At 34.7% G+C, this 61413-nt stretch overlaps 1 protein-coding gene across 4 annotated transcripts; it reads left to right on the top strand.

Annotated features, from left to right (window-relative positions):
* The first annotated feature begins 13801 nt into the window (after positions 1 to 13801).
* LOC138701878 (testis-expressed protein 2) lies at positions 13802 to 58647 on the top strand. 4 transcript variants are annotated; one of them, XM_069829218.1, is made up of 16 exons: positions 13816 to 13933; positions 18705 to 18775; positions 18935 to 19138; positions 24389 to 24505; positions 27114 to 28276; positions 29981 to 30219; positions 32113 to 32300; positions 34523 to 34709; positions 35056 to 35365; positions 40756 to 40956; positions 42575 to 42828; positions 47054 to 47143; positions 47575 to 47656; positions 50903 to 51036; positions 51202 to 51322; positions 53778 to 58647. In XM_069829218.1, the coding sequence occupies exons 3-16, from the start codon at positions 19087 to 19089 to the stop codon at positions 53844 to 53846; spliced, it is 3207 nt and encodes a 1068-aa protein (XP_069685319.1). In that variant the 5' UTR covers positions 13816 to 13933; positions 18705 to 18775; positions 18935 to 19086; the 3' UTR covers positions 53847 to 58647. The 4 variants fall into 4 exon arrangements, with proteins under 4 accessions (XP_069685318.1, XP_069685320.1, XP_069685319.1 ...); XM_069829216.1 differs by having other exon boundaries at positions 13817 to 13933; positions 35056 to 35440; positions 53778 to 58646; XM_069829217.1 differs by lacking the exon at positions 18935 to 19138 and having other exon boundaries at positions 13802 to 13933; positions 35056 to 35440; positions 53778 to 58646.
* The last annotated feature ends 2766 nt before the right edge of the window (positions 58648 to 61413 follow it).

The following is a 61413-nucleotide window of genomic DNA, read 5'->3' as shown; positions in this document are numbered from 1 at the left end:
CGTTGAAATGTTGATTTTTAAAACTAACCTCTTCAGCTTCTTACTTCTGAAAATTAGTTGGTTTGCAATTCCATGTTTGTCTTTTTGGACTTGGTCTTGTTTCTGAAAATTATAGAGCTTACATTTTAAATTACATTACTTCGTCTAGGAAACATTATTAGACAGGTGAACACTTGCCAATAATGAAGGATCGGTGGAGCAGAGAAAAATTCTCTCTGGCACTGGGACTCGAATATGGGTTTTCAGCTCTACATGCTGATGCTCTATCCACTAAGCCACACTGGATTCTAATTCCAATGCCAGATTGAATCCTCTTTGCTTAAGCTCCACCTCTTAGTTTCCCTTTAGTGGCCAACCCTCATGCACTGTGTCACAGATGTGTGACAGTGGCACACTGTCCAACAACTAATGTGCAAAGATGCACTCATTATGAGCGACTAAGTGGCCGGGATCCGGCGGAATGAGCACCTCTTAAATCACAAAGTGATTATGTATGCTTATCATGTTATAGTGACGTACCAAAGTATATATGATATTTCCATGCAGGAATTCTATGTTATCATAAGACAGCGCTCATTCCGTCGGATCCCGGCCACTTAGTCACTCGTAATGAGTGCACCTCTGCACATTAGTGTGTTGGACATTGTGCCACTGTCACACATCTGTGACACAGTACATGAGAGTTGGCCACTAAAGGGAAACTAAGAGGTGGAGCTTAAACTGAGATGATTCAATCTGGCATCGGAATTAGAATTCGGTGTGGCTTAGTGGATGGAGCGTCACCACGTAGAGCTGAAAACCTGGGTCTGAGTTCCGGTGTCGGAAAGAATTTTTCTCTGCTCCACCGATCCTCCATCATATGATAACACAGAATTCCTGCATGGAATTATCATATATACTTCGGTTCTTGTCAATAAGTTGAGTGGCACAGAGGTAGAGCTCCATGCTTTCTTCACCTTGGCACTAGAATGAGGTGATATGGTCAGCACCACACTCCAACTGCCTTTACCTCGAGAAAGGCCCGGTCTCAACTTACATGTTCAGTTCGTTTTGTATGTTGCTATTTTTTGTTCCAAAATAGAGGCTACTTTCAGTTCTTGAAAAATTTCGTAATACTGATACCATATCAGTATTTGTTCTGACCTGTAACAGTAGCAGTCACCAACCAAGTTCAAGAAAACTTCTTTGGATTTGAAATAATGTAATATGTACCTGTGTAAATGTGTACAAATATGCCCTTTCGAAATTTGAACTGATACTGTTTTCATAAAAAAAAAGGTCATGTTATTCTTTTAGAGGCATCTATTTAGGGCTTATTTCTTGTGTGTTTCTCGGTATTTTTGTTTGTAAACATGCGAAGCCTATATGTTATATTTGGCTTACCAGTTTGAAAATCCATGAATTTAAGGGAAACATGCTCTATATACTTACTCAATACTGTCTAAACTTTCTACAGGATAGAGTAACTTCAACATTTTCTGACTTAGCATCGGGCATGGTAGTGGAGGTTTCTACCAAAGCTCTAAAAGGACACCAAGTACAGCTGTAAGGGCCACTCCTTCTCAATTTCCATAACCTTGGTGAAGTTCCTGTTACTGTGCATTGCTCTGCTAGTGCTGCCTGACTGTCAGCCTGAGGAAGCATCTCTTGACACAGCTGTTGTGGTGGCTCCTGACAGCCACTATAAGTATGCAGCACCATCTAACACCCTAGGCGCTTATGATGCAGTTCGTCTGAAGTACGGTATTATTGATGTTGATGAGGAGCATGTAGGTGGTGCAGCTCACACTACAGGATGCACAGGTTAGACTCAGGGACTCTTCATACATTTACAAGAAGGTATTGATATGTTCTTAGTTCGACATGGAAAAGTAACGTCTCAAAACAGATTTTTATTAAACATAATTCCTATATTGTGCAGGAAGTTAACTGTTCCATTCAACTAGAGCAGGGTTGGGCAGAATTATGTACTACGAGAGAAGTGTGCTTCTAGAGTGCACGAAAACCGATTTATTCAAGTTGCGGTACGTATGTTTCAAAAGGAAATGTTATTCTACCAAACGAAATAAGAACACAAGTAATGAAACACTTCTTTAAACATAAAACAAAACATGTATACGATGAAAGAGTAATGGAACGGAGAAAAATTCTCTCCGGCGCTGGGATTTGAACCCGGGTTTTCAGCTCTACATGCTGATGCTTTATCCACTAAGCCACACCGGATACAACTCAGACGCCGGTCAGAATCGTCTCAGATTAAGCTCCATCTCTTGGGTTCCCTCTAGTGGCCGCCCTCTGCACTACGTCATAGATGTCTATGAACACAGGACCGAAGTCCACGCATGTGCTGAGGTGCACTCGATATGAGTGACTAGTTGGCCGGGATCCGACGGAATAAGCATCGTCTTAAATCACGAAGTGATTTACGCATATCATATATATTATTTTAATGTACCGAAGTGCATATGATATTTCCATGCAGATATTCTGCGTCATCATACGATGAAAGAGTAATGGAACGGAGAAAAATTCTCTCCGGCGCCGGGATTTGAACCCGGGTTTTCAGCTCTACGTGCTGATGCTTTATCCATTAAGCCACACCGGATACAACTCCGACGCCGGTCAGAATCGTCTCAGATTAAGCTCCAACTCTTGGGTTCCCTCTAGTGGCCGCCCTCTGCACTACGTCATAGATGTTTATGAACGCAGGACCGAACTCCACGCATGTGCTGAGGTGCACTCGATATGAGTGACTAGTTGGCCGGGATCCGACGGAATAAGCATCGTCTTAAATCACGAAGTGATTTACGCATATCATATATATTATTTTAATGTACCGAAGTACATATGAATGGGAAATATATTTCGCCCTTTTGCATTTGACGTATCCATAACAGCAATTTCTCCTTAAAAGCTGCAATTCTATCAGCAAATTGTGTATTAAGAATTTCTTTTCCCTGAAGTCCTAAATTTAGCTCATTTAAAAGCTGTGAAGATCTGTTATAGCTGCTGGCACACTACAGCACGCTGCACAGCGCTCGCGCTTGGAATACCCTGTGCGCACGGAGGGCAAATGCCTCAAACGCCCATCGCTGAACTAGAGGGTAAAGACTAATATTTTTTATCTTTTTTTTTTTTTTAGTGCTGCTTAAACTTTATATTTATATTCTTATAGACAACAGAGTTTGTTAAAATTTTATTTCATGTTATTGATATATTAATTTTTTATCATCATCATTTAAATATTTTATTGTAATTTTTAATCAGTCTGACAGCCTGTATACCTACTAGGTTCACTAAACAGGTGATAGGGCATTAGGCATAGCGCATACTGTAAACACATTGATCGAAGACAGTTTTCAGTCTGATACCCTTCATACGACCGTGACGACCAGTCATCAGTGATGCTTCATTGGGTGTTTTGCTGTCTGCAAAGTTAGGAGACAGAGCAGCCAGCCAGCTGCATATAGTATAGAGTGAGCGACCAACAATCTGTATTATCGTGACTCTTTGTTGGTTGTTCTTAACGAAATGCAGAGCTCTACTTAAATTATTATTGCTTCATTCGATAAAATCTTCTATGCTTTCAGTTTTCATCATTCACAAAACAATAATTCTGAGTGGCTGGTCATAGAGTATCGAAATGAAACAGTTCAATATTCTAACAATACAAAATTTCTTGGTATATGGCTAGATGAATATTTAAAATGGTCTGTACACCTTCAGAAACTAGGGAAAAAGTTAAGTATAATTTGCTTTGCCTTGCTATTACTAATAAGAATTGAATCTGCTTGCACATTATTCTTTGCATACTTTCACTTTATCCTAACATACGGTATAATCTTTTGGAGAAATTCACCTAATGCAGTCCAAATATTTAAACTACAAAAGAGAGCTATTAGAGCCATAGCTCAAGTATCTCAAACTACCAGCAGCAGGCCATTCTTCAAAAAATTACATATTTCCCATTACCCTGTATTTATATTTATGAACCCTTAAATTTTATCAAATATAATTTGTATAGCTTTCCCACAAATTCAGACATACACCAGCACAATACAAGAAATAAAGTATGAGCAAATACTGGGTAACTTTCGGTGTTGGACCCCGGAATCATTTCACCGGCATTATCACCTTCATCTCATTCAGACATTAAATAACCTAAGCTGTTGATAAAGCGTCGTAAAATAACCTACTAAAAAAATAAATAAAGATAATATTTTTATTGAAAGTTTTAACACAACTCTTTATAAAAACAGTTTCATTCATCTGGTCTTCTTATGTATAATAGCCTATCAAATTATCTTGAAGAAATATCTGCACATCAAAAATTTAAGAAAGCTCTTTACAAAATTTTAATCAAAAACTGCTTTTACAGTATGAACGAACTTACTGAAAATTGCCATAACTGAATAGATTTACTTTCTCTTTTACAGATCCTGACTTCGAGAAGGATGTCTTCTCATAAGATGTTTTGATTGAAATTGACTCCAGGCTGCTAAATGAAATGTCCTGACTTCAAGACATACTGCAAATGGGACTTACAGCCGAAATCAACCGACCTGTAGTTTTCTACAATCACGTCCCAAGTTTTGTATATTTGTATTTGTGTTGCTTTTAATTATAGTTATTACTTTTATGTATATTATGTAATTAATTATTATTTTGTAAATATGACATGTCCCATATCATGTATATGATCAGTGGATGCAATAAATAATAATAATAATAATAATAATAATAATATTTATTTGTCAGAAACCAGTGTACAAGGCCTGGATATGACATCGTCAGGTTCGATAATACACACACACGCACACATACACTCACACATGCACAAACAAACTTAGCACAAATAAATATAGACAAGTAAACAAATAATTATAAGCAAATGAACATACATAGTCAAATAAACGAACACTGAGAAATAAACAAAATAAACACTGTGAGATATACAGAGTATGCTGTAGGTTAACACATTTATATAAGGACAAAAGGTATAATTAAAGTACAAAGAGACAAATTAAAATATAAAGAAAGGGTTACATTTCTAAAATGCAATATTTACATCACACTCCATGAATTCATTCACTGAATAAAAAGGTCTGTTCATCAACCATCTATGTATGCAGGACTTAAACTTATTTATTGGTAACTTTCTCGCCTCCAATGGTAACTTATTAAATATATTTATGCCATTAAAAAAGCAGGCATTTGAGCTCACACTCAATCTGCACCTTGTGTAATCTAATTTATCTTTATTTCTAGTATTGAAGGAATGTATATCTGATCTAGTCTGATAAAGATCTATGTTGGATCTAAGGAATATCAAGGTTCTGTAAATTAATAGATTGTAAACTGTCATTACCTTTAACTCTGGAAATAGTGGTCTACATGATTCCTTGGTATTTTTATTGAATATTACCCTCAGTGCTTTTTTTGTAGTAATAAGATGCTATTGACTCCTGTTGCACTTCCCCATATATGAATTCCATAGTTAATATGAGATTCAAACAGTGCAAAATATACCTGTCTGAGAGTTTCTGTTGAAACCAATGGTCTTAACTTCCTAAAAACAAAAATTACCCTCGACAATTTAGTACATATACTTTCTATGTGTTTGTGTCATCCTAATTTTGGATCCAAATAAAAACCTAACAGTTTAACATAAGATATTTCATTATCTAGTGTGTTGGGGAGGTTTAAGATTAGTTTCTGGGTTTTTTCTTCATTAAGCATTAACTTGTTTGAGTGAAACCATTGCTTAACTATGTTAAGATTTTCATCTGTGACAACTTTAACTGGTTAAGATCTGAGTGAGATGTTATTAAGGTGGTATCATCTGCATACATGATTAGATCTTGAGGCAGACTGTATGGTAAATCATTTATTAATACAAGAAAGAGAAAAGGGCCTAATATGCTGCCTTGAGGAACTCCATTAGTGACAAGTCTCACATCAGAGAGCTTATTTGATATATTAACAATTTGTCTTCTATTTTTTAAATAAGATCTAATAAGGTTTAAACTTTCTCCTCTAATACCATAGTGTTGTAACTTAGCTATTAAAAGATCGTGGGATATGCAATCAAATGCTTTAGTGAGATCACACAGTGTTAAAGAGACACATTTTTGTTTTCAAATGCTGTAATGATTTCTTTGACCAGGTATTCCAGGGCTAATACTGTAGATTTATTCTTTTGAAAACCGAACTGCCTAGATGAGATAAGTTGGTGTTGGACGAACCATTCATTCATTTGCTTGTAGAGGAGAGATTCAATAATTTTTGAGAAACTTGGGACAAGGCTAATAGGTCTGTAGCTGGACACTGTGTTTATATCACCTCGTTTGTATATGGGTATTACTTTAGAAAGTTTCAAGCAATCTGGAAAGAACTTTTCATGGATGCACATATTGATTAAAATAGTTAATGGTATGACAATTAAATTCACTATTTTTTTAATGAAGAAGTTAGAGAAGCCGAAAATATCAGAGCTATGAGAGGAAGAGAGTTCAGCAACTGCTTTCATAACTTCATCTTCTGTCACACTACGCCAAGTAAATTCTCCTTCAGGAGCAGTGCTAATATAATGCTGAGGTATATCACCATCAAATTTGTCAGCAATGTCCTCAATTGATTTAATACAGAATTCATTAAATGCATAAGGATCTATTTGAACATTTTTTTGTGTTGTTGGTCATGTTAGTTTCTTGCTTAACGATTTTCCATGCTGATTTACATTTATTGCCAGAGGAGTTAATATAATTATCATACATGCTTCTTTTCGCCTCATTTATTTTCCTTTTATATTCTTTTTTTTTTAAATTGAGTATTGTCTCTTTGCCTCCTCAGCTTTAGTGCACATATAGGCTGTATGGTGGGCAAGTACAGAGTTCTTTAAAGCTTTGAGTTCTTTTGTGTACCATTTTGAATTAGATAGACTTGCATCAACTTTTTTTCTGTGTTGTAATGGGAAACAGGTTTCAAAGCAATTTAGAAGGTGATTTACAAAATTCAGAAATGATATGTCAACCTCTGTGTAAATGATTAATGGGTTCCAATCTATTGAACTTACCATATCACAAAATTTAACAAAATTGCTCTCACTAAAGTTACGTAGTAGTAAGTATTCATTCTTGTCATGAGATAAGTGTTTTTCTACCTTAACATGCATTATAAGGCCAAGTTGTGGGGGTTTACTTCACAGTACATTTGTGGGATATCAGTAAAAAAGTAATCAAGACATGCTTTATATCTAGTTGGGCTAAGGCTAGTGGGATACAAATTATAGGATCTAAGCAAGTTTGAGAAGTATCCTGCTTCATTACTTGATTGAGTAAGATCAATATTTAAATCTGTACCGATAATTATTTTAGTATTACATTTACTAATAGCAGCTAGGATTGCATCAAAGTTTTTAAAGAATAATGGAATATCTCCATTTGGTGAACGATAAAGTGATACTAGAGTAATATTGTGGTCACTTAATGTGATCGCACAGACCTCATATATTTTATCAATACAGTAAGCCTCTAGATTTATTACTTTGAATTTCAGATCCTTTTTTATCAAAATACATACACCACCGTTTTTTAATCCTGTGCGACAATATGCACTCCCTAATTGAAATTTGATAGGAATATGAAGTGAGATTTCTGTTGCAGTTAACCAATGCTCATTAATACAAATTAGATCCGGATTTTCACTTGTACTTATCAGTTCCATGTTGGGTGCCTTATTCCGTAGACTTTGGACATTTATATGGATTAGTTTGAGCGTAAACCTGGACATAAAAAATCCTCCAAATGGGCTGGTTTCTTCGGGTTTCTACTGGAGGTGCGAGTGATCTCTGATGATTCCCCTGTTGTATGTAGCTGCGACATCACTTGATTATCGATCTCCACGTCAGACACCTCAGGTAGTTCTCTCCTGTCTACTATTCCATTGATGGCTTCGGCGTCTTCTGTCTGGTCTTCTCTGCACATAATCCCATTGATGACATCGTCGTCTCCTTCTAGCAAGTCTCCCCTTTGAGTAGTCCCCTTTGTATCATCGTCTTCTTCCATAGGGTCTTCCGTGTCCGGTCTTGTCCTGTCTGCTGTTTCCTTGATGGCTGCGTTGTCTTCTGCCGATTCAACTCTGCACGTAGTCCCCTTGATGACATCGTCGTCTCCTTCTAACAAGTCTCCCCTGTCTGCAGTTCCCTTTACATTGTCGTCTTCTTCTGTAGAGACTTCCGCACATGGTCTTGTCCAGTCCATCACAATGGGATCCTTCGATGAACTCGCAATTATATCTAATATTTCACTCATAATTTTTTCTCCCATTAATTGTTTTCCAAGATTATTTAGATGAAGACCATGTCTAGTAAATTTATTCCTGTCCAGATTTAAGTCAATTATTCTCACATTTCTGAAGATTTCCATTCTTTTTTTTTAATCTGTCGTTAAATGAATTGACTTCTTCGTTAACACAGGACAAGGCCATCAGATCATATCTATGAGGGGCACTAATAAAGAGGACATTCGTGTGACTGCACTTATTTGCTAGTGATGTCAGGTTTCTAATAGCATGCGCGGCATTGTTTTTACTAATATCATTTGCACCACCCCACACTACCACAAAGTCATTTCCTGTTAAATGTTTAATGTCTGATTTTGCACTTTCTACGATGTGCTTTGTTCCGGCATTGGGTTTCACATAGTCAATCACATTGATTGGAATTTTACTGCAATGCTCTATGTTCTCTGAACAACCTCTGGCGTGACTATCACCAATAACTATAATATTGTGCTTCTTCGTTGCTGGTAGGGTTACACTTCTTTGTCCACTTCTCCCGCCATGTTGTTTTTCTTTATGGAGTATGTTGTCATTCATTTGATCGCTTTGAAGCACCTCATAACGATTCACAATCACTGGGATTGGTTGAGGTGTGGTGTAATTAAAGTCATTTATATTCTTTGATTTAGTCCCATTTTTATATACTACTTTAGTCCAGTCAGTCACTACCAAGGAACTTCCTTCTCTCACGGTGCTGAAATTAGGCCTAGAGATTTGATCCTTCTGTTGTTGCTGTAATGTAAAACCGTCTTCTTGCAGAATTCTAATTATTTCACGTGCTGATAGTAATTCCTGTTGCAGATTATCCACTTCATTTGCCAAACAGCAGCACTTTAAACAAGTTTCTGAATTTAGAATACCATAATTACCGTAAAACTCAGGAGCAATATATGCGTTTTCCTTGCCGATTTCTTTACAGACCTAGTTTGAGAAATAGGTGATAGTTTGAAAGGACTAAATCTGGCGAATATAGGGATGGTTAATCAATTCAAAAGCATCTTCATCAATTTTCTGCAATACAATCATGGACTTGTGAACAGGTGCATTGGCTTGCAAGAACGGCAGACCTTTGAAAATTTTACCTTAACTTAGTTAATAATGAAGGATAAGCTCCTGTTACAGTTCGTTCTAAGTAGTCTGTCATACTTATTCTGTGTTTGCTTAAAAAAAACTGATATGAGAGCCTTTCTTGCTGATTTCTGAACACAAAATTTCTTTGGGTGGTGAGAACCAGAGTGTTTCCATTATTTTCATCGTTCATTTGTTTCTGAATCATAACGATGACAGTCCACACCTACGGAGTAATGGTTAGTGCGTCTGGCCACGAAACCAGATGGCCCGGGTTCGATTCCCAGTCAGGGCAAGTTACCTGGTTGAAGTTTTTTCCGGGGTTTTCCTTCAACCCAATATGAGCAAATTCTGGGTAATTTTCGGTGCTGGACCCTGGACTCATTTCACTTGCGTTATCATCTTCATCTCATTCAGATGCTAAATAACCTAAGATGTTGGTAAAGCATCGTAAAATAACCTACTAAAAAATGACCCATTTTTCGTCCATAGTTACAATATGGTCCCAAAAGTGAGAAGAATCTTCTCCAAAACAATATATATATATTTTTTTTCAATTTAGCATCACTTAATCTTGATCAAATTTCTTTCAAATAGTGGAAACCCCTATACCCCATCTGTTAAAGCTTTTACTTCATTCATTCATTGTTAAGTTTTCTTCTAATTGTCGGCCAGTGACCCTGTCAGCTTCTTTTCTCTTTCTGATCACTGATCAGTTAGGTTTTCATTAAGCCTAAGTACATGTGAAATGGTGGTGGCTAAATTTCTTCTTTCATAACTAATGATTCATATTTGACACTTGCTTCCCCTTGTACCCAAGCATCCCTTACAGGTCACTCTCTTACTTCATAATGTTTCTGCATGGCTTGACTGTCCCACTCAAATAGCAGCAAAATTTGGTGAAACCATTTTGGATTCCTAGGAGCAACCCTGTGCCTAAGATCTCCACAGATTTGTCACTCATATTTTGCATTGTTTACAGCTTTAAAAATAAATGTATATTTTCATGTATGCGTCCACCATATGGCTGACTGAAACTAGCAGGCCCAGAATCGAATCCTAGTTGGAAGAAGTTGCCTGTTAAGTTTATCTGAGGTTTTTCCTCAACCTGTTAAGAGCAAAAGCTGGATAACTTTTGGTGTTGGTTCCCAGGCTCATTTTGCTATCATTTCCAACCATCTTGTCTACTTGCTATACCCACTCAAATCATCCTAAAGGCGAGCAGAATCCAACTTAATGAGTGTCCTAACCTCAGAATAGGATTGTGTCATCGTGGCTGATGTAATCATTAATCCATTGAGTCAAACCAAATTGTATCATTGCCCATTCTACTTTAGACAGTTTTATGTAATATCACCATACTTACGACAAATTCATAATATATTAAGAAGATGAAAAATTTTTAATTATTCTTAAAGCAATTTAGCAATTTTAACTGAAAAAAAAAATTGTAATTCTTATCACGTGTAATTGTAACAAATAAGATACGTTCATTAAAACATTTTTGCTATCATTAGTTTAAGTAATTCTGTTATTCACTGTTAATAATTACTCATGATGGATAAGTAGTAACTCCGAAACGTATCTAATAAAAGAAGAATAATTCCTTCATGAAGTTTATACAACTGTTTTACAGTAATTATTTATTGTATTTTAAGAATGTAGTCAGAGATTGACACTCGTTCTTTTTTCTTTATCTTAATTAGAACTAATGAAATAAAAAGTTCCTCTACAAAGTTCAAAATAAAAACATTTTTAACAAATTGAAAAATGATAATAAATTAAAAAAAAAATTATTTTACAAAAAAAATTACGATTAAATCTAATTTCGTAACTAATTTGTTCAGTAACTAATCAATTAATAAATATTATTATTATTATTATTATTATTATTATTATTATTATTATTATTATTATTATTATTATTATTATTATTATTATTATTTGTATTTTTCACTCATTGAATCTCTAAAGTTTGAAGATTTTGTTCGTTTTCCTGGTATAGAACATTCGCTTCTTGGTTGCAGTGGGACATTTGGCCTTACAAAATGTGTAATTTTATGTTTGCAAAAATAAAAATGAAGTAATCTGAAGTGCTATTTTATTGTCTGATACTTGAGTAGAATTGTAACTAAATACAATATATTCATTTATTTCTGTAATGATGAAGATAATGATATCTAATGTGTTTAACATTGTGTCCACTTATTATTTCAGAGATTGCAATATAATTTTATGTTTGCAAAAATGACTATAAAGTAATCTGAAGTACCAATTTATTTTCCTAACTACAGTAAAATACAAAATTAAAATATACATTCAATTTTTAACATCAGTGACGCATTATATACTACTACCTAACTTTCCCACAATTTCAATTTACCAAAAACTACACAAAGTGTAGTTAGTTCCTTTCACTACTCACCAATTCAAATCCGTCTTTCATTGGAATGGGTAGTTCATCAAAAGTGTCAGTGACATGTTTATTAGTGTAACTTTCTCTGTATGTATGCAATATATGGACAGTAGATGTAAACACAAGAATGAGAAGAAATTAATTGTGGTGAATGTATTTAACTTGTTTTACATATTTCATGAATAATAAATTGTGATTATGAGAATTTAACTACAATAATAGTGTTGACAAGAGTGCAAAATTTTGTAAGTCCTGAGGATGTTCAGACTGAAGAGGTTTTGCACTATTGCCAAAGATAACCCTCACACCCCCCCCCCTCAGTGTGGCCAATGTGCAAAGGATCATCTTAACCCGCCTGTAGCCATCGTGACCTAACCTAACCTAACCTAGGTAGGCAAGAAGATATTCATAAAATATAATCATTTTGATAAACATGAATATAATATTGATACTATACAAAGCAAAGTCAGAGGAAGATGCAAGACTTGGAAGGACATCAATCTCAATCAGTGCTTACATTATTCCAATTCTCTGATTGAGGCTCTGTTATCAGGCAGTACATCTCACTTGACGATATGTGTCAGAGGAAGAACAATTGTCTGTGTGCATCTGAAGTTTGACTAGTGTAATATGTTGTTAGTCGGCGATGTATGCAATGGAGGAGGAAAGTAACTGGCCACCCTACCCCATTATCTCCTGGTGTAGTTGCCTCATAAGTGGTAGGCCTACTTTCTTGCTATCATTTGTGAGGTTCAGACCTATCTTCGGACAGTTAACTAAACAACTACCCAATCAACAACAAGGTAAACTCAACGATCTGCTATCACTGTGTTATGAAGAACACCCCCACATTCCTTGCATTTATAATGGATGCTACAAAGGACTTAAAGCCAGCGAAATTGCTGAAAATTGTGACAATGATGAATAACATTAAATTCAGTGGCATTGTGACACATATATTTTTGTAAATGTTTATGCACATCTCTGTAGTTATAATACTTGTAACAGTAAGTGGCATAAACAAATGTAACAGCCCGGTTGAAAGCGACCGTAGCTAATAAATTTATATTACCAGTTGTTCTGTATGGTTGTGAAATTTGGACTCTCACTTGAGAAACAGAGATTAAGGGTGTTTGAGAATAAGGTTCTTAGGAAAGTGTTTGAGGCTAAGAGGGATGAAGTTACAGGAGAATGGAGAAAGTTACACAATGCAGAACTGCACGCATTGTATTCTTCACCTGACATAATTAGGAACATTGAATCCAGACGTTTGAGATGGGCAGGGCATGTAGCACATATGGGTGAATCCAGAAATGCATATAGAGTGTTTGTTGGGAGGCCGGAGGGAATGAGACCTTTGGGGAGGCTGAGACGTAGATGGGAGGATAATATTGGATTTGAGGGAGGTGGGATATGATGGTAGGGACTGGATTAATCTTGCTCAGGATAGGGACCGATGGGAGGCTTATGTGAGGGCAGCAATGAACCTCCGGGTTCCTTAAAAGCCATAAGTAGTACCTAAGTAAGTAACAATACGCATATAAGGAATGATTTCAGAGAAACTGTTATCACTGCAATGGAATGGATCATCCTTTCAATAATGAAAATATAAGGAAAAGAGGCCTAATTAAAAATTCCTGATTTTTTTCACAACTATCCAAAGTTATTTCTAATTCTACTGAAAAAGTTAATTTTGTCAGTTACAATGTTCTTCCTGCGGTCATTAAATTATACCCTACGTGCAATTCCATTTTCAAATAAAGAACAGCAATATTCCTATCCCATGACAATATGGAGCATCGCTTAAGAAATACTGTAGGTCAATCCCACCGTCGTCTGGATTGTAATTATTGTAGCCTACCTATTTAGGCATGCCCCTATTCATTCATTACAATGTCTCAAACCTTATGTAGTTCTGGATCATGGCTGTAGAGTCGCTGACGAAGGTTACTAGTTACGGTGGTTGTGACTCAAGATGCCTCGATTTTATGGTCGCGCCATGTGTGACATTTCTGCAATGCTTGTTGTGCTGAAAGATTGTATGATGGAGGAATTTAATCGGTTTATTACAAGTGTCTAGATGCGCCATTTGAAGCTCTAAACTTGATTGTAAGTATTATAACATATAGATCATGATTTACTGAAAAGTTTGTATAGATTGCTGTAAAATGTTAACATCAGAATCAATTTTTTTTAACTGTATTTTCATCTTAAACATAACCTCTATTGCTTTTGTTGTCATTATCATTATCGGTTTTATAGACGTGTGAATAGTAGTTTTTACGGAAAGGGGACAAAGCAATATTTAAAAGAGAATGTGTATGTACTGAACAAAACTGATGATATAAATATTTCTGTTTGTCAGATGACGTGTATGAATTTGTGGCAGTTGCATAATATATTTTTTTTCTATGACTTGTTCAGTTACAAAAAAATAATGACATTACAACAGTATATTACACTTTCATGTTAATTTGGTGTTTTCAGGAATTACTACCATTTTTGTTCTGTAAATGATAATTGTCAGCGCTGTTATCTGTACAAAGGTCGTATTGACAATCTAGGCAACACAATGTAAATATGTGACACGAAGCTTAGTAGTCATATGGGTTGTTACTTTGGGTTTTTAAGCTCATTTTACGATTTTCATTAATTATATTTTTTGTGTAATTACACGCATTGAAGTTTAATGTTTATGTTGTTTTAATTAATATAAGTTAGACATTCTAGGCTATTCTAAATAAGTTATATAGGCTTACATAGTGTGCAATGTAGTCTATCTTTAATTAGGTAAAGAGAAAAACCTATGTGTGATTAAAATATGGTGTGAATAGCAATAAATTAAAACTACTGCATAATTATGGAAAGATTTTGAGAAATGTTCCTGCCCCGTACCATTACCAAAAAGTGTGTGTATATTAATTGAGAGAAAGAGAAAATGTTTGTGCACTGGATGAACTTAAAGCATGAATGTTAAACAGCATGGTATTTCCTCAGTGTTATACACGTAAACATACTAATAGATTCATATCAGTGCTGATGAAAGAGTTCTGTCCCCCTACAGTCTTTCTCAAGACAACAATTGCCCGCATACGCATCTTAAAACATTTATTTCATAATTTACTGCTCTGATCACAATCACACTTCTGTTATTGTTAATCTGACCTTTTAATTTTTTTATTGTCAATTCTTCCCTTCGTTACATACTGCACTGTAATATTGCACATAATATTTCAACATTGTGTTTGATTAGTATTACAATATTTTTCAAAAAATAACTTCCCAAATAATATTGTCACTAGTATTCACAAAGCACAGGTTTATATTTCTTATAATTCGTATTAAGACGAACAGAGTTTAATTTTCAGTCCTAGTAACTGAAACGAACTTGGACATGTGTTAGATCTTGTAGATTTTCTTCAAGTATTCCTTTAACAAGGCTACAGTTAGAAAATGTTAGTCTTTGCAGAGTAACAAAAGTCATCACAGTTGTCCTATAGCAATTTATATATTTTCTTGTTATGTAGGTACTGGTAATGAAAGTGTACGAATTATTTTCAGTGATTGACTTCATAACTTCTTTACTGTGTTAACAAATAAGGAAATTACCTGGCTGACTAGTTTCAAAGTGATATTCTTCATTGTTGTTTTCTAATGCCAAGCGTTTGACAGTAAAGTCATTTGACCTCTTGCACTCCAATATTTTTCAAAGATATTATCTTGGCCAGCTACTGAAGCACAGATTTTGAGGTGTTCCGAATCCATTTCTTGGTTTGAGTTGCACAATGGGCAGTTAGGGGACTGATATATTGCAATTCTATGCAGGTGTTTGGCCAAACAGTCATGGCCTGTTGCCAATCTATATGCAGCTACAGACAATTTTCGTGGTAAATCGGGAATTAACTGTGGATTATGATGCAGAGAGTTCCATTTTTTCCCTTGGGATTATGTTATCAAATTTTATTTGTTGAAGTCTAAGTATGTAGATTTAATAAATCTTTTCACAGAGTAATATGTAGATTTAGTAACAGGTCTGTAAGTAGCAGTGCTGCCCTTCTTTGCTAAAGCATCCACATTCTTGTTTCCCAGGATTCCACAATGGGATGGTATCCATTGGAATACAATTCTTTTATTGAGTGATATTAATTGAGTGAACATTTTAGTTATTTCTGCTGTTTGAGATGAAGGTGTGTGTTTAGAGACTATTGATAGAATAGCTGCTTTGGAATCTGACAATATAACTGCTCGAATCTTAGTGAAGGTCCCGTGCTATCTCCTGATTTCCTGTTATGATGGGGCGTGCGGGACCTTCATTAGGCTTCGGACAATGAAGAATGTCACTTATAAACTAGTCAGACAGGTAATTTCCTCATTTGTTAACACAGTAAAAAAAGTTATAAAGTCAATCAGTGATTATATAAATATTAAAAGAGTATGTAGAACAATGAAACAATTATTATGTTAAAATATAATTAATTTAATTATTCAGAAGTAAATATTTAAATTCGTTTCATACTGAAATGTCACAATGTTCATTGCTGTAACTAGTCTATATGTTTTTCTATTTGCATTCCTTTCTTGTTTTTATTTTTTATTTTTCCATAAGTGTTTAAGATTACTAATATTTGCAAATTTTGTGTAAATTTATTTAGTGTATAAATTTTAAGTAGGCCTGTTGGTGAGACTTCTGTATTCTGCTGTGCCACAACTACCAAGCAACATATTGTTCATAATATACCTTATTAGACATGTTCTGTTGACAATTGGCCAGCTGTGATCTGAGAAGAATCATTAACAATGTCGCCAAGTTAGTACTGAGTACCAGTACAATCTAATTTAATTAATTAAATGTACCTTGTATGACTTGAGGCTTTCCCGGCGTTTGATATAGAATAACTCTTCTCGGGTTCTCAGCCAGGTGAGTCGGAGATTAGATTCCAAGCTTTCGACGGCTAGCTCTGCCATCTTCTTCAGGGATGAAGTGATGTGGGACCATGTCTAGCCGGTATATATATGCAAAAGTAGAGCTTCCCACTGCGGGCCAATCAGGAGCTACTTGCTAGTCCCGACTGTCTGCCGTGTGCTGGTGGTCTAAGCGTATTGATGGCAGGTTTCCATGCTGTATTCAGCTGTAGACCCCCGTCTCTGTTGAAATTATTGCCATCTAGCTGGATTTCGATGGCTTCCTTGATAACCAATCCAGCTAGATGGCAATAATTTCAACAGAGACGGGGGTCTACAGCTGAATACAGCATGGAAACCTGCCATCAATACGCTTAGACCACCAGCACACGGCAGACAGTCGGGACCAGCAAGTAGCTCCTGATTGGTGCCGCGTCCACCAACCAGAATGCGCCTGGCGGTCGGGACTAGGAACTAGCTCCTGATTGGTCCACAGCGGGAAGCTCTACTTTTGCATATATACCGGCTAGACATGGTCCCACATCACTTCATCCCTGAAGAAGATGGCAGAGCTAGCCGTCGAAAGCTTAGAATCTAATCTCCAACTCACTTCACTGAGAACCCGAGAAGAGTTATTCGAAATGTACCTTAATCATTATTAGAAGTATTGCATACCTCACACTACTGAAATTAATTCGAAGACCGTTATTTGCTGATCACTTGTAATTATCCTTGTTTTGCAAGTCCTGCAGTATATGACGACTGTGTTTCAGACTTTGGCCTTCATGATCTCATCCACAAATAAAAATACAAGTTAAGATCAAAGGATTTAAGGCATCACAAATTTTGACATATTATTCTGTTATAATATGCAGATTTCAATATACAGATTACAGAACATAACTTATAGTGTACTTGGTAGTATTGTTTTGTTGTAAAGATCCATGCAATGTGTCTTCATCTAAGTATTACTTCTTAGAGAATATCTCCAAGAATAAAAAAAAAAATCGTAGCTGTTTTTTAAACTTTCTGGATTAACTTGGATACCGGTAAAGATTTGCCTACATTGAGTGTTTACAGACTTGATGTAATTTTAGCTTTATTTTGTTCCGAACTCTTTCATAAAATTTTTAATTGCTTTCTTGTGAGTGAAGATAATTGCAGGGACTTTCATAGGAGTCACATTCGGAATGTTATAACTTAATATGTTGTTGTTGTTTTCTAATGCCAGCCGTTTGACAATAAAGTCATTTGACCTCTTGCACTCCAATATTTTTCAAAGATATTATCATGGTCAGCCCTGAAGCACAGATTTTGAGGTGTTCCGAATCCATTTCTTGGTTTGAGTTGCACAATGGGCAGTTAGGGGACTACGTTATAATATGATTTAAATTTTATATATTATCCTAGATCATATATACCCAGATAGGTCGGTCTTATAGGCTTTGAGGTTAACAACTTTTATCAGGTTTACTACACTGCCATCTAGTTGTTACATAAGGAGTCACGTCATAATTCCCATTTGAATTGCATTAGCGACTGTACTGCCATCTCGTGTTCGTTTACAGCAGATGGGTGGCGATCCTGGCTGTTGTTCTCTTCAAAGTGCTGCCGATTTTAACATAGTGATGAGTTATCTGTTACATATATGATCTAGGGTATTATACATAAATAGGCCTATTTTTGTTCTGGCAAATACCTTACTAAACTTAACCTACTATACTAAACATTACAACAAACATTTATATAAAATCTGTAGGCATTCACAGACAAAACTGAGCAGCTTCCTTCCCTCGAGAATTTTATTTTAAGTGTAATATGGTGACTTACTTCCCTGCCACTAAGCCAACATTGACCAATAACATAATCAAGGGAAGCAAATAGTCGAGCCAATTGTCAGTGGAACATTAATTACAGTAAGGTTTTTATTGAAAATACAATCTTCCTTACAGACATTCATCTTTTTTGTTTGTTTTAGAGCATACACACCTGTAAGTGCAGTAACGTGTATAAATTCACTGAACATGGAACAACACAAACGTATTCAAGGCATGTATTTTTACATTAATTTTATTTTTTATAATTATCAGTGGTTCAGTCTATTTAATATTTCACCATTTGCTTGCATACTAATATCTTATTTCCTGCTTGTATTCCGTACAGAACAATTTAACTAATATCACTCATTCTCTTTGACTTTATTTTCAGAATTGCTTAGTAGTTTTACTTCCTGTGTGCATCTTGCAATTCTGTTTGTAGGCCTAGTCATTTCTGTCTGACCTAACAACACTCCTAAGTAACTGCACGTTGCCAACTGACAGTTTTCTTCCTAACAACCTGACTGTCCCAATAACATAACAATGAGTGGAAGAAAGAGCAGCTCCGGTAAAATAACACTAGGGATGTTGAAGGGTATGTATTTGAACATCTTAATAAAACTTTTTTTACCCTATCTCGTTTTTGTATGGAATCTAGCGATTTTTATCATTGTAAAGAAAACTCTGTTTCTTATTCAATCACATGTACATATGGAAAGTATGTTTCTGACGTTTGATGTTTTGCTTTAGATATATTCTCCACAAATGGAAGACCAAAACTTGAAGTCAGAAGAATATTTCATATTGAACAACTTAGGGTCTAATGCAAAATATAAATAAAAAAAGAGCACTTTCAATTCCAAATACATGTTTCGTATGTATGAATATGTTTTCTAGCCATTGCTCAACTATAAAGAATTATAATTGCTATAGCACAGTTTTATTAATTATATTTCTATTCTAGATAGTTCAACTTCAAAGAAGAGTTCATACATACCCTTTGAAAACTTTGAATTCTGTAGTAGATCATGTACCATGTTGTTTTCTCATATCTAGTTATAGTTAATTTGTTTAAATTGATACCACATTGCCCTCGCGAAAACAGATACAATAAAACTTGTGGAAGGCGGAAACTTGTCCAATGTGAACACTTTTTTTTAGTCCCAGTAGATAGAATAGGCATTATAGTGTTATGTATTTTGTGCTGTATAATGAAGAATCTGCCCAATGCAGAAACAGAAGACAGTATTTCCGAAATTTATCAAGAACTACTTTCAGAATGCAGAAAAAAATATGTATTTGTATATCATATCTTTAATCACTCATCTTCCGAGGCACGACAGCCCATGAAGGACCATGACCAACCAGCCGACTGCTGGCCTCACGTCCACATGCCGAAGCAGAGGTGGACGATCATTCAACCAGAATGGAGGTATCTTGTGGTTAGCACGATGATCCCCCATGCTGTTATAGCTGGCTTTCATAACTGGATTTCACTACCTATTGTAGCTTCCCAAATGCATCAGGATGCTGGGTGGGCACTGGTCCCATACACTGGCCGAAATTTCATGAGAAAATTTCTTCCCCCATGAGGACTCGAACCAGTGCTCATTCCGTAATGTGAGTCCTAGGCAGGATGCCTTAGACCATGATACCACAGCGCAGGACTTTTTTTAATCACTCATAATAATAATAATAATAATAATAATAATAATAATAATAATAATAATAATAATAATCCGTGGTGCTACAGTCTGTGAAGGGGCTAGACTGACCAGCCGGCTGCTGCCTCACGCCCACATGCCGAAGCAGAGGTGGACGATCATCCAACCAGAATGGAGGTATTGTGTGGTTAGCACGATGATCCCCCCAGCCATTATAGCTAGTATTCGCAACAGGATTTCGCTACCTATTGTAGCTCCCCAAGTGCATCACGATGCTGGATGGGCACCGGTCCCATACACTGGCCGAAATTTCATGAGAAAATTTCTTCCCCCATGAGGAATCGAACCAGCGCGTATTCCGTAACGCGAGTCCTAGGCGGGATGCCTTAGACCGCGATGCCACGGCACGGGACTTTTAATCACTCAGTCTGGTTATTAATATCAGTCAGAGAGTTATTATCTGGACAGATAACTTCATACTGCACAAAACTTGAACAAGGTAGAGTACCGGTATTATTGTATTGAATGAAGGATAGTTATATGCCATGGATCTCTCAGAAAATTGTAAAAGAGGATTAGGAAAGAGGTAGGTGCAGTACAATTCAACTACAAATTGCGAGTTAGCTGTGAATCATTAACTGTGCTGATATGATCATGCTAACGTTTAAAAGAGGTTAAAGGAGGAGTACGAGAGAGAGAGAGAGAAAGGGGAAGAAAGCTTCCAATTGTGAGAAAAAGTTATTACTGGTCCAAACAATACAGCAGTCCCCTGGCAGATATCATGGCGAAATCATATATGAATTGTCACTGAATGAAAAAAATTAAAGTCATTGATTCAAAAGAAAAAAATAAACTCTCTGTATGAGAAATAATGACGCAATTCAAGCATAACAAAACGCAAATTTACGACAGGCTTAAAGAAAAATATAAAATAATGAACGATGGCTGCAAAGAAACAGAATGAAAAGGAAGGCGAAAATAACCAGGAATGAAAAAATCGAGGTAGTAATTATGCTGTAATAATAACAAAAGTGCATCACATGTGTTCACCAGCATCGCCGAAGTTCACCCACAAACAAAGGAATGTAATAGTGATAATTTTATTATACAACTTCTTTTAGTACACTTTATTTAAGGTTTGAGTAGTTTCTATAATGCGGAAACTTTTCCAATTCGGAAAAAATTCAGTTTTGAACATGTTTTACTATACAATAAATATCCGCCATCATCTGTGCAATTCACAGTGATTAGTGATAGTAGTGGACACAAAACTATAGTATATTTTAATAAGTAGTACTTCTTCTTCACAATACTCAAAAGAACAAAAATGTCAGTTAGAAAGTCCTGTTAGTAATAATTAAAATAAGTTACATCCAGATGTTCTCTTTATATCACACCATTATTATTACTCATTTTACATTCCTTCACCAAACAAGTGAATATTCTATAGCCTATTGTACTGCTTCTTTCTCACCTACATCTCATTGTACCGGTGATTGGTTGTTCTTGAAAGTATTACATTTCTTGAAACTGATATACAAGCTTAACATACTCACTTTGCTTACTAACCAATGGCTGCATATTTCACTTCTCTGTTGAAGCTGCTGATATAGAATTGAAGTTGAATTGCAATTTGTGTGTAAAATGTGATACTAGCGATTTTATTACACCGTAGTTATAGTGAATTTGACTGTTACCACATGCTTTTCCATGGATTACTAAGACAAAATATATTTTGTAACATAATTACAATAGTAGGCCTATTTAAGTACACCATAGAAGAATTAATATGTAAATTATATTAACATAAGAATAATGTACTGGGTCTCATAATTTTCCATTTTCATTTTATTTATTGTATTCCTTAGATCTTATATTAGCATTGAAGCTTTAAGATATGGAGCAAGTCAAAAGTTATACAATTATTGGCGAGATGAAGCGAGACCGAGGATTCGCCATAGATTACTTGACACTTGCTTTACAGTTGGGGAAAACCTCGGAAAAACCCAACCAGGTAATCAGTCCAAGCAGGAATTTAACCCAAGCCTGAGCGCAGTTCCAGATCAGCAGGCAAACGAGTCTTCCAACTGAGCTATGCTGATGGCTCTAGCAAAGTATACAATTCACTTCGATTAATAAGCATATGTATAAATTCATCAGTAATGTAAGAGATCTTAAGCTGGATTTTGGTGTGACCAGTAAGTGCTGTTATATTGATCATCCAGTAACCTCAAAAGCCATTAACAGTTACATTAGTCACCAATTCTTCATTTTTGATTACACTACTTTAACACTTACAGGTCTATATCACTGTATGAAGTTATTTAAAATAAACAACTTCACTTTGTTAATATTAAATTAATACCACCACAAATTAATATTAACACAATGAAGTTATTGTTCATTTTAAATAATTTAATAGTTCTTCAGTAAAAATACTGATAAAATATACAATTATGAGGTGGAAAATAATGTTAATGTGTTTTTGCCCTGTTTTCGTTTCGCACATTTAAAGATGAAAGTGAAGTGTCCTAAATTTTCACTTCTTATATATGATAATCCTTTTATAGGTGCCTTCCAGAATTTATTAAATTTGTTGGTAACAGTGTTGTGAAATGGGAATAATAGGGGAAGCCAAAATACTAACAGAAAATCTATCCATCACAAATATCAATTTTGCTGGGGATTTAATTCCATGACCCATAATAATAGCCTAATTCTTCTGCTAAGACATAACATTGCAGTTGAACCAGTGTATACAAACACTTTTGATGTGTTGTGGTTCATATTTTGTATAGGTAATCATATCGTCTTCATCATGTATTGTCTTTACCGTTATCTAGATTTTACGAATTTATTTTAACTGTAAGCTAAGAAATGGCCTTTTTGCAGCAAGATTTACTTTTCAGTTATTAAGTTCTTTATAGCCTATTCCATAGTATTAGTTGTCTGTTTATCTAGTATTTACTGGATTTTTAATCTCTTTGAAAACTCTTTTGTCGTTCATGTCAGTAACAGAGATCTAGTACAATGGTTACGGTAATACAAATATTTTAACTTAACTTCTACAATGAAATGTAGGAGTTTCACAGATTGAAGGTGTAATGAAACCACCATGCCTTTAAATTTTAATACCATCTTCTTCGGAATATGTATTTTATTGCTTTCGTGTGTTAAATATTAGGGGCAGTAGATAGCCCATAAAGGCTGGTTCACAAACCGGGAACGGAAATTACAACAAGAATGAGAACGGAAATAATGTTAAAATAAATGTATTTAAATGTGAGCATCCACAATTAACTATTGTGAATGCTTACATTTAAATACATTTATTTTAATATTTCCGTTCTCGTTCTCGTTGTCGTTTCCGTTCCCGGTTTATTGTGAACCAGCCTTAACAGGCTGAAACTAGTCAGCAACATACTGTACCTAATATTTAACATGCGAAAGCAATAAAATTCATATTCCGAAGTGATATAGTGTTAAAAGTTGTGTAATCAAGATGCACCACTCTTCTATCACGAGATGCTTATTGCACACATCATGTGTATATAATTCGTATCAACTTATTATTGCTTAAAACAAATAATTGTTTTTATGAAGCTTTGTGTGTAATTTAAAAATTTATTGAGCAACAAGTCATATGTTACTATGTGATTGAATTGGAAATGTGTTTCATAGTAGAGTCAAATCAACTTCAAAGTATTCATTTTATGAAGTCAACTAAGCATGTTTTGCTATGTAAGACATTTAGTAAGCAATTGCACTTTTTGTAAGCAGAGATGTTACTGAATTTAATATGCAGAAATCATCATCACGTAATAAAATCTGTGTATTTCAACACCATGGGCCACTAGTTAACTAGTAGGTCTTTCTTACTTAATGCAACATAGTTTTTACCATCCAATTGTAAGCTACACGTAGCAATTAAACATGTACCGTATTTTCTAGGCATGTCCACATTACTCACATGTATACAGGCAGCACCATATATAATGTGTAATAAATGTACCGTTCATATTTGCACAAAAGATATGAGTCACAAGTGATCCACACAATACGTGCTGAATAATAGTACTCTTGTAGAAAATGTAATGTTTATCACATAATATTATTAAATCATGCAGTATTCACGTAAGTGACCATTCATAGAATTAAATTCTGTTATCCGGATTTTTTAGGGAAAACGATCACCACGTCTGTGCCAACATTTGCTTTTCGATTTCATGCAGAAGATGAAGAACTGGAAGAAATATACCCAAGTGCAGACGAAACAGATGAAGAAGCAGACAAACAAGGTATACAGTACATTTATTAGGTATCCAGTATTGTTGTTTACTAATGTGAAGCTATTGACAATGAAGCCATTAGGATTAGCTTTTGTGCTCGCCATTATTTTTTACAAATAGGAGATGATCTTGATTTATTTCTTCATGAGGTTGCATGACAAAGAGGTGATGGATAAAGTCTAATGTTATGCAGATGTTCAGTGAGATAGTTTGTGATCTGTGAGAAGTCTGAAGTTTGTCATTGCGGATTTTCTTCAGTATTTGGTATAAAGCTCTGATTGTTACGAATGATTTCCCATTACTGACTTGTCTTCCTCAGTTAAATTCCTAGGCATTCACCTCGAAGCCGGTCTGGGCTGGAGTACACACATAGAATATCTTGTTAATAAAATTAATAAAGGAATTTTCATGTTACGAATCCTCAGACAAACATTATGTTATAATTCTTTACTAACAATTTTAAAGGCATATTGGTTCCGTTAAGTGCAATGTTAATTGATAAAAGAGTTCTATTCAGTCAGTACTTAACATAAAAACACAATAAAACATGTTAAAACAACATTTAAACAAGTTTAAAAACAAACGTTTTCGCCATTTTGACTGGCATCTTCAGATCGTGTATGTCGAATAGAACATGTTATGATAAGTGAACACTTGGTATATAAGGTTAAAACAGAAATTAAAAAAAAATATACTTAAAAACAGAGAATAGAACCAGCACAAAGACACCACGATGTATGTAGAAGCACTATGTTGAAAGGGGCGTGTGTGATATTATTATTTGTGGTGTCTCTTCTAGAACTCATTGTAAACCACTTTTTGTACAATTAGGAATACTTACGTTGCCGTCAATGTTTATTCTCGATTGCCTTCTGTATGTTAAGCGTAATGTGCATAATCTTCCTACTTGTTCATCTATTCATAATTATTCTACCCGTTTCAGACTTGACATATATTTCACCAAGTACAAATATAGTACTACAAGCAATAGTTTTATTTCCATGTCTTATAAACGTTATAATTCTTTACCACTGCATATAAGAAACACGTCATATTTTACTTTCATAAGGATGGTGAGAAGGACATTGATGGCAAATCCAATCTACAGTGTCAATGATTTTAGCAATATTACGTTTTAGATACTATTTGTTTTAACATCATGTAATTGACAAATCTGTATATTTTAATCTGATTTTATACCATTTCTTTTAAAACTTTTAACCTGTTTTTGTGATTATCTGGTGATTGTATATTTATTTATTTTTTTATTCTTTCATTTATTCATATTGTGTCTGTCTGTCTGTCTGTCTTTTCTGTCTGTCTGTCTGTCTGTCTGTCTGTCTGTCTGTCTGTCATTTTTTGCCAATGACTTTCTCAGCAAGATACTGTAGGTTACTTTTTCATACTCTGACTTGATTATTTTTCTTAATAATATGAAAGGATAGATTTGTTGCAGATTTTGTAATTTTTTGCTTCCTTCTTCTAGTAGGATTATTCTCGTTAGCACATAAGCCACAATTACATAATATACTTACTCACTGAAAACCTATTATTTCTTCTTCTTCTTCTTCTTCTTCTTCTTCTTCTTCTTCTTCTTCAAGTATTAAGCCACATCTCTGTTATGATCTCACAGTTGAATTTTCAATCCAGCGCATCTTTGGACGACCGAGAGATATTATCCGAGGCTTATTGTGAGACTTGAAAGCAATTATGAAATTACTGCCCAACGGGTTGGCAGCCCGAAAGGGTAGAACTGGTGGGGTTCCCACCTATACAGCATTTCCTCTGTATGTGATGTTGTGGTTATATTGCCAATACTTATTTAACGCTAGATGTAAAATAATTTTTCAACAGTCTTAAGATTTTATGGCTTTTCGGGGATATAGTAGATGTTAATGTAAATATTGTTACTCTTGAGTGTGAGAGAATCACAGCTTCTTTACATGAAGCAATTCAATACAAAATATTTTGAAATATTGATTATACAGCCTCAGTTTATTAACCTTAATGTACTATTTATTTTTTTCTGCACCTTAGAAAGGTTTCCTTAAGAGTTCCAATCTGCACACAACTCTCCTGGAGTATCTGCTAGCTATTGGGATCTAGAACTAGGATGGGCTCTTATTAAGGGAGTCCTGTCGTACCACCCTAATAACTATTATTTTATACTGCATTTTACTCATGGTCTAGTGGTCAGAGCTTCTGGCTATAGTTCATGAGGTCCCGGGTTCGATTCCCGGTTAGAGCACAGGAATTTTTCCTTAAAGGGGATTATTCCTGTCTGAAATTTAGGTTAAGTTTAGATTTAAGACCTCTTCTGGCACCACATTATCATAATCATCCTATCACATCATCGGGGTAATGTAACTCCGCCTTCCAGGCGCCCCAACCTCAGAAGTGGGTTACAACTAAGCCATGGCCAGGAGAGAAGACCAGAAATGTCGAAAAGACAACCTGGTGGCATTGGATTAAAAAAAAAAAAATACTGCATTTTACTTTCAATATTAGAATGACATCAGTCACATCATTAGATCTTCATCACAAGTTATTCAGAAAATCTGGCTCTAAAATATTTTCATTTGCATTTTGAAAATAATGTTCATTTTTATGCCTTCAGAGGAAGAATCAAGTAGTTCTGCAGGAGGCACACAAGTGGCAGCAGCAACCACTGCTTCAGCTACAAGCTCTTCAGCTACACCGAGCACCATCCATTCACGGGATCCTTCACCCATGAAAGAATATTTGAAAGGTTTTGGCAAGAGATCAACTAGTGTCGATGCTGGGATGATTGATGGAGGATCACCTGCTTCTAGTAGTGATACATGGAGAATTTTTCATGAACTCAGAGGAAAAATTGCCAAGACAGTTGAAGAGAAATTTAGTGAAATGAAAAATGACAGAAGGTCTAGTTCATTAGCATTTTCGGGTGGACCAAGTATAAGGGGAGGTAGACTTGGAGGTGGTAGTAGCAAAGATGATTCGAGCATTAACAGTGATTCCGAAGATATTTCAGAAAGCTCCAATAAAGGTTTGGATTCAAAATCAATAAAGAAAAAGGAAAAAGTTGAAGAAGGTTCGCCCAGAAAGGTGCTAGTGTCCCAAGAAACTAGTAAACGGGATGATGATGACAATGTATCAAATTCTTTAGAAACTGCTAGTACATCAGGTTCACAAGATACGGGTGGTAATCTGTCTGTACCTACTACACCTCGGAGGGGTAGGAAAGTAATTATGGATGTCTCGTCGTATCAACTGCGATACCGAAAAAATGGCAAAGGACTGAGTGGTTTTGATTCAGATACAGTATATGATGAAGGTAAATCTTACATTGAGGAGGAAGTAGAGTCTGGTGTGGAAGTTAACGAGGAAATGAACTTGGACATGATTGAGGAAGAAGATCCTAATCTGCCTACTACAGATTATCGACAACCCCATCCTGTAACATACCCTCCACTTCCACCTAGACGTGAAAGGAGGAGATCCATAATGTCCAAACTTAAACGCTACAGTGTAAAACTCCTTCCAATTTTAGCAATTATTATTTACTGTCTGATCCCACTCTCACCCTACATATCAGGTTTCCTAAGTGGAATTGCTCTTTCCGTTGGTATTGGTGCCATATATTTTAAAATTACACGTCTCACTGCACCATCTGATTCAAATGTGCCTGATGACGGGATCCTTCAAATGGGTACAGAGTTCAGAATTCCAGATTACTCGAGTATGCCAATCCTGGAAGTACCGAAAGTCAAAGAATACCACCACATCAATAAATATCAAGTATGTAATTTATATCTGTATTATTTTAGTATAATATATATAATATAATATAATATAATATAATATAATATAATACTCTATAATTGAATAGCTAAGCAGAAAAACTTTGCAAAGAACGTTTTCTTTCCTCTTGCAATGTTTTAATATAAACACGTTTGCACGTACTTTCTTTTATATTTTAGTGAATTCTGTTGGTTGAAAACGAAAGTAGAACCTTCAATTTAGGCTGTAGACCCTCGGAGGTTGTGGGAAAATGTTACAGTGCTATGCATCAATTATTTCTTTTTCTATTCTTGTAAAATTTTGATTTGGCTATTGCAACGTTTTTGCTGCTTTCCTTTTCAATTAGAGATGAGTCTATATCACAGTTTCTCGTTACCTGTTTTAGAGCTTCAGTACTCAATACTACAACTTCAAAAGTGAAAATTGAAAACATAACACACAAGAAAAAATTAAAATAAGTACCATACTTCAAAGAGCATTGGAATTTCTTACACTTTACTAATATATCCAACACCTCATTAGTCACGTCTTATTTAGGAAGTAGGTAAAGAATTCCTACGTTTAAATAAATTGTTTTCCTATGGTACACTGTATTGTGCCATTGTGCCAATTTTAGTTAGACATCTGGAGTTCAGTCAGAACAGTTCTCAGTGAATAGCAGCATTACAGTATGATACTTTCCTAGGAATTATCACTGCTATCAAGGGATTTTCCTACAATTGGGTCTATTCAAATTTTTTAAGAGAATCCCTTCTCCCCCCCACAAAAAGCTCCAAATCTGTGAAGACTGCACTCAGACACTATGTCTTAAGATTAGCACATAAATAAAAAATGGCGTGGGTTCAGAGCTGGTATACTCGCATGTTACAGAGGGCATCTTATTATTCTAATTCTGTCTTCAGACTTATTACCAAGAACAGGCATAGAAAATTTCCTGACTTGAATAGTTTATAGGAAATAATCATAAATTTATTCTTCACCAAAATGGCAACTTGTCTACCTGAATCAGTGATATTAATTTACGGTTATCGAATGATTCCCATCATTCTGTGACTTTGAGGTTAGCTTATGTGAAACCATGATTTGTCCTAAGAAAAGTAAGCTGAGAGTAAAAAATTCTTCATGTACAAACTGTGAAAACCAATTGAAAAGTAAATTTGTCCCTGAAAGCCTGTTAGGAGTATTGTGTAGACAGTGATAGTTTTATATGGTGTCTGACATAATAATCTTGTTGCTCTTCGTCCTCAGTGATTGTCATTCTTTATACGTATTCGTCAGAGCAATCTTGGCCAGTCTGCAACGTAAGAAGTGCGACTGAGTGTTTCTTTAATCAATTGAGACTTAACCTTTTTGAAGTCTCCAACATTGTGGTATTAATATGAACTAATGAGATTGTATTTTCAGAAGAATGTAATGGTATTTCTGTAGCTTTTTACACAGATTCCGTAAAAGTATCTGTACGAAAGTTACTGAACAAGATATGTATCTATTTGTATTCACATATAATTTAACTTTTGATAGTTATACATTTTTGTTAGAACATGAAATTAATTAATTCCTCAAAACATTATGCCAACTATATACAAAAATTATTTTAAAAAAAGGTAGGCGTGAATTTAATATCTGGACTTGTTTGAATTGGATATTTTGTTACAATGAAATCTGTTTACTATCTCTGTTTAACGTATATCTTCGTTATAGGGATGGATGAACGAATATCGTCATGAATATAATCCAGAAACGTACCATTTAAGTGACACAGAGTCTGTGTATGTCCGACTAGATGGAACAACTCTTAGAATTTCTCATACCAAACTTCGTATTCCTAAACGTGCCATGTGGAATGAACGTACACATAAACTAAAATTTTACCATCAGCGCATTTATAGTTTAGAAAATTGTACATTAAAGCTGCTGCCAGATGGATTGGCAAGAAAAAGGTAAAATACTTGTATATTGATAACCAGTTTTACACTAAGAATGTCGTCCTTAGTTGAGAGTAGTTATTGCCATTCTGAACACATTTTCCTGGAGTCCTGAAATTTAAGAGTGTCATTTTCATTGCCATGGTATATGAGAATATGATGTGGTGGTGGCAGCAATGACAGTGACAAGGATGATGACATTAAGGTCAACGATTAAAATGTTATAATGGTAACAATGACTGCTTTTGATTACTATGATTATAATAAATAGTTTATTATTTATTTCTCATCAATCTTGTATGGACATGACGAATTTGATGCATTCCAGTTCAAATCAGTCATTCCTATATCAAATACAAATATAATGTATTTCATTATTATTCGGAACAACTTCTTAACTTAACTCAACTAGTAACAGTTTAATATTATTTAATACTGTGCATCTACTATATCATACTATACAATACAACACGAATATAATAATAATAATAATAATAATAATAATAATAATAATAATAATAATAATAATTATAACAACATTAACATTATGCATGTTTCCACTAATATAACTCTTCTAATGCTAATTCTCGATACTTCCTCTACCTTCTGTCTTCCATCTCAGACATTTTTCCCCTTCCACTTTAAATGATTCTTTTTCTACTCTCTTATTCTCTGTCTTTAGTTATTTAATTGAATCATCCTTTCTTCCTTCTGTCAGTATTAAAAGTCACATTTTAAATTAATGTTCTTCGTAAAGATTAATTTTTTGCTCCTACAGAATTTATCTGTTATGGTAACAATTGTTATTAGAGGAGAAAAATTCGCCCCGGTGCTGGGGCCTGTACTTTTCTAGTGTCCACGCCTGTGGAGTAATGGTTAGCGTGTCTGGCCGCGAAACCAGGTGGTTCGGGTTCGAATCCCGGTCGGAACAAGTTACCTGGTTGAGAATTTTTCCGGGGTTTTCTCTCAACCCATTATGAGCAAATGCTGGGTAACTATCGGTGCTGGACCCCGGACTCATTTCACCGGCATTATCACCTTCGCTTCTATTCAGATGCTAAATAACCTGAGATGTTGATACAGTGTCGTAAAATAACCCACTGAAAGAACAATTCTAGTTCGGTATGTTATCATAATAAACTTACTGTTTACTGTTTTTACTGTTCCTAAATCTTTTACTGTTATTATTCTAATTCTTTGTTTCGCTTGTTTACTTAACTATTTAACAGATTAATAATATCGTTACTCCTTAACTAATAGCTTTTGTGTAGTGAAGATTCTCTCACATTATAATCTGTCTTCATATTGTTCCTTTATCTTCTTTTCCCATCTAATTTTGACTGATCAGAAATTAACCTAAAATATTTTGCTTGTTAATGTTTAACGATCCACTTAGTTTTATGAAAACTATCTTCTCATTCATCTTCAAATATTTATTTTCTATTTTGCTAAGTCTCAGGTCATTTATTGCTGTGCATTTTAAGAGTAATGGTTTGCGTCTTCAGAACACTCGCAAAGGGAACAAATAAATAAATAGTTACACTGATACTATGACGAATAAAATTTTTATATTTCATTATGCCATCATGAAAATATTCAAACTTTCAGAATTTTACATTCTGTGTCCTGTATGTTTTATATCTGAATTGGGAGTGACATAACATTTTATGTTGAAATACATAGTTGAAAATCGAATTATGTTGAATTACTCACTTTGTGGGTACTAACTTATGAATATTAGTGGATTATTAGTATTAGTTAATTTAATATAATTAAATTAACTTATTTTTTTTAGTTACATAATATCTTACAAAGTACGAAACATATGCTTCATTGATAAAGATATGCCTAGAATTTACTGTGTAAGCATTAGCCTGAAGAATGTTTTTCTTTATGAACTTTATGCAGACTGTGGAGCAAAAAATACCCAATTTGTATTATTCTGAACCGTGACTCAAAAGTGAAAGTTGAGGATATTGTGGAGACTCGTGAGAAGCTAGATGAAGAAGATTCCTTTAAAGTTACTGATTCCACAGCAGATGAAATCTTGGATGAAACAGAACATCAGTCTAGTCAGCATTCCAAATCTGAAGCTGGTAAGTTTTCAAATCCGAAGGTGCATTGATGTGTTAACAGATTTGACAAATTCGTCTCTTATAAGAGACTAGGAGCCAGTTAAGTTGGCATTACTGCACTATTTATCAAATTTACATTCATTACAAATTATTACTGGTATGCCCATAGGAGAATGGAGGAAATCCATGTTCCATGAGCATTGGCAACAACATCATTCATGATGGTCCGTGTATGTAGTGTAGGCTATAATTCTCTCTTTGTTGAATCATTGGCAACAAAAGCCACATTCTCAGCGATTTAAAGTTTCTGAGTGAACATTTTTATTAACATAACATGTTACTCGTATATTGCACATTATACGTATCTATTTGTTTAAGAACTCGTTATTTTCAAGGAATAATTTGTTGTTGTTGTTTTCTAATGCCAGGCGTTTGACAATAAAGTCATTTGACCTCTTGCACTCCAATATTTTTCAAAGATATTATCATGACCAGCCACTGAAGCACAGATTTTGAGGTGTTCCGAATCCATTTCTTGGTTTGAGTTGCACAATGGGCAGTTAGGGGACTGATATATTCCAATTCTATGCAGGTGTTTGGCCAAACAATCATGGCCTGTTGCCAATCTAAATGCAGCTACAGACGATTTTCGTGGTAAATCGGGAATTAACTGTGGATTTTGATGCAGAGAGTTCCATTTTTTCCCTTGGGATTGAGTTATCAAATTTTGTTTGTTGAAGTCTAAGTATGTAGATTTAATAAATCTTTTCACAGAGTAATATGTAGATTTAGTAACAGGTCTGTAAGTAGCAGTGCTGCCCTTCCTTGCTAAAGCCATTTAACTCCAATATGAAAGGAATAATTTGTACGTTTGATAATCATAATAAATTGACTTGTAATAATTATTGTATAATGAACAAAATCCTTTCAGTTCTTTAAGGGGTTAGATACAGCTTAGCAAGCAGTAAAATTTCGGAAATATTAAAAAAAAAATTTCTCCAGTACTATAACATGTACAATAATGGAAATTAGTAGTTGTAAAACACTGTCCCTCTGCTATATGAAAAAATATTTTTACAATTAAAAAAATTTATCAATTTTTTCAAAATCCAAAATCGTGACAATTCAGTCTACAGTTATGAAGCGTTTCCCTCATAACTTATACACTTCTCAACTTTTTCATGTTCTCTCTCTTTTATTTTATTGCTGGAACTCATGTTTGCAATATCATGCTCTTTCAACTACTATTCCTTAATAATTTTTTTTTGTGTTAAAGCAAATGCTGATATTTGATCATTTTTAAATGAATTTATTTTTTTATCAGAAAATCCATCCAAGATAGAGAAGTGATTTTGCATCATTTAATAGCTATGAATGCATAAATACACGCAAAAATTTCATCACAGAATGTTGGATAGTTTTTTAGTTATCAGGGAAACGGTTCTTGAAAAAAAATGTAATTTACAGGAAATGAGTGTTAAACATTTTTATGTAGACTATAATTTCTTGAAATATTGGGAACCACAAAAGAGAATGACTTCATTGTTAAATCGAGAGCATTAGATACGTACATATATAATTTCTTGAAACTAAAAATTAAGTTCTTTTGTTTATAAACAGGCAGTCATTACTAAGATGACTGCCGGTATGAGAAATTTATTCTCCAAACTCTTGCTCATCAGCTAGTTTGAGAAATATTGCTTAAAAAAAATAAATAAATAATAACATTCATTGGAATGGGCGTGGGGCTATCCACTGTCAGGAGGGCCTGAGGTTGCAGCATCCTGCCTTTTAAATCATAACTCAAAAACTATTGCAGATATTGACTTTTTTGAGTAAAATACTGGAATAATTTGTGCATTAAACAAAAATTATTTTGAAAAATTGATTTTTTTTAAGTCTTAAGCTGTACCTAACCCCTTAAGAGAACAGGCTGTGTAAAGAGATTGCATTCCAAAAATGTGTGTTTTCATTAAGAATCGAAATCTGAATTCCCACAAATCATATCTACTGAAAAATTATAAGTTGGATATTTCACTCTATACTGGTAGTTACACTTAGTAGCATTGACTTACGATTAATCCTTGTTTCTTTGAGAGGAAATAGACTTGTCAAACTTACTCAGAATTTGAGATTTTCAGAATGACTTGATATTTGTTTAATTTAAATTTGTCAGTACCGACATGATATGTTTATATCATTGTTCTTCAAAGAGTATAAAATGTATTCTGTTTTCCTTTAAGCACCTGAAGAAGAAGATGATAGTGCAGATACTTATAACCAAATTTCAGAAGTGAAGGACCTCCAGAGTACAACAGATATGCCAGTTGATGATAGTGATGATGAAACTTTTTGCCATATTGACAAAACTGAAGTAATGGAAAATTGCTTATACTTCTTTGCAAGGACAGATAGAGAAAAAGAAGACTGGTAATTCAATTGTTACTTGTAATTCTATTTAAATAAATGTATGATGACTATATCTGAAATAGTTAGTTCTTAAAATAATCCTTAGTATTATACAAGCAAGATTTTACATTTCCATTAAGCCTAATTGTAATCCTTAAGGCACCTACAAGGAAGAATAATCTAAACTCCAAAGATTTATAAAATTAATTATGTGAAAAGCTCTAGAATAGAGAGAGAGAGAGAGAGAGAGTGAAGTGTGTGAGTGAGAGAGAGAGTGTGTGTGTGTTTTTTTTTTTTCTGCCAACTGTTTGAAAATTGAAAAATTAAAATATACCAATTTCTTATGCTGTTTTTCTCCTTCCATTAGGTACCGAAAATTTGCTGCTGCCCTCCGATATAAAAGTTCACCTGAGAGTACTGAAGAAGATCTTGTTCCTATGGTACCTGAGGTAGCCAGTCCATCAGTAGTCAGCCCAACATCAAGTGATGAGAATCTGTCAGAATCTTTGTCTGATTCCCATATTTCTACTACGTCATCATTGCCTGCAGGAATACCTCACATATCAGGGACAGTGCCAGGACAACCTTTTACCCTGGAGACAAATGAATACATGACAGTCAGAGCCTATGAAGCCAGAGATTTTGAGTACCTGAGGTTTATGTCCAAGTTCCAACAGGTGCAACGATATAAAATGCAATGCAAAGTGGAAAAGGAGATGTGTGCTGCACTGAAACATGTTCATTCGCATTCTGTTAGTTTCCTTTTTTGTTTTCCTTTGTTAATATTTTATTTATTATATTTTATATTGCAATATTGTTACATTAATATATTTAATCCACATGCACTTATGTTATTTTAGTGATTATTTTTATCTGTTATTTGAAGTAACCATAATATGTTAGTTTCTTCTTTCATTTGTTGGCTTGAAAAATGTCATCCTCTTTATGTAATGAATCTATCAGTCATTATCATTAAACACTTTCACTATCATGTCAGGACCGCCCATAGGAATTACAGGCCCCTTCCACAAACATATGTCAGGATCCTCCTCAGTCGCCAGTATTTTAATGATGAATGTTAAAAGTTCTATAAATACAGCATTAAGGTATGGTCACACGTCGCTACTTTTGCAGCTCTGCAGTACAAAAAACTGCGCAACTCTCGTACTGCGACGTGTGAACAACTGTGCAACCCGAAAAGTAGCAGCTGCCGAACCTTCTGTCCGCTACTTTTTCTTGCTGCGTGCAGCTTAAAAGTAGCGACGTGTGAACAGGGTTCTCAGGGTTGCAGCCGCAGCATTTTTGATATCGGTTTTGTTGAAACTCTTGCTGCGATTGTGACGAGTGTTGCCACCCAAATGTGCCAATGATACTTTTATTGTTTGGATATATTTTAATGTTAGGTGTGATGAAAATAAATTATTTGTAACAGTTATTAAATGCACAACACAGTCTGAGCATTTTTGCTGACGATATAATTCATTTTTTTAATTTTCCGTAGCATAATTTCAAACATGAGTGTTGCCAACATTGATTACGTGAATATGCTGTTGGTTATCATTGAAGTATATAGGCGTTTTTAAAAGCTTTATAGTAAAAATAATGCCAATTTCTGAATACTAGTTAGGACAGAAAAGCAAATAATAGATAAGTAAGCTTTTGCATGAGTTTCTTAATAATGCGAACATAACCACAAAATGTATATTGAGAAGTCAACACGGAGATAGAAACCTGCAGCATGACTGCAGCTGCAAAAGTAGCGCCTTGTGTGTGAACAGTCTCGCAACCTCCAGTTGCAACCTTTGCTGCACTCAGGTTGCGCAGCACGAAAAGTAGTGTGCAGCGCGCTACTTTTGGCTTACGTGTGAACACGACACTCAACTTTTGCAGCTGCAGTACAAAAGTTGCACAGCAAAAGTAGTGATGTGTGACCGTACCTTTAAGGCAACAAGCTAAGGAAACTTTATTATGATGTCTGGCAACCACAAGTTACTGAAAATGAAATATATTTGAACAAGAGAAATAAAAGAACCCAGTTCATAAACATGTTTAATAATCAGTCTTACAATCATTAAAAAAAAAGAAGAAGTAATTTTAAAAATAAATGCAGGTACAATTCAGTGAAAATATTAAAAATATACTTAAGAAAAATTAATGTGCAGATATAACTAAGTCATTATAATGTAGTCTAATTAATAATTGAATCATTCACCCAAACAACGTTGTAACCAACAAGAAGTAAATTTTACAGGAAAGTAAAAAAATTGTAAAAATTATAACGTTCGGCTAAACAGTAATTCAAAATATCTGTAATGGTGCCAACTGCTGATATAGGCAAAAACAAAGTTTGCCATTGTATGCAGGACAGTTCTATCTTTTATCTCATATTCAACAAAAATGTTGGTTACGACATTATTCAGGTGAATGATTTAATTATACAGTTGTATCCTACAGTTTTAGAAACATTTGTAAAATAGGCTACTTCAGTCTTAACTCTTTAATAGTAGCCTACTTCTTAAAATTTGATGAAAACATTAATACATAGGTTGGATAAAAAGTAATGGCAACACTGCTGTCACATGACGATGGTGCGTTTGAGAGCTGCCAGCCGTAGTTAGTGCAGCCAGCGGCGACAGTACTCTGTCAATCTACTGCAATGTGTAGAACGTTGACTTTCATAGGGATAGTGTGAACGCCCTAAGACCATGTTACAAAACTAGAGCAACATTCCTGGATCAAAATTGAAATGGCACGAGGTCGTAATGCACAAGAATGTTTTCAGGGACTGCGTGAAGCATGTGGCGATGCAGCATTGCCATATCGCAGAATGGCATGATGGGTTAAAGCGTTTCAGGAAGGCCTTGTTGGACTGGTACCAAAGGGAAGGTGACGACTTTCTTGGACAAATCGTCGCTATGGACGAAACCTGGGCTCGCTCGTACGAACCAAACTTAAAACACCAGTCAAATGAACTCAGGAGAAAACGACGACACTTGGGGGTACAGAACCCCATCATTCTTCATGATAATGCAAAGAGTCATACCGCTGCTGCTGTCAAGGACCTCTTGCGTCGCTGGAAATGGGAGATTCTGGAACATCCTCCGTACTCACCCGATATGAGTCCATGCAATTACGATCTCTTCGCCAAAGTGAAAGAACCACTGCGAGGGACCCGGTACAATACCAGAGATGAACTTATCCATGCTTTAGGGCAGTCAATATGGAACATCAACAAAGATGGACGTGCTGGTGGTGTACGATGCCTTCCAAACATTTGGCAAAAGGTGATAAATAAGGGGGGGCGACTATATTTAAGATACGTAAATGTTGTACCCTTGTGAATAAAGCCATGTCAGAAATATCGAACTGTTGCCATTACTTTTTATCCAACCCATGTATAATTATTATTTGAATAATAATATGTAATTTAACAGAATTCTTCTTTCATTTAAAAAAAAAGGAGAGTCTTGAAAATAACTTCTATCTTTCTTTCCCTAAAATATATAAAAATCTGGCCAGTCCCCCCCCCGCACCCAAGTGCTGTCCGTCCCCCTCCTATTGGTGGCTCTGATCATGTCATATTTCATTCAGTTTGTTCTAGTGAAATCAGTGTGAAGAATTAATGAACGTAATTTTAGAGCTATGCATCATTCATTGAACTCGTCATACTTTCTTAATCTTGGCTTACACTAAGGTGAGTGGTCCAATTCAAGATAAACTTCTGCCACCACCCAAAGCATGGTTAAACCCATTGATCATAAATTGTATCAATTCCACATTGTCAGGTTGTAACTATTAATTCTACAACATAGCTAACATGACCTGCACTATTAAGTTCTGGCTTCATTATTAATTACTTATTTTTTTATTATTATTTTGATTGACATCACCTTTCTCAAGACCTTGCTACATTGCTTTGGTGACATTAACTTTATTTAATATATCCTTTTTTAATTATCATTATAATTACTAAAGTCTTTTGCAGTAGATTACTAGGATTTCTGTAATTCCTCATTTTCACATCATTTATTTAACTTAAGTAGATGTAGTTGTGAAGTTGCAACAGATTTTGCGACCCTTTCACAGGTTGAACATAAAACCTAAATCAACCTAGTTCACCTATTCCAAAAACCTAAATGGTCTTTTAAGAAACTTAAAAATCCGATTCCTACTTATAACCTACTTGAGAAGATGACACCTCTGTCTCTGTGAAAACATTTGACTGAACTGGGAAGTGTTTGATCAAGTGGATTTGCTGTTTTCAAAAATGTAAAAGAACAAATGACTGGCATTTTGAACATTTTTTCTACACCTTTTCTAGTTGTATTTCAGAAAATATCAATTGTATTTCAGAAATTATCAAATGTATTTTAGATTAGTCAATTTAGTTTCAGAAATTATCAGTTGTATTTCAGATTTGTCAATTCAATTTCAGATAGTATGAATTGTGTTTCAGATTTGTCAATTGTATTTCAGATGGTATCAAATGTATTTCAGATTTGTCAATAAAATTGTATTTCAGATGGTATCAAATATATTTCAGAAAATAAGCAATGCATTTAAGATTACATAGTCACTTTTATTTCACAAAATAACAAATGTAGGCCTACTTGACAATTTAACAGATATTTAAAAAAATGGAAAATGGATTTAAAAAAGCCTCAACTTTATTGCATTTTAGCGTCAAACAGGCATATTCACCATAGCTAAAGCTGCAGCTTGATTAATTGTACTGTTTTGTACTGCACGAGCACAATCACCACCAACAATATTATGTGTGTTGCTTCATCAATTTTACTCTCTACAGTAGGTAAATTCGCGGGTGCTTGTGTAAAGGGGGTTAAGTTGATTTGGCTAAACTGGAATAAGTACAAATTTGAACTATCCACAATTACTTTTCTCTTGTGTTAAAGGGGTTAAGTCATTCTTCCATCTATGATGCAGTTATAGTACTCCATATTTTGTGACAAAGGGGTTTTGTTCAGTACCAAAGGAGAGAAGTTTACAAACCTTGCAATTTGACTTAACCCCCTTTACACGAGCACCCACGAATTAGCCTACAACATCAGGAGCTATGACGTTAGGAATTCCAAGATGGATTTTTACATACGTTTTCACTTTACACCAAATGATCTCGATTGGATTTAACATCGGAGAATAAGGTGCCAACCGTAACTTCTGAAATACAATTGACAAATCTGAAATACAGTTGATGTTTTCTGAAATACAATTGATACTATCTAAAATTAAATTGATTAATCTGAAATACAAATGATACTATCTGGAATTAAATTGACAAATCTGAAATACAATTGATACTATCTGAAATTGAATTGACTATTCTGAAATACAATTGATATTTTCTGAAATACAACTGGAAAAGGTGTAGATATGTATATTGTCACATTCTGAAATCATCTGCTAAACGCTGTGTTTGATATCACTACTATATTCTTCCTTAAGAGTCATTACGATATTTTAAATCAGATAAAGAAAATTGGAAAATATTGATCTTTTGGTGCCTGAAAATAAATATAAAAATAGAACCAAATATGCCTGAAACAACCCATTAAAGACACTCAGTTCCTTATGCCTTGCATATTTAACAGATTTTAGCACTAGTAATTATTATTTCTTATTTATTTTTTTCCCTTCACCTTTTTTTATCTACAAGTAGCATTATCTAACATTTAATCTGATTGCATTTACACTTTTTAACTTTAATTTTATTTAATGCCATTGCTTTTGTTTGTAATAAAATAAGTTTTAACATTTTCCTCTGTTTGTTATAACAAAAAAAAAAACTGTGTAACAGTCATATCTTAAACATGCTTATTTACTGCTAGTGATTATTAATTCATTATTTTAAAACGTTTTTATTGTAGCCCTATTTGTATCAATATTTTTATGTTCTTCTGTATGTTTTAGTTCAACTTAATGCAGTCTATGTCTTCATTAATTTTTTGCAGCACATTGTCTCATACACTTGTGACATTACTTTTGAATTTGAAAAGTGTTAATTTATCGTATTTTTCTTTTACAAAATTTTCTTTATGTCTGTTTTAAGGCACCACCAAAGACAGAAGCAGCAAAGAAAAAACAAGAGAAAATGGAAGCAGAGATAGAAGCAGAAGTAGACAAATTAGTAGATGCTGATGTTTTGTGGATCAATGCAATGGTTGGTAGGGTGTTATTTGACGTTCTGAAGAATCCATATTGGGTTCAAAAAATCCAGGAAAGATTACAAAGAAAACTTTCCATTATAAAGGTTTGTATCCAACTTTAAATTGTGACTGTTTTATACAAGGGTTGGATAAAAAGTTATGGCAACACTGCTGTCACATGACGATGGTGCGTTCGAGAGTTGCCAGCTGTGTGGACATGAACAAGGACTGTTAGATGAGTTAGTGCAGCCAGCGGTAACAGTACTCTGTTAATCTACTGCAGTGTGTAGAACGTTGACTTTCATAGGGATAGTGCAAGCACCCTAAGACCATGTTTACAAAACTAGAGCAACGTTCCTGGATCAAAATTGAAATGGCACGAGGTCGTAGTGCACAAGAATGTTTTCAGGGACTGCGTGGAGCATGTGGCGATGCAGGCAGGGATGCCATTCAGGACAACCTCCGTACAGGACGACCTCACGTGGAAGACAACACAGTTCAACTCCTTGCTTCCCTGTTGGATGCTGATCGCTGATGGACTGCGTGTGAGTTAGCAGTGGAAGTCGGAGTATGTCACAAAACTGTGCTCCACATTCTTCACGACATTCTGGGTTACCGCAAAATTGCAGCGCATTGGATACCCCATGAAATTTCCGAGGTGCAACAATGGCACCGCTATGCAGTCGCACAGGCCTTGTTGGACTGGTACCAAAGGGAAGGTGACGACTTTCTAGGACGAATCGTCGCTATGGACGAAACCTGGGCTTGCTCGTACGAACCAAACTTGAAACGCCAATCAAATGAATGGAAGCATCCCGGTTCTCCTTGTCCAAAGAAAGTGCGCCCTACACAAAGTGCTGTGAAGGTGATGTTCATTGTGGCGTATGACATTAATGGGGTAATACTGCACCACGCTGTACCTCCAAGGCAGACAGTAAATGTAGGCTACTACTGCAGGTTCCTGCAGCACCACCTTCGTCCAGCCCTCAGGAGAAAACGACGACACTTGGTGGTACAGAACCCCATCATTCTTCATGACAATGCAAGGAGTCACACGGCTGCTGCTGTCAAGGTCCTCTTGTGTCGCTGGCAATGGGAGATTCTGGAACATCCACCATACTCACCCGATATGAGTCCATGCGATTACGATCTCTTCGCCAAAGTGAAAGAATCACTGCGAGGGACCCGGTACAATACCAGAGATGATCTTATCCGTGCTATAGGACGTCAATATAGGACATCAACACAAAGATGGATGCACTGATGGTGTACGATGCCGTCCAAATATTTGGTAAAAAGTAATAAATAGGGGGGGGCGACTATATTGAAGGTACATAAATGTTGTACTCCTGTGAATAAAGCCATGTCAGAAATATCGAACTGTTGCCATTACTTTTTATCCAACCTTTGTACATGACATGAATAATTATTGCATTCTGTAGCAGTTTTAAAAGATGGAAAACAAGTTAATATTAATGAACTTTATTAAATGAAGTATTTAAAGTTACAGTTCAGAATTGTTTTCTTTATTGCCCTGTTCTTCTATTTTTCTTTCTCTCTTCTTATCTACTTGTTTTCCTTTGCTCTTTTTCTCCCTTTTCTATGCTTCATCCATAATTTTTAAGTTTGCTAGAAGCTGAAGTAGAACTGATTATGTCCAAATGTATTCTGAATTCTTTGTAACAATTCAGTATTAATGCTGTATATTCTTTGTTATTTTAGTTACCCTATATCATAGAAGATTTACTTATAACTGACCTAGACTTGGGTCACAACTTGCCCATGGCTCATCGCGCTTCTCACCCAGTAGTGGACGAGCGGGGACTTTGGGTAGACTTGGATATTACATATGAAGGAACAATATGTTTCACTCTAGAAACAAAACTGAACCTAATGAAGTTGAAAGAGATGGGAAGCGAAACAGCTGCTCAACAAGCAGCAGCTGAAAAAGAAGAAATTCCTCTTGGAGACAAGAGGTCAGTTGATTAAATGCTGTGTGATTTATTGGTTCCTAATGCCAAGTACAGTCAACTCCGCTTATAGTGAACATCTATGACAGGCAAAATAGAATTGATTTTATTGCTGTGGAATCTGTTAATAAGAAATAAATATAGAAAAGGATATTTTTATTTTATTTTAACATGCAGCTGCTTGCTGTATACTGTTTCCATTAACATTGTTTCGAGATCTTCATTCCAGAATCTGTGCTTTTTGTGCACTTGATTCTACATTTTCCACACTGACAGGTACAGATAGGGCCAGCATTTTTCATTTGTGTGATTTCTTAATGAAAGCTTGCAAGCTAGTTGCTTACCATTGGGTTTCCTTATCACAACTTGAGTGTTGTGTTAGGATCCAATTGACTGCACTGTATATTCACTATAATACAGTGAAACCTGTTCAAGACGGAAGTGACATGGTCCTAATTTTTTTTCCGTTGTGGACAGGTTTCCGTATTATTCAGGTGTGACATTAAAATGGAATATTTTGTGATTCATATACATGAATAACAAAATGGCATACCGCAAATTGCAAGAAGTACAAAATATTCCATTTAACACTAATCATATTAAATCAGCTTTCTGTCGCTTATTACGTTGGTGAATCATCTTGATTAAAATCTCATTTTCTGTATAAATATTATCGTAACTCACTCATTAGTCATTAAACATTACTAAAGTTTACTAATCTCATTCTATTTAATATCTAACACTATACTCTAATATTGTATTGCATATCACTGCACATTATTAATTAAATGGACTAAGAGCCATCTATTAGAAGCCTTGAATACTGGTTTATTTAATTTCTTTCCCAGTTCAGTAGCTTGCTTTGCAGAATAGATCCAGAAATTGGCTTGTTCTTTGAAAGGTCATGAAGAACTCACGCTCACAACAGTTCATTTATTTTCACCTAAACAGTTGCTTTCTGATTCCTTTTGGGTCACCAATATCGGCCGCAAGCCACTCACTCATTAATGATCTTTATTTCTTAAAGTGTCACACCTGAGTTTTCCACAACTGAACTTCAACATTAATTCACATAGACTTTGTTTCTAATTTTCCTTTATCTTGATAACTTTTACTTCATCACTTAATGTTAATGTCACATTTTATGCAGCTTATTTTTTACCTGGAAATCACTACACTTGCACTCTGTTTAGCTACGACAGTATACGGGTATGAAGCATTAAAAATCTTTGAAGGGACTCGTCTGCCTAGTCAACAAGGTAATAAAATTTATTACCGACAGGCCAGCACACCCTCCTAGCGTCTAAAATTTTGCAAAGGAAACTTGTTTTTATCTTAGTGACCTACATATTTCGTATATTCCTTGAAATTACATGCTGTTTCAAAATATAGTTACAAAATATAGTGTGTCCAAAATATTGTTTCCATTTTGAACAGTAGCAGACAGTTTCCGTTTCCGCGTTGGACAGTTTCCGTTTTATTCAGGAAAAATTACACATAATACATACAAATTTCGCCGGGACCAATAAATTGTTCCGAAATAGACAGGATTCCGGATTATTCAGGTTCCGATTTGAACAGGTTTCACTGTATAATTGAAGTAGTATTTATATTATTAATACTAGCCATATCCTCTGATTGAGGTTCTGGCTGATGTGTATATCTATTATCAGGCAGTATATCTCACTTGACAATATGTGTCAGAGGAAGAACAGTATGCATATGAAATCTGATTTAGTGTATACAATAGAACCTCAATTATCCGTCACTCTATTACCGGTTATTGGATTATCCGACTTTTTTTTTCTAGTTTTTTTTTCCTGCAGAAATAATTCTGAAGTACTGTACTTTATATTTCTGCATAGTTTTTCTACAGAGGGTTACAATCCTTTACCCTTACAAGTATCACAGTATGTAGTAGGAATGCTTTGCCGTTGGCAACAGAAATACTTTGTCTAGTTATAAAATAGTCACTAGGCCTACCTCTTTCAAAGATATTACCCCAAGAACTTCCACAAACCCGTGTACCATACTTTCCTTATCCTTACTATTTGAGTAGCCGTATTGTATAACTTTTATGCAAAATGTCTTCCACAGTTGCCAAAAGAAAACGTATTGTATTAATTACCGTAAAAAATTACAAATAATTGGGAGGTTTGGGAAAGGAGATACTGTACACAATTTAAAAAAAGACAAGGATAAAGTGCATAAAGTATGTAAATCTACAACATAAGACTTCAACTATTCATATCTTACCGCAGACAGTCATCATCTATCAACCATCAACCCTTGACCCTTAAGAACCCGTCGTCGTTGACAACCGAACTTTTAGTGAACTCCTGAGTCAGTACATAGCATATAAAACAAAGACCACGAAGGAAATTACAAAATTGTAGGCCAAGGCATTATGCACTTAATTTATGAAAATCTTTTATGTTATGGATTATCCGATTTTTTTCGATTAACCGTTCATCCACCCTCTTCATTACCACGAATAATAGAGGTTCTACTGTAATATGTAGCTAGCTAATCAGTGATGTATACAATGAAGGGGGAAAGGAACTGACATCATATCCCATTATTTCCTGGCCTAATACTCTAATAAGTGATCCTTCTTGGTGTCTCTTGTGAGGTTCAGACCTGTCTTTGGACAGTTGACTAAACAACAGTACTAGCCAATTGATTGAGTGATAAATTGAAAGTGAGGGGAAATGAGAGGATAAATTTAAAAAGTTAGCAAAAACGCGTCCTTGCAAAGGGAGTCTGGAGCTGAGAGAAACTAGTATGTGAACTCCAAGCCTGTTGGCCATTTGTCTCACTCCAGGTTATGCTGCTCCACTGAAGGAGCTCTAGAAAATTTTTAAAGGAGAAAAGCCTAAAATGGATGTAACCTTTAGGTACCATATACAGTGGAGGAGGGGAATGCGCTCATAAAGCTCACTGCAGGATGGGGAAAGAAATGGCGGAAGGTGTAAGCTTGCACATTGAAAGGAACTTTGTGCTTTCGCAATGTAAATGGAGTCGAGAAAACTCACTCGTGTAACAGGTGTGATGTTCGATGGCTACGGCAAGTCAAGGCCACCGGAAGAAATCCCACGAGTTCTAAGTCTGCAGATTGAAAGGTTCGCTGTCCTTTCACAATGCGAGTAGAGATGATTAACCTCATGTAACGGTAGCATATGGAAGCTGAGCCAGGACATTTATGTCGAGAATTTAATTCGCAAATTTTCGGAAACTTTATAGGGAAGGGCATGTAGGTCCTTGGCCCATTTCTTTTAGGGCTTATCCCAACATTTGTCTTAGCGCCTTAGGAAAACCACGGAAATACCTTAGGCAGGATGAGTTGTCTCAATTTAATAGACTAGCCAATTGGCTTTTAGGTAAGGGGTCGTTTGAATTATGACTTGAGCCTGGATGTGTTGTCTCAATGTAGAGACCAGCCAATTGGCTCTATAGTGACTCAAATAGGACGCAATCGGCGAGAGGGCACTAGTGAAATTATTATTATTAAATGTTGAAAAAATACCGGGGCTTGAGGGGGAAGGGAATGTAGGTCCATGGCCCATTTGGTTTGCTGAAAACGACAGAAATTTAACTGTTTTCGGATTGTAATTAGTAAAATATGGATCCATAACTTAATTATGGATGTAAAAATTATTTGTAGAACTGAATACTTTTCAAGTATTTGTTTAGATTTTTTGTTCTCATATTATTATTTTTTCGCAATAACTTACAGAAAAAATTTGTGCTCCCGAATATGTTGTTGTTTTCTAATGCCAGGCGTATGACAATAAAGTAATTTGACCTCTTGCACTCCAACATTTTTCAAAGATATTATCATGACTAGCCACTGAAGCACAGATTTTGAGGTGTTCCGAATCCATTTCTTGGTTTGAGTTGCACAATGGGCAGTTAGGGGACTGATATATTCCAATTCTATGCAGGTGTTTGGCCAAACAATCATGGCCTGTTGCCAATCTAAATGCAGCTACAGACGATTTTCGTGGCAAATCGGGAATTAACTGTGGATTTTGATGCAGAGAGTTCCATTTTTTCCCTTGGGATTGAGTTATCAAATTTTATTTGTTGAAGTCTAAGTATGTAGATTTAATAAATCTCTTCACAGAGTAATACGTAGATTTAGTGCTCCCGAATATGGGTGACATAGTAATTCCGCCAATGACATCACAGCTCTCCTTCATAATTAGTGTCACATTATTTATTGTTTCAGTAAATCGCCAATGTATGACAGTGACATGGATGATAGTGCTGAATCTTCTGATGATGAAGAGGATGATGGGAAAAGTACATCAGGAGAAGAGTGAGTTACTTTCAACTTTCTTTACTTCTCAAGATTATCTTTCCATTACTTAGCAGAGTATTGTCCAAGATTAAGTCTTAATCTACTCTGGACATGAAGTTACGGAGTAAAATATTAAACATTAATTTGATTACCCTTAATCTATGAACAAACCTATAAAATAAATTAAGTCACAGAAGAAATACTTAAAATGTATCTTTTTCATGATGTCATAAATTTTATGTATTTTCTTTTATTTTATTTCTTGTAAATTAGAAAACACAGAAAGATTGTTCTTTGCAGTTGTGTGCATAGTTTTCCAGCCTGGGTAGGTACTAATCCTCTGTCTTAATGTAGTACATTTCATAATTTTACTCATTTACGTAATTATTTATAATGCAGTGATTGAAATGTGATATCTCAAATTAATTTAACAATTAAAATGTTTATAGGAAAGGTCCACCTCCACCTTCAGCTGGGAAGAAATTAATCAAAGTAGTAAATAAGATTGCTTCATCTAAATATTTTCAGCAAGTAAGTTGTAGTGTTGAAGTTCTTCACTTATCTTCTTTTTTCCTCTGAGTTTTTCATACCTTTCAGTGTTATTGCTTGTTAATCTTTTGCTTAAGGTAATTATTATGCAGCTACTCTCGGCTCCACAAGTAAAGAACCCTGGCCTCACACCACTTCTGCACAGATGACAGTGATTGACAGGCCAGTTAGGGGAAGCTGTTGCCACGTTTGCTCTTGGCTGGAGTCTTTCTTTTGCAACTGGTTGGATTCTTTCAAAAATGGAAAATTCACAACACAGCATTCTCGGCGGTCTCCTGGCGGTATCTTTGTCCACAGTTTCACTAATTGGGGGATCGTGTCAGTCAGATTTATGGCTTCCTGAACCCAACCCTGCAACGAAGGTTCTTTACTTGTGAAACCAAGAGTATGTTAAGTTGCCTATATGTCTTTATATAAGACATATTTTGGTTTGGTAATTTCTCTCAGGTTCCAATTGTCAGATTTTTTAGAATTGTTCTCGAATCATAAATTTACATCTTTCATATAACTTTATACATATAAAGTTATATGAAAGATTTATATATATAAAATCAGAGTAGAGTTGAACTTGATTATATCATTATCAAATGGACTAAAAATTGTGTCTCAGATATGTAAGTGTTGCTATAAGAAAAAATTAATACAGTAAATAAAATTCAAAGGCGAAATACATTTATAATATTATGTATTTTGTATGCCACTATAATTTAATTTGTAATTATATATAGATCTACAGTTTTACAACTTCTTTATATACTGTAATTTACACCATACATTTTCTTTATTGTTTTGAAAAATAAAACTGCTGTTGTGGTTTGTAGAAAATAGTGAAATACATAGGAGAATACTGTAATGTAAAGTAATTAAAGTACATGCAGTATTCACAATTAACAACATAGGTTGAAGAAATCTGTCATTTTTTCTGGTTCTGTTAAAAAAAAAATACTGCATCTGTAAATCATTCCTTAACCATACAAAATTCACGGCACATACCAGCTTTCTTTTTACCACTTTCGATTTTTTATAACATTCACTTTATCTACCACTTTTTTTTCTCCATCGTACTGTATGTAACATGTGTTTGCACACTGAATGTCTGGATTATTGTTTGCAATGGGTTAGAAGAAAGAGTTTGGCCTACTCCATACTCCACCCTCTTTTCTTAGATTCCAATTCTTGGTCTGTAAAATCCTTTAGTCACTATAACGGTATTGATCGTTAATGCTATTACCGGCTGCTTCTGAATTCCTCTCAACGACAGTCCCTGTTTAATGAAAGTAATATATTAATTTTTAGAGAATTCACACTGCTGCTAAATGTTGCTATAAACGAGTTATTTATTTTAAAAGTGTGTCGTTATAAAAATAATAAATTGTACTTGTTTAATATAGATAAAAACAGTACTTCTTAATAACTGTTGCTGTAGCTAAAGTGTCTTGCTAACCGTGGTTGCTATAATCAAGTTTAACTGTATATAAAAGTCATCAGAGAGGAATTATAGTGTCTGTCTTACAATTACAAGTACATACATACGCACACACACACACGGATATATTCCATTTTAGGAACCGGTATAATAAGTCCAGTGAAGATGTGCCTGAATATATGTAATGTATACTGCCATACAACACAGAAAAATATTTTTAGGTGAAGTCTTCACAATACCATGAATTGCACTAAATTATTGTTTTCCAAAAATTAGCGTGGAAATGTTTATATATGAGGCTGCATGTGAAACTGAAACTCCACCTTAAGTCGGTAAATATCAGTTTTCTTTTTTACTGTATTGGAAATAGGAGAAAATGCCGAATATTTTAAAAAATTTTGTTTTTACGACAAAAATTACATTTTTTATTGAAAACTTTACTTTTAAAATAGGCATTTTAAGTAAATTGCATTTAAAGTTGAACTTACAAAATTATACTCTGTTGTTGTTGTTGTTGTTGTTGTTGTTGTTGTTGTTGTTTTCTAATGCCAGGCGTTTGACAAAGTCATTTGACCTCTTGCACTCCAATATTTTTCAAAGATATTATCATGGTCAGCCACTGAAGCACAGATTTTGGCTGCAAAAGGGTATCTGTCGGATACAGGGGGAGAGCCATTAATCCTTCCCATTGAAGCCCTTAAGGAATCAACCTGGACAAATACCCAATGTCCCATCCCGACCTTCCCGTGGTGCAGCTGTTAGTAAGCATGATTTTACGAGCTGAACTAAAGGGAGGGGCTACTCATCAATTAGCACTGGTCAGCTTGATGAGTTAATGACTGAATTTGGTATAATTTTCCTCTATTCAATACCTAATTCCCTCCTTACCCTTTCCTATCCAGTCCTCTGACTGAACTCTTACTTTCTTCGACCCCGACGGCATTAGAGCATTCGAGGCCTAGGGGTTCATTTCACTTTCCTTCCTCCTCTTCCTACTTTCTGTTCCTAGTGCTGACCTGCTATGGCACTAAAATCGTCCTCCAGTGGCTTAAGGAGGGAAAGCTGGTGATCAACAAGATCTCCCAGCTAGGTCCAATGGACCCGTCAACCAACAGCAGGTGTGGTCCTCCAGACATTCTGGGGGTTGTGTGTGAATGAAGTAGCCACCAAAACGTTGAAATATGGTGTTCACTTAAATCGGCTACAACTTGCCAATTTCACTCCAATATGAAATGAGTACCATTAAGGTAAAATTATCCGGAGGTAAAATAGTCCCCCAATTTTCCAACCTGGAAAAATGATCATGGACCTCCTAAATAGTACAACCGCAGAACTTGTCTATAGAAAAGAAGATCCCCCTACTTTCATACATAATTCTGGTTCTGGTACAAATCCAGACTTATTACTAGTAACATCAGATATCCATCACGAAACCAAGAAAAAAATTATTGAAGACTCTGGATCTGGCCATAGAGTCATCATTGCTTCTATCCATCTCCACGAAAACCGAAGAAAAGAACCCTACAATAATAAATTATACTCTATTATAGCATGTTTCGACATCGTTGGAAACCTTGGAATTGTATTTTGTATATAGTTCATGAAGTAATCTAACAGATCTCAAAATAGACTTTTTTTTTGTGCTGATTTGCTTTATTTTGCTCTACTGAAAAATTATCTGTACTGGCTTAAGGTGGGATTTTCCAGGCAGCCTAATGTATTTGGTTGAAGCTTTATTCTAACTATTACTTACCACAGATATTGAAGTATGTGATTTTTATTAATACGGAATTATTTTTTAGGCAACAAAGTATAAGTACGTACAGAAAGCAATGGAAGGAGTGTCTAATACAAGATTAATGCTTACCGTTGAAGTAAATGCTCTTGTTGGAACACTGGCTGTCAACATTCCACCACCTCCCTCTGATAGAATATGGTATGTCTACAGTAATTTATTTATTATAATCTCAATAAACTAGTCTTATTCTTAAATCATATTCCTTCAAAACCTTGTGATAAATTTTCACAGTACTTTATGAACTGTAAGAACATGAAATAAGTCATGAAAACCACTGATCTTCAGCTTGCTATTTATTCACAGGTATGGATTTCGTGGCAATCCACGTCTGTGGTTACAGGCCAGACCAAAACTTGGTGAGCGACAAGTGAATATAGTTCAAGTAACATCTTGGATTGAAAAGCAGCTATGCCAAGAATTTCAGGTATTTTAAATCATAATACTTTGTTGTCCATACCTGTGGAGTAATGGTTAGTGCATCTGACCATGAAACCAGGTGGCCCGGGTTCGAATCCCGGTTGGGGCAAGTTACCTGGTTGAGGTTTCTTCCGGGGTTTTCCCTCAGCCCAATAAGAACAAATGCTGGGTAACTATCAGTGCTGGACCCTGGACTCATTTCACCGGCATTATCACCATCATTTCATTCAGACACTAAATAACATGAGAAGTTGATACAGCGTCAAAAATAACCCACTAAAAAAATGCTTTGTTCCATTTTATAATACATGGAGTTTCCTATACCCACTCGAAGAATTGTATTCATTCTCATCTGAGGCATAAGAAAGGTAATGTGATTAACACAATACATTGGCAATTTTTTTATTTTCCACCTTTGCTTATCTTAATGTATATGGATTTATATCATGATAGGTCACACGCATGTGAATAACCCACTACACAATAAGAGACTAGGTCATCACAACACATAATGACATACATATCTGAAGATGATACACACCGAGTATCGAAAACGTTAATATAAATCCATATACATTAAGATAAGCAAAGGTGGAAAATAAAAAAATTGACATTGTAAAACATTAAACTTATCGGCATCTCCAAAATGAAACTAACAATACATTGGGCAATTACCCATAGGGAAATAACTGCAGAAACCAGTGTGAAATGCCTTAAGTTTCATTAGTTTTAGAAATTAACTTTGTAGCAAAATGGAGCTTCTATTTTCGTTGTCTTTAACTATTATTGAAAGTCTGATAATCCTCTTTCCCCCCCCCCCTAATCATGCACCTGTATGTTTCTTCTCAGTGACTAACATTCTCACAGTCTCACGCATCACATTATGCAGTCAGTAACAGAAGAAAGGTTATGTAACAGTAAAGTCGTGATAGTTATTTTAAGAAGTAAGAAAAACCATGCTTCTTCTGTATGGTTGTGAAACTTGGACTCTCACTCTGAGAGAGGAACATAGGTTAAGGGTGTTTGAGAATAAGGTGCATAGGAAAATATTTGGGGCTAAGCGGGATGAAGTTACAGGAGAATGGAGAAAGTTACACAACACAGAACTGCACACATTGTATTCTTCACCTGACATAATTAGGAACTTAAAATCCAGACGTTTGAGATGGGCAGGGCATGTAGCACGTATGGGCGAATCCAGAAATGCATATAGAGTGTTAGTTGGGAGACCGGAGGGACAAAGACCTTTAGGGAGGCCGAGACGTAGATGGGAGGATAATATTAAAATGGATTTGAGGAAGGTGGGATATGATGATAGAGACTGGATTAATCTTGCACAGGATAGGGACCGATGGCGGGCTTATGTGAGGGCGGCAGTGAACCTTCGGGTTCTTTAAAAGCTATTTGTAAGTAAGTAAGTAAGTAAGAAAAACCATGCACATCAGAATTCCAGCCATACACTTAAACAGTATACATCATATACTTCACGAACTTCCATTTCTCAAGACCATGATGAACCCTAATCATCTTCAACATTCATGGTTACATCTGTTGACATGTTTGTTGCATGTTAGTTTTATTGCATATAGCCACCATAATGTAAATCTTTCGTTTATTGCGAACTTTTTTGTTTTGTACCTGATCACGATAATCTGTTCTTGTACACAAACGTCTGATGGCTTGTCGACTGTCAATTTCATTATAAATCAGTAAACAAGCACAGCATCCCCTCGAAACATGGAATTCATTGATTGTTGAGTTTTACAGCATTTGTGCTTTTTTGTTTAAATTGATTACATTTTCCATTACATTTCGTGTAGATCTTTATTACTTTTTTATTGACTTAAATCCGTGTGATAGTGTTAAAAGGTGATATTTTTTGTAATAGACAGTTTTGTTCAAAGTTTTAACCTACTGGTGAAAGAAAGATATTCATATGTGGCTAAGTTTTATTTTTTGGAACAGTAATCATTTCGATAACCATCACAGTTTTGTGGAACAAACTAATGATAATTATTGATATAATAATGAAATGTATTACAACATACATAGGTGAGTCAGCCTGGTTGCACAGTTGGTATAGCACTGGCCTTCTATGTCCGAGGTTGCGGGTTCGATCCCGGGCCAGGTCGATGGCATTTAAGTATGTTTAAATGCAACAGGCTCATGTCAGTAGATTTACTGGCATGTAAAAGAACTCCTGTGGGACAAAATTCCGGCACACCAGCGATGCTGATATAACCTCGGCAGTTGTGAGCGTCTTTAAATAAAACATAATATTTACATAGGTGAAATTTGGTTTACTGAAGATGACAGAAATTTAACTGTTTTCGGATTGTAATTAGTAAAATATGAATCCATAACTTAATTGTGTATGTAAAAATTGTTTATAGAACTGAATACTTTTCAACTATTCATTTAGATTTTTTGTTCTCATAATATTTTTTCACAATAACTTGCAGAAAAAATTTGTGCTCCCGAATATGGATGACATAGTAATTCCGCCAATGACATCACAGCTGCCAGATTGATGACAGAAGATTGCTTACAAGAATTCACCTCTCTTATTATGCACGAATCAGTACCTCCTCATGCTGCCAGTCAAGTGAGGGACCACAAAAAAAAAATTATGTAGTTCGTACTGCATCCATGAAACCTCTTTATTGCAAAATTACAGGCAGCTGTTTTGTTAATTTTTACAAGTGATTTTGTTAAAAAGAATTGGAATGAAAATATAAATATTTGATAATAATAGATTGCTTGCCTTAAATTTTTATTTTAATTAAATTGTAGTTACTGTACTGAATTGTAAATTTTTTTTGTATAATTATGGTAGCAACACGTTTTTGGATACAGAATTTCTTAATTTCATATGAAATTTCTTATACAATCAAAATAATAAAATACCAAGTGATTTCATGGAATTAGATATTGCTTTATTAAAGTACAAGACAGGGCATTTTAGCATTTCTTTTGTAAATTACTGGAAGAAATAAGCGAATCGGTGATAGATTTGATACCAAAAGAATAAGAAATACAATTCAATAAGCAGTTATAACGACTTCTTCATATTTTATTTTTCTTGTAACTTGAATTGCTGAGTGTTTTCTGAAATTGTTGTTGAATGTAACATATCTTTCCGTTCAGTGTAATTTCTTTATGAATGTTTTCATGTAAACATGTTGACTGATAAGTCCATGTAACAATATACAGGGCTAAGATGTGATAAGGCTGTGGTATTGATTGATATTTACAATGTTTTCACAGCCTAACTGTGTTACAATTCTGGGTTTATGGCCCATATTATTGAATATTTACAACAAAAATATAAACAGTGCTTGGAACTACCTTGGTGCAATATGTAATACCAGCAGACTGCGTTGAAAGCGTGCATGCTGACTGCAGCTGGAGTATTTAAAGATTTATGATGTGTGAGCTGCTCTCCCTTCTTTTCCGTGTTTGAATATAAGTATACTTTATATCTTAATGTGTTTTGTAGGTGTTCCTTTTCATTAGGAACTTCAGCATTCCCAGAATATGTTCGCTGGAATTTTTATTAGATCTCTGTTAAATTTTCAGTATTTAGTAATTATATTTCAGTATTAGTACTTTGTGGACTGATTTTTGAGAATAGCCTTGCCATAAGATTAAACAGCTGTCTGCATTCACTAAAATTGTATAATAAAAGTAATCATACTCTTTTGTAGTAAACTTGCCACAAATGGAGCACGCTTTTTCCACATAAAGAACCTGTACTTAAAAGCCGCTACCAATGTAACTTCCCGATCTAGTCGAAAAGAAAGCATTACTGGTACTGCATATGCGCTGTGAAATTCACAGTACTTTAAATTGTATTCTTGAGGCAATTGGACTAATATTGTGTTATAAGGTTTTCATTACATCTCATGTGGTGAAGAGAAGACTTCATACAAGAAATTGGCTAGACTGGTGGTTCTCAATCCTTTCATCTCTCGTACTATCTTCTTAGGTCAGGAAATTAATAAGCTATCTTAAAGAAAGAGGTAACGAAATGATGACAGATTTTATAACAGATCACACGATGCCTATATAAAGCAGTGCAAATGTTGGTTCTACAGATTGTTTAGGGTGTTAGTCTAATAAAGAAAATAACATTTTTAATTATGAGGTACTGCTGTGTAAGTGAAATTATATTTGCTGTCTTATTTTCCCTAAAAAAAAAACAAAAAGCAAAATTGTACAAAGTGTCTTTTCTACGTTAAAGCTACAGACTCTGTATGTTATACATGTGCCACAATAGGGTGAGAATCACTGAACTAGAACGTCTGAGTGTCGTTACTCTTGAATATCTGTATCCTGTTGTCTCTGTTTACATTTAAGATTTATATATAAACATTTTCTTTAGTTTCGAAAATTGAATGCACTCCATTGTTTGTCTTGAAAAGTATTCTTATTAAAATAATGATAATAGCGATGATTATTATGATGTTAATTGTGATATGCAAGATGAGATGAAACAAGATGCCGATTATTCTAATTATATGAAAGCAGCTCTCTTTTATACTCTTCTGATCTTATGTACAAGTTCAGACTTTCCCTTATTAATTTAAGACTAAGTAGAAACTATTATGTGTTCTGATTCAGTTAAAATATATTGACTTTTTTGTTTGATGGACGAATATATTTTCATCAAGTGTTCGTGGAGGTGGTGTTATTTTAAATGGCATTACATGTTTTAGAACAAATTATACCGATACTTCTGGAGAAGGACAAAATTTTCTTCACTCAGTCCCTTCCACATACATAACTGTATGACTCTTCACCAGTTGTGTTACAAAAGCTACAGCTTCTCAGGAATTAGGTACTGTATCACAATTCATATAACACTATCATCCGTGCTTTAAATATTTTTATTCCGAAAATAGTTGGCAAATTCATTGTGATGTTAATGCATTAGTGAATTACATGCTGCTTGTCAGAGGCTTCAAGAGGTTAAATTTAATCACAGTACCGTCATTTCTTTAACATAAGGAGGACTTTTTCATTGGACAAGAAAGTAACGGTTATTTCAGTGTGTAAATCTAAAAAAAAAGTTCTACACAAAACTGACATAATGCTTTGTTATAAAAAGAACATTGTATGACATCTCTTATTACTATTGTAAGAGATATTTGAAACTTTTATCATTACAATTGAGTACATGGCCCGAATAAGAGTGTATAACGAAAAATAGTGTTTTCAGATAAATGTGATTGACATGTTAAGGAGCTTGCTACGTCCATTGAATTCAAGTTAAACAAATATTCAGTATCACATCCTTATTTAAATTCATTTTGAAATAAATGTAACAAAGGAAATTGTTGAAAAACAGCATTACATTTCTGTAATAAAAAGTTTTGTGAAACTTTTTATGCGCCCTTTTTCCGACAATGTTATTTGTAATTAATATGCTTAACAAACTGATTTATTGAAGGACATAATATTTTTACAGCAGTTATACCACAGTTTCTTAAATCATATCTCCATTTTGCATTTATTGTACTTCAGTAATTGCATACACTAATGGAAATAGAGAATACATTACTTAAACATGTACAAATAGAAATATGTTTATTTTTTACTTTTGTTTCTTTTCTTTGTTATCATGCGTCATCAGACTGTCTTTACTGCTGTTGATGCTGTTGTCATTTATTCAAACACTGTATCATCCCATATTTTTCCTTCTTCATTAGAGATTTCTTACGTTCTTTTCCTTGGAGAGGTTAATAAAGTACTGGTTTCATTTGTGGTGGGTTCAAATGCTTCATTTCTAACAATTCCACTGGAATCTTCGAGACAAAGTGAATGAAAGATGATAAGTACGAGGCTGATGCTGAAACTACGTCAGATGGACTATACAGAAGCTGTTGGTATCCATGCATTACAAAGGTCACTCCTTTTCAAACAAGAAGCAAGAAAGAAATCCTGTTAAATTTTAGCATCCATATCCCAAAATAATCGAAAAATGCATGTTGATCATCTTCAGACATGTTGTGTGATAAGTTTTAATATACAACACTTCCTTATCGAAACAAATTATTTTCCTGCTTCCTTTAGAAGTTGTGTATGATTTACCACTGTTTCTATTAGCTTTCTGTTCTTCTGTTTTCCACTTTTTTTGTCCACAGCTTTCTTTTCTCCTTTGTTTTCAGACATGGTTTATGTGTAGCACAAGAGACGCACTCATGGACAACCTGCTTGGACTGACTCACTAGAACAAACTGAGGTTCCCAGTTACACTGACGTATGCACAGCACTATGACAAAACACGACTCCTGTCGCTTGTAATGAACCTAGGAATACAAAACTTTACTACAATGTACTGCAGACACCCTACTTACAAATTCAGCAATAATTGGAAAAGGGGCGTAAAGCGGTATACGGGCCATGTCCTCAATTATGAAATTATTACGAAATCATTATTTTATTCTCTGAAAACATTTACAAATAATTGAATGCGTTGTGCATACTGCAGCACTTGGAAAATTGTAATAATAATTTTACTGTTTCTAAGAATGCTAGTCACATGTTAATGTATAAAATCATATTCGGAAGTCTAGTATTCTTAACTGTTGATTTTTGTGGCTTTATCAGTCTATGCAGACAAATTGTGAGATGCTTCTTCTAAAACTTAACTATTTGCCAATCCATCAACATCGTCATTCCATTTTAAAATTTAAAATTTGTCACATTAATTCCAATACCAGAGATTGTGAGTAAAGAATGTTATTGTGGGAGTGAGCACTGTGGCATAACTTTGTAAAATAAATATATATTCTTTGGTAATAAAAAATTGTTTGAAATTTGAAACAAAACTGTTTACATAGAAAATAAATGTAATCGTTTTAAGAGACTCTGCATAAAAATGTAGATAATCCTGTAATTGTGGTTAAAACTAAGAAATCCCATAATTTGATTTGAAACTTCCATGGTGTTCAGCCTGATGCGAAATTTTTGGATATATACCATGTAATAGATTCAGAAACATCCAGTGTTTAGGAGGTCCATACGAGCTCCATTAAGAGAGAAGGCAAGACAGTGCAAAATTCCAAAAATCTTGCAGCATTTATAGAAATTGTACTTAACATTATTAATAGCAAAATGTGAAATATTTTCTCTTAAATTGATTGAACTCCTCTCTAGTTCATTTATATATTTTCCTTTTCAGTGGAATGGCATAATAATAGATTAAAGGAAATTAAATTTATTTATTTATTTTGTTCTTTGGGAGAGAGTACTCATCATAGATAGCACCATTAAAGTCTGAGAAATCAATATCTTTGTTATGCACATTTTTTTTTTTTGGTCACATGGAGGAAAAACTCTTTCACAGAGAAGTTTCCGTCGTCATAGCCGTCATCATCATCATCACCACCACCACCACCACCACCACCACCACCACCACCACCACCACCACCACCACCACCATCACCACCACCACCACCACCACCACCACAGAGAATATTTCTGGACACATCACATTGTTTAGAAATTTTGTTTAGAAATTTCACCTTTCTTTCGTTATCTCCCATATATTTAGTCTTTATTCATTTCAAATGCGGTTTGAACTTCAGTTTTTTTCTTTATTATTTATTAATATGCGTAAATAAATAAATCAGCAGTATGAAATTTATATTCTTTCCTCTTTAGGTAGTGAATAAACCTGTCACTGGCTAGTGGGATTAAAACAGAAATTTCATTATCAAGCTGCTCGATTTTCTGTGATACTGTATTAAGTGCCATGACATTCCGTGGTGATTCTCCCAGAAATCTCTAGCAGCATAGTAACTTAGCATCCAACTGCAAATTGTGGAGAATAAACCCTTGATATAAGTACCAAAATTCTGTTCAATTCTAAGTACACAGTTAATACAGATATATTTTGTAATAGCGCTCACACATTAAACAAAATATATTTTTCAGTATTGTTTATTCTAAATAAATGTAGGATTCCTACATATTTATATAATATAATTATTAGATTTTTATATGCGATCTTGCCTGTTACTGTACCATTCATAATGTTTGCAACAATTTGAGAAATTAAAATGTAGAAATAACTTGCCATAAGATAAAGTAAATCATATATTCGTTATTGTTTATATAAAATGCATAGATGGCCATATGCTTTTCTTTAATTGAAACAGTTTGCAGGATAGAGATATTCAAAACTATACTTTTTTTATTAGAGTTGTTCAAAGTCTGATGTGTATACCTGGTCACATTATCTGTAATGTTAATACATTCAGGGGAAGTAGTTGTCAGTGTGTAGCGTGCCAAATATATATTATATGTCTAGGATACAATCTGAAAATTCAAGAACAAGATACATGTGATAACTACGAAGCTTTGCTGACGCATAGTGACTGAATGGCATTGCAGTTAAATTTCTAGAATAAAAATCTACCTTCCATGCCACATTCACAAGAGCTTTCTTTGTCTTGAAAGCTTTGTGTGATTTTTTTTTATAATGTATAATGTCTTTCAAAAGAAACATTTTTTATTAGCTAGTCAGTTTGTTAAAGATCACCAGTAAGTTTATTAATGTGTACTGTATAGCTTTTTAAGCATATTGCTGTATCAGATGTTGTAAGATGTAATAATCGAAATGGGTAGTTGAAACTAAACTTATCAAGAGTACGAAGTAAATATGTATGATGTTTGTAAAGAAAACTGTCTGCTTTAGAGTCATCTAAGAACTTTTTTTTTCACCCTAGTTTTCTGATTGGCTCTGTTATGAAGCGACATGAAATGTATGATCATGAGTGTGTTATGTTAATGCTATTAATAATTTAACACAAGTACGCTGTGAAATTTCAGCACCTCTTTCAGTTTTATTAACACAGAAGGTATTCTTGTTGAGCTCGAGGCCCTTAAGGATAAGATTATTGATTATATATATTAATTACAGTATTTTATTAACATTAGTTTATATTTTGAAAATTCATTTGTAAGGTGATCATGAAAATGAAACATCACAAGGATTAGGCGCCAGATCTGTTTTATCCCCATTTACTGGTCGTTACAGCACTTTCACAGTCATCTACCTCGTTGAGCACATGGTCTACAGGCATTCTAGATATATGCTTCTTCCAAGCTGTTCTGTAATTTTCATTTACTTCCATGACATTTGTAATAGGATAGTTGGTTTTGTATTGTGTCATTTCTTTGGTATAGAAGTGACTACCTGCCTAAGTAAATGCATTTCTGCTCCATATTAAATAAGTATGGGAGATTGTTGTACCTTGAAACACTTTTCACGTTTGATTTTTTTTAATTTTGGGAAATTAAAATTTTTTTAATTAAAAAATGCTTGAAATGATTATTGAAGATTCCTTCACAACTTCCTGTATGTATGAAAAAAATAAAATTAAAGGATATGTAATGTGTTCGAAGGTACAACAGGTTCGTGAACCTTGGAACATACCCTCTTGTAAGTTGGAACACATAGAATGTAGGTGGAAATATAGCTGTAAAAACTGACAATGATATTTAAAATGCATTTGCCATCATAAAACAGAGCAGGCTTCTCTGATTGAGATTTTATTTAGTAGAGAAGCAATAACTGCTTCAACAGCTTTCTTTGAGGCATCCGAATCAATTGGGCCTCTTAACTCCAGACTTACTTCGTGACATGATCTTAAAATAAAAGAAAAATAAAAACCAATAGTATCACGTAGGCTTATTTGAAACATGTTCCATGATACAAGATGTTTTGTGTTCAAAAATACAAGAGGATGCACGTTTAACCCTCTATGGCCCGAATTATTATTCTTTGAGGAAAAAAATTTTTTTTCGTGCTATAGCAACTTATATGGGCTTAGTTAAGAATAGAATGAGATTTTTTGGAAATTTTCAATTTTGTATTTTTCAAAATCGGTTTGTGACTTTGAGGACACAGTGGGCTATAAGGTTATCATTTCGCACTCGTATTCCCAAAAAATGTTTATTCCTTTTATTTGTATACAAGTGAATTGACAATAATAATGTGGTAAATATTACAGTACAGGTTATAAGAAAAGTGATACAGAATTAAAAGAAAATCTGGATTGATTTGCAAACACGTAAAAGTTTTTTTTC

The sequence above is a fragment of the Periplaneta americana genome, chromosome 6, assembly GCF_040183065.1.
Source record: "Periplaneta americana isolate PAMFEO1 chromosome 6, P.americana_PAMFEO1_priV1, whole genome shotgun sequence".
Classification (NCBI taxonomy): Eukaryota; Metazoa; Arthropoda; class Insecta; order Blattodea; family Blattidae; genus Periplaneta; species Periplaneta americana.
This window is presented reverse-complemented; position numbering and strand designations above follow the sequence as displayed.

Coding starts and splice junctions, on each gene's coding strand:
- LOC138701878 (XM_069829216.1), top strand. CDS start 19,087: ATGAGTGGAAGAAAGAGCAGCTCCGGTAAAATAACACTAGGGATGTTG. Junction 30,220..32,112: donor GATGGATTGGCAAGAAAAAG/GTAAAATACTTG, acceptor AACTTTATGCAG/ACTGTGGAGCAAAAAATACC. Junction 51,037..51,201: donor CCTCCCTCTGATAGAATATG/GTATGTCTACAG, acceptor ATTTATTCACAG/GTATGGATTTCGTGGCAATC.